This window comes from Rana temporaria, chromosome 8 (genome assembly GCF_905171775.1).
Source record: "Rana temporaria chromosome 8, aRanTem1.1, whole genome shotgun sequence".
NCBI classification, from domain to species: domain Eukaryota; kingdom Metazoa; phylum Chordata; class Amphibia; order Anura; family Ranidae; genus Rana; species Rana temporaria.
In genome coordinates, this window is record NC_053496.1 from 50,925,153 (window position 1) to 50,997,241 (window position 72,089).

The 72,089-nt window shown below is 45.5% G+C and overlaps 1 protein-coding gene across 1 annotated transcript; it reads right to left on the reverse strand.

Moving 5' to 3' along the window:
- Positions 1 to 812: 812 nt before the first annotated feature.
- Positions 813 to 46,839, reverse strand: SLC35G1 (solute carrier family 35 member G1). Its single transcript, XM_040361760.1, has 3 exons — positions 46,525 to 46,839; positions 14,656 to 14,833; positions 813 to 1,801 (listed from the first exon to the last, which is right to left on the reverse strand). Exons 1-3 carry the CDS (start codon positions 46,802 to 46,804, stop codon positions 1,042 to 1,044), a joined length of 1,218 nt encoding a protein of 405 aa, XP_040217694.1. The 5' UTR covers positions 46,805 to 46,839; the 3' UTR covers positions 813 to 1,041.
- Between the last annotated feature and the right edge of the window lie 25,250 nt (positions 46,840 to 72,089).

The window sequence follows — 72,089 nt, forward strand, 5'->3', positions numbered from 1 at the left end:
CCCCCCCCCCCCCCCCATAGCCCCCATTTTACTTACCCGAGCCCCGAATCTCCGAGGGCGTGATCCCATGTCGTTCTCCCCATGCCTGATCGGCTCTTCCTTGGATAGAATGATAGCAGCACAGCCATTGGCTCCCGCTGCTGCCAATCAAATCCAATGATGCGGCCGCCGGGGGGCGGGGCGAGTCATACAATAGGCTGCTATGGACAGCAACTGTATGGCATGGGAGCGCGCCCGCAAGCTAACCCCCTCCGGAGAGAGCTTCCCAGAGGGGGTTAGAGAGGAGCCACCGTGGGACCCCAGAAGAGAAGGATCGGGGCCACTCTGTGCAAAACAAATGCACAGTGGAGGTAAGTATGACCTTGTTATTTAAAAAAAAAAAATTGAAGCTTAAGGCCCCTTTCACATTGAGGCGTTATTCATGCGGTACAGCGCTAAAAATAGCGCTGCTGTACCACATGAATAAATCTTGCCCTGCAGGATTCAATGTGAAAGCCCGAAGGCTTTCACACTGAAGCGGTGCGCTAGCAGGAACGCTCCAAAAGTCCTGCTAGCCGCATCTTTGGAGCGGTATAGGAGCGGGGTGTTTACCGCTCCTATACCACGCCTTCCCATTGAAATCAATGGGAAACCGCGGTAATACCGCCTGCAATGTGCCTCTGCAGAGGCGCATTGCGGGCGGTATTAACCCTTTTTCTGCCGCTAGCTGGGGTTAAAACCTCACCGCTAGCGCCCGAATATCGCGGTAAATACGACGGTATAGCGGCGCTAAAAATAACACGGCTATACCGTCACCGCACCTCCGCTGCCCAATGTGAAAGTAGCCTTAGTGTCACTTTAATGATTAGCTGGTCTTGAATTAATGGACCATAATCAGGAACAATAGGACGATCAAAGAAAAGCAGCAGCGCCAGTGCCATTTTTTCCCATAATCCTCCATTTCTGTAAAGAATGCAGAGCTATTCCTCATGGTTCAGTGGATTCAACCTTTAACCTTTTAGAAGTAAACAAGGTCTAAATGGCATTTGTCCCATTTCCAGCCTATAACTCGCTTTCTTTGGCCTTTTTTGCGCTTGTGTACCATTTGAGAACGGCGGCACCAGCTGTACTGGCCACAATGCACAGGGCCCCTCCAATTGTCCACCACGTTGGAGTGTGATGGAGGAACAATGCCTGGAAAATAAAAGCGAAGACCACATCCATTGTCCTCATGATGGCTACTAATCCAGCTTTCTCGATCTGTAAAGCTTTTACAAGAAACGCTTGGCCTCCCAAACCTAGAATTCCGATAAGTATCAGAAACCACCTGTCTGTTCCACAATAAGGCAAACTCCATTCACCAAGTACTGACAGGGCAATGATGCACTCAATGAGACCGATCACAGCATAATACCAAATGGAGAGCAAGTAATGCACAGACTTGCCCATTTTTCTTAACACCACCAGGGTTATTGAGGCACAGATTGCACTTGTTAGCGCAGCAATAGTCCCTTTAACGTGCCCAGAGTAATCTTCCTCAAGGTCATTGGCGTATGACCCAAACAGAAATGGTGGACGAGCTATAAGGATGACGCCAGTTATAGTGAAGGTGATAAAGACGATATCCCACACAGTGCATTTCTCCTTCAGACATATGCAGGCAAATATGCAGGTGAAGGCGGGACTGCTGAAAGTGATGACTGTGGCATCCGCCAGTGGCATGGACTGGACAGCATAGTACAAGAGAATCATCGCACCGGAGCCAAGGAATCCGCGCAGGAAAAGGAAAATCCTTTGATCCTTGGGACCTAGAAAACCGGTCCTGTAAGAACAAGAAAATATCATTTTATGGGGGAATAGAATACACACTGATCTTTTCAAACAGGATAAACGGTCACACTACTTATTTGTAATATATGTTGCTAGGTGAACAAACCAGTTACTGAAAATCCTCCATGATCAAGCCCCATGGGCAGGACGAAACATGTCGGGGATGGCCTGGATGGAGTCTGGGCGGAGGTTGCCCTTATGCCGCATACACACGATAGGTTAAACCGATGAGAATGGTCTGATGGACCGTTTTCATCTGTCAAAACCGATCGTGTGTGGGCGCCATCGGTTATTTAACCATCGGTTAAAAAAAAGCAAACTTGCTTTAAACTTAACCGATGGATTCCTAACCGATAGGTCAAAACCGATCGTTAGTAGGCACGACCATCAGTTAAAAATCCACGCATGCTCAGAATCAAGTCAACGCATGCTTGGAAGCATTGAACTTCGTTTTTTTTCAGCACGTTGTTGTGTTTTACGTCACCACGTTCTGACACGGTCGTTTTTTTAACCGATGGTTTGTAGGCGCGACAGACCATCAGTCAGCTTCATCGGTTAACCGATAAAAACGGTCCATTGGTCCGTTCTCATCGGATAGACTGATTGTGTGTACGCGGCATTACCATCACTATCCAAGGGTTTTGTTGGATAGGCGGCCTCTGGAATGATCCTTTTCCCTGTTTGTAGTTTTTTTTTGTGAGCTGGCGCCATCTGGTGGTGGCCGTTGGTATTACAAGTTAAGCATTACAAGTTAAACAGCAATTCTAATGTAATTTTTCACTATTTTTCACTATTTTCACTGCCATCTTCTTCCCTCTAATTAGAATCCCCAAACATTATATATATTTTTTATCCTAACACCCTAGAGAATAAAATGGCGATCATTGCAATACTTTCTGTCACGCCGTATTTGCGCAGCGGTCTTACAAGCGCACTTTTTTGGGAAAAAATTACACTTTTTTTAATTAAAAAATAAGACAACAGTAAAGTTATCCCCATTTCTTTTAATATTATGAAAGATAATGTTACGGCGAGTAAATTCATACTCAACATGTCACGCTTTAAAATTGCGTCCGCTCGTGGAATGCGGACAAACTTTTACCCTTTAAAATCCCTTTAAAATCTCACGTATGTGTTCGATTCTGCACGCAAGCTCGTCGGGACGGGGCGCGTTTTCTGGCTCCTAACTTTTTTAGCTGGCTCCTAGATTCCAAGCAAATTTGTCAAACCCTGGTTTAACTAGTAAAAGTGCAATGTTAACCACTTCCGGACCGCCGCACGCCAATATACATCGGCTGTTTAAAGAGGGATACCTCTGTTATGGCAGCACCTAGCTGCCATAACCCAGGTATTCTCTTCTTCAGCTGGCAGTCCGGTTTCCGATAATGGTGTTCTCTGCTGCGGATTTGCCGTGGGATCACCGTTATCGGCGGTAGGAGAGGGGGCCCCCCTCCCGCCGCTTATCGAAGCCTTCGGCAGCGGCAGAGGCAATCGGGTCCTTCTGGTTGCTGGGTATGGAGCCAAGTGAGGGGAAGATGGCCTCCACCCATCTCCACCCATAGCTCTTAAAGGGACATGACAAAATTCCTTTTATTTATTCTTAATTGCATTTTAGTGTAAATATGAAATGTGAGGTCTTTTTGACCCCAGATCTCATATTTAAGAGGACCTGTCATGCTTTTTCCTATTACAAAGGGATGTTTACATTCCTTGTAATAGGAATAAAAGTGACAGAATTTTTTTAAAAAAAGAACAGTGTAAAAAAATTAAATAAAAGGTAAAAAAAAATAAGAATTTTTTTTTTTAAACGCGTTCCGTCCTGCTGAGCTCACATGCAGAAGCGAATGCATACGTGAGCAGAGCCCGCATATGAAAACGTTGTTCAAACCACACATGTGAGGTATGGCCGCGATCAGTAGAGCGTGAGAAATAAGTCTAGCCCTAGACCTCCTCTCTAACTCAAAAAAAATTAAACGTCGCCTATGGAGATTTTTAAGGGTAAAAGTTTGTCGCCTTTCCACGAGCAGGCGCAATTTTGAAGCGTGATATGCTGGGTATCAATTTATTCGGCGTAACATTATCTTTTCACAGTAAAAAAAAAATTGGGCCAACTTTACTGTTGTCCTTTTTTTTTTATTAAAAAAAGTGCACTTGTAAGACCGCTGCGCAAATACAGTGTGACATAAAGTATTGCAACGACCGCCATTTTATTCTGTAGGGTGTTAGAATTTTTTTTTTATAATGTTTGGGGTGTTCTCTAGAAAAATAAATTGTTTTTAACTTGTAAACAACAAACCTCAGAAAGAGGCTTGGTCCTTAATTGGTCAAAATATATGTAAAAGCCAAAAAAATATATATTTCTTGTATATAGTAGGGAAGAGTTAAAGTGACACTTCTTTTGGTTTCAGCCTCCTCCAAACCTCCAAATTCCTATTTTTGTGCTTCTGTGATGTGACTTCCTTCAGGGTGGCTACATTCATTCTCCATGGTCCCGCTGTATGTAAGAATGGAGCCACCCTTTCTTGTTCCCAACCAAGATGGAATATGGACTATGGGATTTGCAGTGGGTATAGACCAGTGCACATGGCCACAACTAACCAGTATAGCTTCTTCCCAACAAAGGAAAGTAATAGGAAAGGGAGAGGTTCAGGAGCTTATGGAGGATGTTGTAAGGAGGCAGAAGACATTATTAGAAATTATTTCATGAAGAAAAAATGATATGCCATTAACCATTTTCAGACCAGGCTATAGTCGAATGACAGCTACAGCACAGTCGGCCAGTTCTGGGAGGGCGTCATATGAGGGCTTACACAGTTGTTTACAGATTGGGGTAAAGGGCCAATCACAATTTGTTTTTCGGGTTGTAAATAATGATCGCGTGTGGGCTAAAACGACGTAAAAAAACTGTGCATGCTCAGAAGCAAGTTATGAGATGGGAGCGCTCGTTCTGGTAAAACTACCATTCGTAATGGAGTAAGCACATTTGTCACGCTGTAACAGACAGAAAAGTGCGAATCGTCTTTTACTAACACGGAATCAGCTAAAGCAGCCCAAAGGCGAATAGAACTTCCCCTTTATAGTGCTGTTGTACGTGTTGTACGTCTCCGCGCTTTGCTAGATCATTTTTTAAAAACGATGGTGTGTGGGCAACGTAGTTTTTAATGATGAAGTTGGGAAAACTTTGTTTTTTGGACATGCTGAAAAACAAAGTTTTTTTTCATGCCGAAAAATTATCGTGTGTATGCGGCATAAGAGTCTTAGGACGCGTACACACGATCAGTCCATCCGATGAGGACGGTCCGAAGTTAACCGATGAAGCTGTCTGATGGTCTGATGTGCCTACACACCATAGGTTAAATAACCGATCGTGTCAGAACGCGTTGACGTAAAACACAATGACGTGCTGAAAAAAATGAAGTTCAATGCTTCCAAGCATGCGTCGACTTAAAGCAAGTTCTCATTTTTTTGACCGAAGGATAACTGACCGATGAGGCCCACACGCGATCGGTTTGGACCGATGAAAACGGACATTCAGTCTGTTTTTATCTGTTTTGACTGATCGTATGTACGCGGCCTCAGAGTTGGAGGAGATATTATATGTTCACCACTAGATGGCGTGCTAGTCATCTTTAATTAGTCTATTTTAATGTTGGGTATCTTAGGCCCCTTTCACACGGGCAGATAGAATTCAGCTTTTAGCTGCGCATAGATCAAGTTATCTACCGCAGCTAAACTCAGACAATGCTTTCCTATGGCCCCATTCACACTGCGTTTAGCAACGGTTTCATTACATGGGGTTTGGTGCGGATAAAAAAAAAAAAATTGACTGCGTCCAGGAACGATTGAAGGCAGCTATCTGCAGTGTACCATGTCACCTGCAGATAGCAGCGGCAACAAGGAAAGAAAAACAGAAAGCAATGGAACAGAAATGGCAAGAATGTTTCAACGCGGCTAAACGCAGCTAAACGCAGCCGCACGTAAACGCAGCTAATCGCAATGTACAACTGAAAGTGAACACTGTGCCAGGATTCTCTGAATTTCAAAATAATAAAACATGCTTTTAACTGTGGCCCGTGTGAAAGGGACCTTAAACTTCAGAAAATATTTTTCAGATACAATGGGGGACATTTATCAACTTTTTCACAGTTACTGCATTCATAATTCAATCATGCTGTAGAAACTGATCGAAATTCTTGTCCCATTCAAGAATCAGTCGCAAATACTGTAAAAACTTTGCAGTCGTTGTATGAATATGTGAGTCTGCATGCAACAGTGTTATTCTTGCGCAGAAGAGCCAGCTCAGGAAGCTCACCAGGAACCCCAGGTACATGCTTAGCAAGGAGATAGTGTGGGCCAGCCAGGAGACAATTCAGGTGCCTGGTCAGGATACATGCAGGGCCGATCTGCCCTATAGGCTCACTATGCAAGTCGCTTAGAGCCCCACAACGATGCAGAGGGCCCCCCAAATTACTAGAAGTCCCGCCTGGTGAGTCATTTTCGGCCCCTCACCCTGCTTCTCAACTCGCTGGCTGCATGTGAGAAGAGGTAAGAAGTCAGCACCCCCTGCTTCTCACTTTAATGTAAGATGCCATTTCCGACAGCAGAACACCCCCTCCCCCCGCTTCTCAACTTTAATCTTTAATGTGACATGTCATTTTGCTTAGGGCCCCAGGGAGATCAGGATCAGCACTGGATACATGCGTGGAGTCTGGCCAAGAGACAGTCCAGGAGCCCATCCAGCAGGCCTGCTAGGAGCTCACTCAGAATGCAGTGCAGTAGACAGTATAGGAGCCCCCAACCGTACCCCCATCAGGAGTTCCACCAGTAGCCCACAGTATCTCTGACAGGAGCCTGAGCAGAAGGCACACATTAAAAAAAAAAATGTTTTAATATATTACAGCCTACCATCATATGTTTTTTTTTTTTTAGGCTTTTTTCCTGGCTATCTGGCAAATAACACACCTCCAGTGAGTGCCTCACTCTGGATGGATGAGCACAGGAGCACATTTGGATAGCAGCATTGTGAGTTTGGGGGGGGGGGGGTTAGAGGTACTAGGAGATTTACATACATTAACAAATTGAAATCAAACTCTGGCTCAGACTTTATATCAAGTTTTCTTTTTGAGATGAAGATTTTTCATAAAAAAATAAAACTGATCATTGTAAGCACCTCTGCCAGCGTTGAATATCTTGTCTCATCCCTGTAACTGATACATCTGCATGAGAGCTTGCTCTTTTGGAAAAAGCACATGTATTGGGCAGATCACCAGGTAAAAATAGAAGAATGAAAGCCTGGAAAAGAAAAGAAATGCAGCCATGACATCTAAGGCCCCTTTCAGACGTACGGATCCCGTGAGGATCCGTACCTTTCTTATCCGCTTGCTCAGCGGGGATCGCTCCGTTGATCCCCGCTGAGCCGGCAGATGACAGGGCGGTCCCTGCACACAGATCTCCGCTCTCCCCTATGGGGGATCGGATGAACACGGACCGTCAGTGATGTGTTGGGAGCTGTGCCTGCCAAGAGAACACAGTAATTACTGTTATCAACGTTAGCTGCTGGCAATAATCGCATGCTAAAAATCCAACATGCTGGTCGTACCCAAGTCAATTGGGTACAATCAGCCTGCCCATAGATGGTTTAAATCTCATCCGGTCCCTGTTGAAGAATTGGTAAACTGCAATATAAATGGGTTTAATACTATATTATACTGTAGATGACCTAACCAGGCATCAAACGGAGAAATACATCTTTAGTAGAGTTGTATCTCGTAAAATGCCACTTTACCCCCCTTCATGACCAGTAAATTTTTTTGCAATACAGCACTTTAATTGACAATTACGCGGTCATGCAATGTTGTACCCAAATAAAACTGATTTAATTTTTTTCCCCACAAATAGAGCTTTCTTTAGGTGGTATTTGATCATGTCTGCGTTTTTTTTTTTTTGCGCTATAAACATAAAAAGACTGACAATTTTAATTTATTTTTTTACTTTCTGCTATAAAACATAGCCAATAAAATTAGACCAATATGTATTCTGCTACATATTTTTGGTAAAAGACATCCCAATAAGCGTATATTTGATTTGCGCAAAAGTTATAGCATCTACAAACTATGGTATATACAGTGAGGAAAATAAGTATTTGAACACCTTGCTATTTTGCAAGTTCTCCCACTTGGAAATCATGGAGGGGTCTGAAATTGTCATCGTAGTTGCATGTCCACTGTGAGAGACATAATCAAAAAATTGTATTTTTTTCAAAATTGTCTCACTTTTTCGTTTATAGCGCAAAAAATAAAAACCGCACAGGCGATCAAATACCACCAAAAGAAAGCTCTACTTGTGGGGAAAAAAGGACGTCAATTTTGTTTGGGAGCCACGTCGCACGACCGCGCAATTGTTCGTTAAAGCGATGCAGTGCCGAAAGCTGAAATTTCACCTGGGCAGGAGGGGGGTATATGTGCCCAGTAAGCAAGTGGTTAAAGGCAGACTAACAGGTCTTTGAGGGTCAGAATTCTAGCTGATAGACAGGTGTTCAAATACTTATTTGCAGCTGTATCATACAAATAAATAGTTAAAAAATCATAAATTGTGATTTCTGGAATTTTTTTATTTTTTACTTCTTGCTATAATAAATATCCCAATTTAAAAAAAAAATAACATTTTTTTTTCTCAGTTTAGGCCGATACGTATTCTTCTACATATTTTTGGTAAAAAAAAAAAAAAAATCGCAATAAGCGACTGGTTTGCGCAAAAGTTATAGCGCTTACAAAATAGGGGACAGAATTATTTTTTTTTAATTATTTTTTTTTTATTATTTTTTTTACTAGAAATGGCGGCGATCTGCGATTTTTAATGGACTGCGACGTTATGGCGGACACATCGGACACATTTTTGGCGCCATTCACATTTATACTGCGATCAGTGCTATAAATATGCACTAATTACAGTATAAATGTGACTGGCATTGAAGGGGTTAACACTAGGGGGTGAGGAAGGGGTTAAATGTATCCCTGCTTAGTGTTCTAACTGTAGGTGGAGGGGGGGTGACTGGGGGGGTGACCGATCTATGTCTCTATGTACAAGAGACACAGATCCGTCTCCTCTCCAGAGACAGCACCGCTGTCTCTGTGTAAAACGGCAATGAGAGATGATCTCATATGTTTACATATGAGATCCTCTCTCATTGGCCGCACAGATCGCCTCGCGAACGGCCACTCTGATTGGCCGTTCGCGGCGATCTGTAATTGGCTGTGTCCGAGGGACACGGCCAACACAGATTTTCCCCGCAGCGCGCTCTGGAGCGCGCGCGGGGACCGCCCTAAGGGGCGGCCGTCAATTGACGGCAGTTTGGCAATTGGGATCCGCACTGTAGCCGTCAATTGACGGCAGGCGGATCCCAAGTGGTTAAAATGTCCACCTCCACTCCATTTATTATCCTAAATTAGATGCACCTGTTTGAGGTCATTAGCTGCATAAAGACACCTGTCCACCCCATACAATCAGTAAGAATCCAACTACTAACATGGCCAAGACCAAAGAGCTGTCCAAAGACACTAGAGACAAAATTGTACACCTCCTCAAGGCTGGAAAGGGCTACGGGGAAATTGCCAAGCAGCTTGGTGAAAAAAGGTCCACTGTTGGAGCAATCATTAGAAAATGGAAGAAGCTAAATATGACTGTCAATCTCCCTCGGACTGGGGCTCCATGCAAAATCTCACCTCGTGGGGTCTCAATGATCCTAAGAAAGCTGAGAAATCAGCCCAGGACTACACGGGAGGAGCTGGTCAATGACCTGAAAAGAGCTGGGACCACCGTTTCCAAGGTTACTGTTGGTAATACACTAAGACATCATGGTTTGAAATCATGCATGGCACGGAAGGTTCCCCTGCTTAAACCAGCACATGTCAAGGCCCGTCTTAAGTTTGCCAATGACCATTTGGATGATCCAGAGGAGTCATGGGAGAAAGTCATGTGGTCAGATGAGACCAAAATAGAACTTTTTGGTCATAATTCCACTAACCGTGTTTGGAGGAAGAAGAATGATGAGTACCATCCCAAGAACACCATCCCTACTGTGAAGCATGGGGGTGGTAGCATCATGCTTTGGGGGTGTTTTTCTGCACATGGGACAGGGCGACTGCACTGTATTAAGGAGAGGATGACCGGGGCCATGTATTGCAAGATTTTGGGCAACAACCTCCTTCCCTCAGTTAGAGCTTTGAAGATGGGTCGAGGCTGGGTCTTCCAACATGACAATGACCCGAAGCACACAGCCAGGATAACCAAGGAGTGGCTCTGTAAGAAGCATATCAAGGTTCTGGCGTGGCTTAGCCAGTCTCCAGACCTAAACCCAATAGAGAATCTTTGGAGGGAGCTCAAACTCCGTGTTGCTCAGCGACAGCCCAGAAACCTGACTGATCTAGAGAAGATCTGTGTGGAGGAGTGGGCCAAAATCCCTCCTCCAGTGTGTGCAAACCTGGTGAAACACTACAAGAAACGTTTGACCTCTGTAATTGCAAACAAAGGCTACTGTACCAAATATTAACATTGATTTTCTCAGGTGTTCAAATACTTATTTGCAGCTGTATCATACAAATAAATAGTTAAAAAAATCATAAATTGTGATTTCTGGATTTCTTTTTTGATTATGTCTCTCACAGTGGAGGACATGCACCTACGATAACAATTTCAGACCCCTCCATGATTTCCAAGTGGGAGAACTTGCAAAATAGCAGGGTGTTCAAATACTTATTTTCATCACTGTATACTGGATTTTGTTTATTAGTAATGACAGTGATCAGCAACTATATTGTGGTGGACAATCGGACACTTTGTGGGAACAAGTGACACTAATATAATGAAGCTATAAATATGCACTGTGAATGTACTGATTACACTGGCTGGGAAGGGGTTGATTGTGTACTTTGTGTGGTGCTTTTACTAAGGGATGTTATGGATTTTCTTTCCGTGCTTTGCAGGGAAAGACAATCCATCACATCCCCTGTCAGGATAGAGCTCTGCCTTGTTTACATAGGCAGAGCTACATTCAACCTCTCTTCCTGACAATCGGCGAATGCCGGTGGACATCCATTGGCCGGCACCCCCCGATCAGCTTTTGCTGTGACTAACCACAGCAGCAGCAGCATGTACAGTATAATATGCACTCAATACTTGATCGGGGCTCCTTTTTGCACAAATTGCTGCATCAATGTGGCGTGGCATGGAGGAGATCAGCCTGTGGCACTGCTGAGGTGTCATGGAAGCCGAGGTTTCTTTGATAGCGGCCTTCAGCTGGACTGCATTGTTGGGTCTGGTGTCTCATCTTCCTCTTGACAAAACCCCACAGATTCTCTATGGGGTTTAGGTCAGGCGAGGTTCTGGCCAATCAAGCACAATGATACCATGATCATTAAACCAGGCATTGGTACATTTGGCAGTGTGGGCAGGTATCAAGTCCTGCTGGGAAATGGAATCAGCATCCCCATAAAGCTGGTCAGCAGAGGGAAGCATGAAGTGCTCTACAATTTCCTGGTAGACGGCTGCGCTGACTGTGGACTTGATAAAAAACAGTGGAACACCACCAGCAGATGACATGGCTCCCTAAAATGTTAAAGGGGTGGTTCAGCCTAAAAACTACTTTTTTGTATTACACTGGCCCCCACATTATAATACGATTAAGGCTATTATTATTTTTTTGATGCTGTACATACCTTTGTACAGCATATTCACCCGTTGCGAGTCCCGCGGGAGTGGGCGTTCCTCACATGTCTGTGATTGACATTTTGACCAAAAACAAGCTCCCCCCGTCGCGTAAGCCGCGTCACGATTGGCGAAAGGAGCCGAACGGCGATGCGCAGTATAGCGCCGACTCGCCGTTCGGCTCCTTTCGCCAACCGTGACGCGGCTTACGCAACGGGGGGGGAGCTCGTTTTTGGTCAAAATGTCAATCACAGACATGGGAGGAACGCCCACTCCCGCGGGACTCGCAACGGGTGAATATGCTGTACAAAGGTATGTACAGCATCAAAAAAATAATAATAGCCTTAATCGTATTGTAATGTGGGGGGCCAGTGTAATAAAAAAAAGTCGTTTTTAGGGTGAACCACCCCTTTAATTTAATTTCCCAGCAGGACTTGGCACCTGCCCACACTGCCAAAAGTACCAATAGCTGGTTAATGATCATTGTATCACTGTTTGATTGGCCAGAAAATGCGCCTGACCTAAACCCCATTTCATCGTGGGCCACATCAGCATTATGATTGCCCTCAAAAGGGCCGGTTGTATCTCCGTCACCGTCAGAAGTTAAGTCCCCCACTCTCCCTTACATCACAGTGCACCCCCCTTACCTTATGCTGCTGCTGGGAATAAGATGGATGCATTGCTTGAAAGCAGAAAGTAAGGGTCTGGAGGAGGACCAGAGGAGGGCTGGAGCTCTCCTGCAGCTGCAGGAGAGATGCAAGGGCCACATGAAATGGCCTGGAGGGCTGAAATGACGTTTTTTTTTAATGTCATTAAAAACGATTGTGTGTAGGCTCCAGAGCATTTTTCACGATGTAAAAAATGGGCATTAAAAATTTTGAACATGCTCTAATTTTTCACGTCGTATGCTCAGAAGCAAATTATGAGACGGGAGCGCTCATTCTGGTAAAACTAGCGTTCGTAATGGAGATAGCACATTCATCACACTGTAACAGACAGAAAAGCGTGAATCGTCTCTCACCAAACTTTTACTAACACAAAATCAGCAAAAGCAGCTCCAAGGGTGGCGCCATCCGAATGGAACTTCCCCTTTATAGTGCAGTCGTACGTGTTGTACGTCACCGCGCTTTTCTAGAGCATTTTTTTTTTCACGATCGTGTGTAGGCAAGGCCGTTTTAATGATCGTGTTGAAAAAAACATCGTTTTTTCTAGACCATTAAAAACATAATTTTTTACAACCCGAAAAACGGTCGCGTGTACGCGGCATCAGGCTGATCACCTCCATGTCACGCCGCATTGATGCAGTAATTCGTGCAAAGGGAGCCCCGACCAAGTATTGAGTGCATACTATACTGTACATGGACATATTTTTCAGTAAGCCAACATTTCTGTATTAAAAAAAAATTTTTTATTGGTCTTATGTAATATTCTATGTTTGAGAGTTACTGAATTTTGGGTGTTCGCTAGCTGTAAGCCATAATCATCAAAATTAAAAGAAAGAAATACTTGAAATATATCACTGTGTGTGTAATGAATCTATATAAAATACAGGAGTTTTACTTTTTCAATAGAATTACTGAAATAAATGAACTTTTTGATGATATTATCATTTTATGTGATGCATCTGTGTATGTGATTCTACACAGAAAGGCCGCCTTGTAGCAGTAAACCTACTATAGGATCATTGTTAACCACTTAAGCCCCAGACCAAAATGCAGCTAAAGGCCCAGGCCAGGTTTTGCGATTCGGCACTGCGTTGCTTTAACCGACAATCGCGCGGTCGTGTGATGTGGCTCCCAAACAAAATTGACGTCCTTTTTTTCCCACAAATAGAGCTTTCTTTTGGTGGTATTTGATCACCTCTGCGGTTTTTATTTTTTGCGCTATAAACAAAAATAGAGCGACAATTTTGAAAAAAATTCAATATTTTTTACTTTTTTCTATAATAAATATCCCCCAAAAATATATAAAAAAAAAAAAAAATTCTCAGTTTAGGCCGATACGTATTCTTCTACATATTTTTGGTAAAAAAAATCGCAATAAGCGTTTATCGGTTGGTTTGCACAAAATGTATAGCATTTACAAAATAGGGGATAGTTTTATTGCATTTTTATTAATTATGTTTTTTTTACTACTAATGGCGGCGATTCGTGACTGCGACATTATGGCGGACACTTCGGACAATTTTGACACATTTTTGGGACCATTGTCATTTTCACAGCAAAAAATGCATTTAAATTGCATTGCTTGTTGTGAAAATGACAGTTGCAGTTTGGGAGTTAACCACAGGGGGCGCTGTAGGAGTTATGCTTCACCTAGTGTGTGTTTACAACTGTAGGGGGGTGTGGCTGTAGGTCTGACGTCATCGATTGTGTCTCCCTATAAAAGGGATCACACGATCGATGCAGCCACCACAGTGAAGCACGGGGAAGCCGTGTTTACATACGGCTCTTACCGTTCTTCAGCTCCGGGTAGCGATCGCGAGGGGGTGGCTAGAAACGATCGCTCCCACACAATTTCCGACCACTGCATGTACCGGGGGGGGGGGGGTCCCGATCGGACCCCCGACCCACGTCTACGCAGGGACGTACGGGTACGTCCATCTGCCTGTACGTATATGTACATGCGGCGGTCGTTAAGTGGTTAAAGGGGTTGTAAATAAAACATTTTTTTTTGCTGAAATGAATGTTTACAGGGAATAGAGACATAATAGTTAACTGATTTCTTTTAAAAAACGATTAAAAATAGATAAAAATCAATCATATAATGTACCTACAGTTTCTAGGTTCGTTTTTGCATGTTTGCATGTTGTTTCCTGCCTCTCTGCCTTACAGAGCATACAGAGCCATAGAGCAGTGATGGTTTGGAAAACGAAACTAGAAACTAGACACACAGTAATCACACCTCCTTGATTAGTGACAGAGAGAAAGCTCCCAGCACTGTGGTCATCAGGAAACAGACAACCAGGAAGTGTGGAGATCAGAGAAGAATTACAGCAACTTGAGAGCAAAACCGAACAGGACATGAAAACAGCACTGCATTAAGGTAAAGGAAGCTATTAAGATAAAAAAAAAAATCCTTTACAAACCCTTTAAGTAGATAGCTACAGAACTTCTAGTATTTTCTAGTGTTTAAAAAACTTACTTGTAATAAATGAGGCCGGGAAGCACAAATAACATCTGGAAAACGCAGCGGAAAGCACTGATCTGCACAGAGTGCATGTCTTCAATCTTCTTCACCAGCAAAGCGCCTGATGAGAAAAATAAGGTGGACAGGATGGTGTAGAAGATTCCAAGCCCAGGGCAAATGCATTTCTTCTTCCCTGTGATGGCAGAACAGAACGTCAGCTTGATCGCCAGTAACACATTTGACAAATAAAGCATAAATAAAAGCAATACATAAAATCTAAAATGCAATTTGGTAAACAGAATATGTATCTGTATTATATAGAAAGTGTGTCATCTTATTAGGACTGAGCTATGCAACTATGAAGTCATTTATACATGAGCAGTGTTCATGTGCTAACAGGGGGCATGCTGATAGGGGAACAGAGCTGAGTGACAGAAAGATGAGCTTATTGGTCTTTTCCTTTTTCATTTTACTGCCCAATCACAGGCTGGAAGTGGAACAAGTTTTGTGTTATATCTGTGGACAAGATAAGTTACCACCAGAGAAAAAAAAATCAGGTCTTCTGCCCTGCTAGGTATTGAAAAGATGTGGCAATGAAACGGGAAGGTTGCCAGCCAATGAACAGAGGACATGGAATGTCTAATGCCAAGTACACACGATCGTTTTTCATGTCATGGAAAAAAAACCGCACTTTTTCTCGACGCGATTCCTCTCAAGCCTGCCTTGCATACACACGATCATGATAAAAAATGCTCGAGCAAAGCGCGGTGACGTACGACGGCACTATAAAGGGAAGTTCCATTCGAATGGCGCCACCCTTTGGGCTGATTATGCCAATTTCCCATCTCATAACTTGCTTCTGAGCATGCACGTTTTTTTCCCCGTTGTTAAAGCGTACACACGACCGTTTTTCACGATGTGAAAAACGAGAAAAAATAGAGCAGGTTCTAAATTTTAAATGCCCATTTTTTTCGTCGAAAAAAATGCTCTGGAGCCTACACACGGCCGTTTTTCACGATCAATTAAAAGAATTGTATTTTTCTCATCATGAAAAACGGTCGTGTGTACGCGGCATTAGGCTTCATGTACACAGGATGTTTAAATCCTCTTCTGAACGCTGGAATCTTGACAGCTAGTAACCGACGGTTAAAAAATGTTTTGCTACTTTTACATAGCCGTCTTTATGCACGTTCATCGGTGGTTATGAGCGTTTGCGTTTAGAAGCGTTTTTTTACAGATAACCTCAGGAGACCCTCCGAAATGCCCACAATGCATGAAAAACAATTGTTATTAACTATTTCAGCCTCTCTGTGAGAGAGAAGAAAGCAGCAGCAGAGACAGCAGCGTGCTTGTAGATAGCTTTTTGTTTTTATTTCTCTCTCTCTCTCCCCCTTTCTTCCTCCCATCCCCCCTTCTCTCTCTCCCCCCTCCCGGCCTTTCTCACTCTTCCTCCCCCTCCCGGCCTCTCTCTCTTCCTCCCCCCTCCCTTTCCCCCTCTCCCGGCCTCTCTCTCTTCCTCCCCCCTCCCAGCCTCTCTCTCTTTCTCCCCCCTCCCAGCCTCTCTCTCTCTTCCTCCTCCCCCTTCTCCCTCTCTCCCCCCACTCCCTACCCCTTTCTCTCCCTATCTCTCTACCTCCCTCACCCTCGCTCCCTCTCCATCCCCTTCTCTCTCTCCCTACCCCTTTCTCTCCCTGTCGCTCTCCCTCTCTCTCTCCCCCCTCTCTCCGTCTCCCTCCCCCTATCTCTCTCCTCTCTCTCTCTGCCTCACCCTCTCTCTCCCCACTCTCTCTCTCTCGCTCTCTTTCTCCCTCCCTTCATCCCCCCTCTCTCCCTACCCCTTTCTCTCCCTGTCTCTCTCCCTACCCCTTTCTCTCCCTCTCCGTCTCCATCCCTCTCTCTCCCTCCCCTACCCCTTTCTCTCCCTCCCTTCCTCTCTTTCCCCTTCTCTCCCCCCTCCCCTTTCCCCCTGCTCTCTCTCACCCTCTCCCTCCCTTCCTCTCTTTCCCCTTCTCTCTCCCCCCCCCTTTCCCCCTGCTCTCTCTCTCCCTCCCCTCTCTCTCCCCCCTCTTTCCCCCTGCTCTCTCTCTCCCTCCCCTCTCTCTCCCCCCTCTTTCCCCCTGCTCTCTCTCTCACCCTCTCCGTCCCCTCTCTCTCTCTCCCTCTGTCTCTTTCTCTTGACGCTGGGTCAAGCTTGCACGATTCCACTCCCGCTGGCACTCCCGATTTCGGACGCGATTTCAGAGACATCTGTGCAGGTTTCTGCACAGTTGTCAATGTAAATCGCAGCCTGAATTTGCAAAAAGTAGTACAGAAACTGCTTTCTGAAAATGGTGCAGCGCTGGTGCCATTGACAGCAATTGCCGCTGATTAAACAGGCGATTTGACATGTCAAATCACCTGTCAAAACGCTCCAGTGTGAACCAGGGCTTAAAAACGCGTAGAAATGCGGATTTCCACGTTTACAAGCATTTAGCATTTGAAATGCCAGTAAACTACAGTCCTGAATGTAATTTATCTGCTTTCAAAAAAATAAAATGTCAGTAACCTCAACTGCCTCTAACCTACTAAAAACATCTGAGTGTACATATATAGATAAGATGACCTAGAGGAGAGTTCAGGGGCTGCTGAAAAAGATGCCCAACTCTCCTAATAATCAGTTTACAAAGCTGCGGTGTTCATGAGGCCTAATCTGTGTCTCAATGTCAAGGCCCTCGGGACAGAATAACACAACTGAAGCAATAATAATACACAGAAACTGCGCATTCAGGGCCGTTCACCCAAACTCACATGTCTGTCATATTGGGATGAGTGGCTGTCCCCATACACTGACATGGGCGGCCTGCACACAGCACCTGTTGGCTCAAGTCGCATGAATACACGCCCATTCGTGGACTAAGGGGCCTCAGCGCCTGTGTGAATGAAGCCCTATGTTGCAGTGAATTATGTTGGTGAAGTTATTATTTTGCATCTACTGTATATATTAAAGTGTTACTAAACCCAGTAATATGAAATTATTTCAGGAGAGTCAGGACGCCCACTAACACACAGCTCCTTTCTCTATCTGCAACGTAGAGAGCGTCCTGACTCTCCTGTAGTCTAAGGGAGGGGCGAGCACGACACTCCACACCAGGGAGAAAGCCTTGCATTACTGTGTGGAGTTACAGACAGAAGAACAGGAAGTGAGGATTTCTCAGAAGAAATAAGGACATTTAAAAGCAAAATGGAAGGATGAGGTAAGTGAAGGAGGACTGCATTAAGGTAAAGCTATTTAGGGGGGAAGAAAATGTACCTTTACAGCCCCTTTAACCACTTGAGATCCGCGCTATAGACAAAAGACCTCCACAGCGCGGCTCTCAAGTGGCGAGTGGACGTCTTTGGATGTATTTTTCTGTGCATTACCCGTGCGCACCCCTGGGGGGGCGCAGCGGGTAAACACTGTGCCGGCGCATCGCTGGGAAGCCGATGCGTGTAACTGGCGGCCGCGATGTCCGCCGGATACACGCGATCGGCGGTGACAGCAGGGACATGGAGCTCTGTGTGTAAACACAGAGCTCCACGTCCTGTCAGGGAGAGAGGAGACCGATCTGTGTCCCTTGTACATAGGGACACAGCATCGGTCATCTCCCCCAGTCAGTCCCCTTCCCCCACACAGTTAGAACACACCCAGGGAATACATTTAACCCCTTCCTCACCCCCTAGTGTTAACCCCTTCCCTGCCAGTCACATTTATACAGTAATTAGTGCAATTTTATAGCACTGATCGCTGTATAAATGTAAATGGTCCCAAATTTGTGTCAAAAGTTTCCGATATGTCCGTCGCAATATCGCAGGCCTGACAAAAAAAAAAAATCGCAGATCGCCGCCATTACTAATAAAAAATAAATCATAAATCTATCCCCTATTTTGTAGGTGCTATGACTTTTGCGCAAACCGATCAAATACGCTTATTGCGATTTTTTTTAACAAAAATATGTAGAAGAATACGTATCGGCCTAAACCGAGGAAAAATATATATATATATTTTTTTTAAATTGGGATATTATTATAACAAAAAGTAAAAAATGTGGTGTTTTTTTCCCCAAATTTTCTATCTTTTTTTGTTTATAGCGCAAAAATTAAAAATCGCAGAGATGATCAAATACCACCAAAAGAAAGCTCTATTTGTGGGAAAAAAATGATAAAAATATAATTTGGGTACAGTGCTGTATGACCGCGCAATTGTCATTCAAAATGCGTCAGCGTTGAAAGCTGAAAATTGGTCTGGGCACAAAGGGGGTTTAAGTGCCCAGTAAAGAAGTGGTTAATAAATTACCGTAGATATGTTTTTATGATCTGTACTCATTCTTTATTTTGTAAATGTAGAGGAAACTACTCATCTCCTGATTTCTAGCTGTTCTATATAAGTGCCACCCTTGGGGGAAAAACTTTTCTTGGGCACACCTTGCTCATATTTGTTCAACAACAAACTGGGCAAAGTTGACTCACAACAGTGTTTGCTGTAGAGGTCAGGAATTGTTGAAGGACACCTTTTTCTGCACGTTGGCAATCTAATATGATTGTTCATTGATTGTTATGAGTAAAGCTGGCCATACGTTGCTTAAATTTTAATCAGTGAGTGGCTGTTCCTGCTTGGCAGAAGTCAGTTGTTTGATCGACTTTAGTGGAAGGGAGGGACATGTTGATGAATTTTCCTTGATCGGAAGTTGCAGTCACTGATCAGTGTATTCTGAAAGTAGGGGGGCGCCACTATCAGAACGCAATGTCTAGGTGGGGGGATTTCTCCATTTATCTCATGTGTGGATTTTTTTTAACCCAGTATCTGAAAATAAAAATAAAAAAATAACCCTGTACAGCCAGTTTAAAATGGAACTTTACCCATGACAACTTGATAGGAAATCATGTTCTTTAGCAAAGAACATACATTCTACATCAGTGGTTCTCAACCTGGGGGTCGGGACCCCCTCGGGGGTCAAATGATGATTTGACAGGGGTCACCAAATCCTGTTCCTGAAGCCCGCACTGTTCTCTCAGGAAGAAAGATGATAAGAGGGGGAGGAACAAAGAAAAAGGGAGACAAAGGAAAAAAAGAGAGAGCAAGAAAGAAAGTTAGAGGGAAAGATGGGGGGAAAAAAAACAAGAAATTAGGATAGAGAGAGATAGAAGGGAAAGAAAGGAGAACGAGAAAGAGTGGTACATCCTAAAATGTACCATAAGGGGTTTTAACCACTTAACCCCCGGACCATATTGCTGCCCAAAGACCAGAGTACTTTTTGCGATTCGGGACTGCGTCGCTTTAACAGACAATTGCGCGGTCGTGCGACGTGGCTCCCAAACAAAATTGGCATCCTTTTTTTCCCACAAATAGAGCTTTCTTTTGGTGGTATTTGATCACCTCTGCGTTTTTTATTTTTTGCGCTATAAACAAAAATAGAGAGACAATTTTGAAATAAATCTATATTTTTTACTTTTTGCTATAATAAATATCCCCCAAAAATATATAAAAAAACATTTTTTTTCCTCAGTTTAGGCCGATACGTATTCTTCTACCTATTTTTCGTAAAAAAAAAAATCGCTATAAGCGTTTATTGATTGGTTGGCGCAAAAGTTATAGCGTTTACAAAATAGGGGGTATTTTTATGTCATTTTTATTAATATTTTTTTTTACTAGTAATGGCGGCGATCAGCGATTTTTTTTCGGTATTGCGACATTATGGCGGACATTTCGGACACTTTTGACACATTTTTGGGACCATTGGCATTTTTATAGCGATCAGTGCTATAAAAATGCATTGGATTACTATAAAAATGCCACTGGCAGTGAAGGGGTTAACACTAGGGGGCGGGGAAGGGGTTAAGTATGTCCCCTGGGTGTGTTCTTACTGTGGGGGGGGGTGGCCTCACTAGGGGAAACACTGATCCTCTGTTCATACATTGTATGAACAGAAGATCAGCGTTTCCCCCGCTGACAGGACCGGGAGCTGGGTGTTTACACACACAGCTCCCGGTCCCTGCTCTGTAACGAGCGATCGCGTGTGCCCGGCGGCGATCGCGCCCGCCGGGCACACGCACGGGAGTCGGGGGCGAGCGGGGGGCGCGCGCGCCCCTAGTGGCGGCTGAGAGAGAGGACGTTATACTACAGAGCCAACTTGCCGACGTAGAACGGCGGTGCGCGGTCGGCAAGTGGTTAATACTGTACGAGTGGAAGGCACTCAGGAAGCGCTAAATGTTAGGGTTAGGGGCGCAAATTACTTGTCTTGCCTTGGGTGCTTTCAACCCACGCTATGAAAATAATTTTACTGTTAGGGGTCCCCACAACTTGGGAAATTTTATCAAGGGGTCACGGCACTAGAGGGTTGAGAACCACTGTTCTACATTAATAATTATGGTACCAAAATGAGTGTGTGGTGTAAATGGCCTCCAGCATTGCTCCTGTCTCTTCTTGCTGGAGGCCGCCATTTTGCTGAAGCTCAGAGCCCCTTGAGCAGTAGTAAATCTTTAGACTGTCAGCATATCGCGATTCCTCTGATTCTAACTGTAATAAAGTGTATTGTATTTGTACTGTCTACACTCAAGTTGTAAAGTGCTGTGTAAACTGTCGGTGCTATATAAATCCTGTATAGTAATAATAATAATATCGGCCTCTAGTGGCTCTGATTTTTGGCACAGTGGCAAAAATTGAGAGTAACTGAGCATGTGCAGAGCAGGGTGAGATAGTGTTTAAAGCGGGAGTTCACCCAAAAAACAATTTTTAACATTAGATGGATGCTCATTTTGTGGAGGGGAATCGGGTTTTTTTTTTTTAAATCGAAGCAGTACTTACCGTTTTAGAGAGAGATCTTCTCCGCCGCTTCCGGGTATGGTCTTTGGGACTGGGCGTTCCTATTTGATTGACAGGCTTCCAACGGTCGCATACATCGCGTCACGAGTAGCCGAAAGAAGCCGAATGTCGGTGCGGCTCTATACGGCGCCTGCGCACCGACGTTCGGCTACTTTCGGAAAATCGTGACGCGCTGTATGCGACCGTCTGAAGCCTGTCAATCAAATAGGAACGCCCAGCCCTGCAGCCCATACCCGGAAGCGGCGGAGAAGATCTATCTCTAAAACGGTAAGTACTGCTTCGATTTAAAAAAAACACCCGATTCCCCTTCACAAAATGAGCCTCAATCTAATGTTAAAAATTTAGTTTTTGGGTGAACCTCCAGGTTAACTGGATTGTAACCAGTATAGGCACTTATTTTTTATGTTTATGTTTTATGCTATACCTGCAAAATGGGCCAGCCTAAAGTGATTTAGCAGGACCTAATTTTGTTCCACTTTAAGGCAGCAGCACTACGAGGGCCGGTGCAGCGGTTTGACTATGTTGAAGGAGGCTGTGAGGAGAGCAGACTGTACTCTGTCCTCAACCCCCCTCTGGGAACATCTGCCTTGTTCACACCTGTGCGTTTTATTTGCGGGGCAAAAAAACAAAAACTTCTGCTTGCTGCAACTTTGACTTCATGAAAATGCATGCTATATAGGGTTCAATGGTAATACGCCTAAAACATAACACACCTATAATACACTGATCAGATGTGAACTGGCCCTAAGGCTGGGTTCACACTCGTACGACAAACGTTCCAACATTGGGAGCTTATGTCGCATGACGTGTGAAAATCAATGTTTCTCTATGGGAACTGTCTTAACTGGTCCGACAAAAGTCGTTCTGATATGAGCAAATAAAGATCTGGATAGCTGCAAAAAAGTTGTTTCCCTTATTGAAGATAAAGTCCGTACAAAACAGATTAAAATTGAAAACTGCCAACGCGTTTCACACCGCTCTCAATGGTGCTTAATCATAGCTGTGCGACTTCGAAAATGCTCCCTCCACTACTTTGGTCCAACTTTAATCCTACTTCAGCCCACTGAATATCACGGAAGTCGGATTGCCGTCTTAACTGATCCGACTTTGGCATGCAACTTGTGCTCTGATGCTCTTGAAGGGGAACTTTACCCCCCCCCTGAACCGTACCAGGCCACATGCCCTCAACATAACACCCACCCCCCATGTTGAGGGCATGCGTCCTGGTACGGTTCAGGGGGGGGGGGGCGCTCGTTCGTCCCCACCCCTTTCCTGGGCTGCGTGCTTGGATAAGGGTCTGGTATGGATTTTTTTTTGGGGGGGGGGGAGACACGCCACTTTTTTTTTGCCTGGAGTTCACCCTAAAGATTCATACCAGACAAAAAGAGCCTGGCATTGTCGGGATCAAAGTCAATCCCTGTTCAATGAAGTCGGATGGATGTCGGACTTCAAGTCACAGGGCAAAGTGTGAACCCGGTCTAAGGGTCCAGGATCAGGGCAGAAAGTAGTCCTAGTAGACAGAACCTCATTGGGGCCTTTTTGATATACTTTTATTTACAGTAAAGCAGACTTAGGGCCCTTTCACACGGAGCAGATCCGTATTGATCCGCCCCATGTGTGTCCATCAGCTCAGCGGGGATCATCCATAAATCCCCGCTGAGCAGAGCACACTGTGCAGAGACCGCCCTGTCTTTCCTCCGCTCTCCTCTATGGGGAATCGGATGAATACGGACCGTGTGTCCGTATTCATCCGATCCGTTCCGCCAGACGGAAGAAAAATAGGGTTTTCTTCCGTCCGAAAAAGCGGATCTTTGTGGACGCGGATGTTTGCGGACGTTAGTGGATGCATCATCCGCTAACGTCTGCAATCCCATAGGGAAGCATTACAAGTCCGTTTACGGACTTGTAAAAAATGGACCGTTTGTCCGTACGTACGTGTGAAAGGGCCCTTAGACATGGTGACCCTGGGCCAGTTTACTGTCTGTACTATACCATTAAAAGAAACTTTGTAATTTTGTCAATTTACAGCAAACTAACAGCCTACCTCCGCCCTGATTCACATTCCCCAATGCTCTGACTCCCTCCCATGAGATCTTGCGGTACTGCCGGATCTTAGGATACAGTACCGCATCCGCCGCTGGGGGCATTTCGAGTCGAAATGCTGCTTCGCGTATGCAAATGAGCACTTACGGAGATCCACGAAGCGGTTTAGCTTGGGCATGCATAGTCATGTGAGGAGGATGACAACACCAACCCTTTGTAAGCTCCAACATCATCCGACACAGAGCTTACACAGGGTTTGATTCCTGGAGAAATGGAACAGCAGGGGAGGGCAGTACTTTCATAACAAGTTTTATATATTCAGTGACTGAGCATTAAAGGTGAACTTATACTCTATAAATACCTCACCTCCTCCCCAGAAGGTGACGTCTGCAAGTTCCCTAACCGGTGCCAACATCCTCACCTGGTCTTTTTCCAGCATCTTCAGCCACACTGATTGGCTGGGGCAGGATGATGTAACTGCAATGTATGCACACGAGGGTTAATTAATCTGGACACCCATAGGTGCCAGGACTGTACACTAAGCTTCTCTCAGTATGCTTTGCTTAGAAGTTTCTTCAGAAACTTGCATGGCCATAAATACTTGTTTACTAACCAGAATTCTGAAATAACACTCTCTCAGCTGTACTACACACACACACACACACACACACACAACATACATACTGTACATAATTGCTGCAGTGTGCATCTCACCCAGAGGTGGGTCTAGGCTTTGTGAGGCCTTAGGCAAAACTTGACATGGGGCCCCACTCACTCCCATGATGGGAAAAATAATTCAAGGACAAGAGCCCTTTTCCCCACAACCCTGGCCGGTGGTTGTGGGGGTCTGCGGGCAGGGGGCTTATCAGAATCTAAAAGCCCCCTTTAACAAGATGGCCTCCAGATCCTGCTCTTTAATAACTAAGGGGCGGGGCCACCCGGTGATGTCACCTGGTGAACCTGCCCCCTTGCAACGTCATTGACTGAGGGCATGCTGGGTCATTGACGTCACAAGGGGTGGGGTCACCGATATTCACTGGTTGTTAGGGATGTTGGCGGCTCCGATTCTGAGTCAGGACTCTTAACGCTGCCTGAGCACAGCAGTGTTAACCATTCGAGACCCGCGCTATTGACAAAAGACGTCAACAGCGCGGCTCTCAGGTGCCAACTGGACGTCTTTGGACGTCATTTGAAGTGCATTACCCGCGCGCGCCTCTGGGGGGCGCGCAACGGGTAAACACTGTCCCGGCGCATAGCTGGGAAGCCGATGCGTGTAACTGGCGGCCGCGATGTCCGCGCGATCGTCGGGAACACAGCAGGGACGTGGAGCTCTGTGTGTAAACACAGAGCTCCACGTGCTTTCAGGGAAAGAGGAGACCGATCTGTGTCCCTTGTACAAAGGGACACAGCATCGGTCACCTCCCCCAGTCACCCCCCTCCCCCCACACAGTTAGAACACACCTAGGATACACATTTAACCCCTTCCTCACCCCCTAGTGTTAACCCCTTCACTGCCAGTCACATTTATACAGTAATTAGTGCATTTTTATAGCACTGATCGCTGTATAAATGTGAATGGTCCCAAATTTGTGTCAAAAGTGTCCAATATGTCCGTCGCAATATCGCAGTCCCAATAAAAATCGCAGATCGCCGCCATTACTAGTAAAAAAAAAAATCATAAAAAAATCATAATTCTGTCCCCTATTTTGTAGGCGCTATGGGCCAGATCCTCAAAAGGGATACGCCGGCGTATCTACTGATACGCCGTCGTATCCCTGTTTCTATCTTTGGAACTGATCCACAGAATCAGTTTACCATAGATAGGCAGAAGATCCGACATGTGTAAGGGACTTAAACTGCCGGATCTTAGGATGCAGTACCGCATCCGCCGCTGGGGGCATTTCGAGTCGAAATGCCGCTTCGTGTATGCAAATGAGCACTTACGGAGATCCATGAAGCGGTTTAGCTTCGTGAAATCTCCGTAAATACTTACGTTGCAATCGTAAAATTAGGGCTGCTTTTACAAAGTGTAAACTGTTTACACCTTGTAAAAGTAGACCCTTCTTACCCGCGACGCTGTTATTTTTTTTTCAAAAATTTTTTTTCCCGCCGTATCTTCTTTTTTTCCCAACGCAACTTTTTTTACCCGGCGCGATTCTCAAAACCCGGCGTAACGTAAAACCGCGCTATGCACGTCGGGAAAATGACGTCGTGAGCATGCGCAGTACGTCCGGCGCGGGAGCGCGCCTAATTTAAATGGAACTCGCCCCATGAAAATAGGAACGCCTTGCGCCGGACGGATTTAAGTTACACAGCCGAAAATTTCTAGGTAAGTGCTTTGTGGATCGGGCACTTAGGTAGAAATTTTGCGGCAGTGTAACTTAAATCAGAATATTTAAGTTACGGTGGCTCTTTGTGGATCTGGCCCTATAACTTTTGCGCAAACCAGTCGCTTATTGCAATTTTTTTTTTTTTTTTTACAAAAATACGTCGAAAAATACGTATCGGCCTTAACTGAGAAAAAAAATAGTTTTTTTAAAAAAAAATTGGGATATTTATTATAGCAACAAGTAAAAAAAAAATATATTTTTTTTAAATTGTCGCTCTTTTTTTGTTTATAGCGCAAAAAATAAAAACCGCAGAGGTGATCAACTACCACCAAAATAAAGCTCTATTTGTGGGGAAAAAAGGACGTCAATTTTGTTTGGGAGCCACGTCGCACGACCGCGCAAATGTCAGTTAAAGCGACACAGTGCCGGAAGCTGAAATTTCGCCTGGGCACGAAGGGGGTTTATGTGCCCAGTAAGCAAGTGGTTAAGGTCCCCTGTCCCTAAAAACTGGGGTAATGCATTGGGTAAGTTAGGAGGGCGCGAGGCCCCTGTGAGTGCTAGGCATTAGGCGACCGCCTAATTTGCCTAATTAAAGAGCTGCCTCTGATCTCACCCCCCTTCCCTCTCCAAATCAGACTAAGGGGATTTCATCCCATATATGTAATCTATACCCAGGAATGTATAATGATGTAAAGACATATTGCACCCAACTACATGCACAAAAATATTACCAGTATTACAGCAGTTATACTGCGTAAATGAAACCTCCTGCCAATTACATGCCAGAAGTACAGCTTCCACTGTAGTTCTGTGCCTGCTCCAATGTAAGCGATGCACGCCACAAAGACCCCATCAATAGTCACACCCCCCATCTCCAGGCCATTCACAAAACACATGGCACCAGGCTCCATTTTCTGAATGGCCTGGTAGAGATGTGGCCGTAGCTCTGGGGTCTACAAGGGCTGCAGAGCTTGCATCCAAGCAGGCATAAAAGTACAGCTGGAGCTGTAAAAAAAAAAAAAAAAAAAAGTATACCTGTATAAAATGTAGAATAAATGCAGCATGGTGGGGGTTTTTTTTCTGCCAGCATAATATAAAACTGCTGTAACTGATACATTACTTGTGCCTGTTGGGCTTTAAAGTTTACCTCAAAGGTTAAAACAGCCACAGATAATAGCACAGAATAATTCTCAAGCAGTCTTAGCAGGCCTTTGACCTCTTCTGGCATGTTTTAGCACTCAGTATTACCAACGTTTTTATTTTATTACATTATATATCCCTTTATAATTGCCAATCCTTATCAGGCCCAACCTGGTGTGTACCATTTTACCTCAGGTGACCTAGAGTACCAAGATTACGTTTACTACCTGTACAGCCTAATGCCAGATACACACAATGAGATTATCGAACAACGTTACGAAAAATTCTGATTCCACAGAATAAAAAAATCGGAAGTGATGTAATGTATTGTATATGTATTGTATTTTTAGACGACAACGGTTCTGATTGCACGAAAATCATACTAGAAAAATGTTCGTGCTTGTCCCATCAGATAATTTCACACAGTAATCAGTGGCTATTTTTACCTCTGATTGCTGTATAAATGTCAATGGTCCCCAAAAAAGTGTCAAAAGTGTCTGATCTGTCTGCCGCAATCCGGCAATCGTCGCCATTCCTAGTTAAAAAAAATGATAATAATAAAAATGCCATAAATAGATGCTCTATTTTGTAGACACTATAACTTTTGCGCCAACTAATCAATATACGCTTATTGCGTTTTTTTACCCCAAAAAATTTGAAGAATGGATATCAGCCTAAACTGAGGAAGAAATTTTTTTTTTTATATTTTTCCCCTGGGGAAATCCAGCAATTGATACTCTGGCTGCATCGATTGACGAGTATGGGGTTTTTCTACCTCTGGCCCCCCTCACCAGTCGTCCTATACATTCATCAATTTGTACATATTTCTCTGTGTTTTTTTAGACACATCAAACATGCATCTACCCCTGAGGAAGCGAGCTACAACCTTGCAGAAACGTGTCGGTTCTTTTCATGCCTGTGCATACTGTATGACATTCATGCAATAATTTTCATTTTATTATGTGCAACCTTGTTGGCTCAGGAATTGTTTTCATCACCCATGTATGCATACCAGGCATGTCCAAAGTCCGGCCCGCTGGCCAATTGTGGCCCGCGTTCCAGTTTAATTTGGCCCCCCTGGTCATTTGGATAGATTTTATATATCTTTTGTGGCCCCCAGGGCCACAAAATAAACATACTGTATTTATCCACGCTGCCTCGGAGGGCACAGGGAGGGGGGCGAGACAAGCGCTGTCAGATTACATACAGGAGAATCTCGTGTTTACTTGGCGGCCTCTGTAATAGGAAGTCCCGTCTCCTGGACTGCCATTGGACGACTGTGCTATCATAGGAGGCGGGACTTTGTATGAAAGAGGCTGATGTGTAAACAGGAGATTCTGCTGTATGTAATCTGTTGGCAATCGCCCGCCCCCCTCCCTGTCCCCTCCGAGGCTGCAGATGGGCATCGATCAGCCTGCACTGGTGGCAATGGTGAGGCTGCATTCATGGCAATGGTTAAGTTGCAGATGGATGGACACTGATTAGGCGGCATTGATGGGTACTGGCCCTTGTTTTGCTTCACAGTTCTTTATTTAAAATAAAAATCCTGAAACTTCCTTCTTAAAGTGAAGGTGCGTGTTATACACCGATGAATACAGTATATCCAAATAACACACCCAAGCTCATCCTTAGTCCTGAGCGGCGCTCTGGGATTCGTTGGGGCCACAAAAGATATAGTGCGAACACACTTAGACCAAATTTCAATGGTTTCAAGAATGGCAGACAAAATGGTCAACCCTCATGCATGTTCAATTAATCAAATCTGGCCCTCTTCGAAAAAAGTTTGGACACCCCTGATACGTTTTTTTGATTAATTTTTTTTTACTGAGTTTACTTCTGTAACTTAGTGGCTTAACTGTGCTCATGGCATTTAAAGTCCCAGGGAGACTTCTTGTATATATGATATTTGTTATTATTAGGAATGGAGGTGCCCACTGGTGACACCAGACCTTTTTCTTTTTGTTTTAGATTTTTTTGGGGGGGTGTTTTTTATTTATACTATAGCGCAAAAAATGTAAACCACAGAGGTGATCAAATACCACCAAAAGAAAGCTTAAAGCGGAGGTTCACTCTAAAAACATGTATATACCATTCCATCCAGCATACTGCCGACATGTACAGCAGGGCTCAAAATTTCAAGTCCTGAGCTACTAGCCAGGCCTCAAGAGTTACTCGCCACCAGTTGCCCCACCTAATTCATACACTGCCCTGCGCCTAATTGCACCCGTAAACACGTCCTCGTAGATTATCTCATGGAGTGACAATGTTTTATGCAGAATCAAGTTACAAAATTCAATATTACCAACAACAACTTTAACAAAATGGGACAGGGCACTGGGGGCAGACCAGAGGGACAGGGCACTGGGGGCAGACCAGAGGGACAGGGCACTGGGGGCAGACCAGAGGGACAGGGCACTAGAACTGGGTCTCTTCCCCATTCTCTTGCTGTCTCCTCTGCAACTCCCATCTATCCTCTCTCCCATTCATTTCATCATCAGGAGCCTGTGTGCGCGGCTCCACGCTTGCATGTCCCCACTTCCCCCTTTTATTCAGGCTGGCAGAGAGGAGAGGAGCTGCAGCACAGCGGGAGGGAGTACAATCCAGCGCTGAGATCCACACAACTGCACAGCCATTGACACCATAGCACAGCGCACACTGACAGTGCCAGCACACATTGAGACCAGTCTGTTCACAGTGCTCAGGCTAAACTGTTGGACACTTACATAGAGCACAAGGAGAAGAAAACTGCACAAACTAGAAGGCTGCCGCTGTCATGTCAGGGCAACTTTCAGTGAGCGCTGCACCGGAGTGGTAATTTTCGCAATCCTCCACCTCACTCATTACTTTCTGCTCTCCAGCTACATTGGTCGGGGCCCGGGGGAGGGGGGCAGGCTCAGAGAGGTCATACTGTTAGGTCCCATGGCTTAATGAGAATTGTAAGGAGAGCACCTGTGTACTGCTCTGCCTGTGCGCGGCTCAACAGACTACTTTTCCCGAGCATGCACCTTTCCTATTCGGCCGCCAATCTTATCGGGACTCTAAGTGTAGGCACAGATTGGAGGGAGATTGGTCATGCAGCCCTGTCATCACTCGCCCCCAGCTTAAATCCACTCGCCAAATGCTAGTAGGCGAGTGGAAATTTTGAGGGCTGATGTACAGTATGCTGTTTTTTTTTCGCTGTACATACCGCTGTATAGCTATCCCCCCCCTCCCCCCGGGTAGTGCCTCCCGCGGGAGTGGGCGTTCCTATTCAGAGACTAAGTGATTGACGTGATGACAAAAGCTTCCACCCGGCGCATAATGCGCGTCACCAGTTTCCGAAAGAAGCCAAACTGCGAGTCGGCTCTATACGGCGCCTGCGCACCGACGTTCGGCTTCTTTCGGAAACTGGTGACGCGCATTATGCATCGGGTGGAAGCTTTTGTCATCACGTCAATCACTTAGTCTCTGAATAGGAACGCCCACTCCCGCGGGATCCACTACGCGGAAGCCGGGGGGGAATATAGCTATACGGCGGTATGTACAGCGAAAAAAAAAAAAACAGCATACTATGCATGTCGGCAGTATGCTGGATGGAATGGTATATACATGTTTTTAGGGTGAACCTCCGCTTTAATTTGTGGGGGAAAAAAGGCTTTACGTTTTTTTTGGGTGCAGTATCGCAAAAAATGGCCTGGTCATTAAGGGGGGAAATCCTTTCGGGCTTAAGTGGTTAAAGCAGTGAATATCACTTTATTATATTCTTAAATATCTGATAACACAAAGCAAATTCTTTAATTAAATTTAACAAAGTAAAGGTAACGTGACAAAATAAATGTATACACATCTCATGTTTAGCATCTCCATTACAGTATGATTGTAAGAGGGTGACACATGACCTGTATGATTAATGATTACACATCGTATCAATAAGACACTTATAGGTCTTCTCATTGGTTACAGTGAAAACACGTGGGTGCGATGTTGATAAAAGTAGACTAGAGTGACTATGCTAGCAGTGGAGCATACTCCTTACCTCTGTCTCCTGTTACAAAGTTCTCCACAAACAAATCAATATAGAGAAACCAGTAGCCTGGCAGTTCCTAGCACAGGGGACTGTTCTGCCTTCCTCTGAGACAGAGATCTGCTTAAAGCGGTTCTCCACCCTAAAGTGAAGTCGCGCTGATCGGCACCCTCCCCCCTCCGGTGTCACATTTGACACCTTTCAGGGGGGAGGGGGGTGCAGATACCTGTCTAAAGATAGGTATTTGCACCCACTTCCGGCCCGACATTCACGGGCAAAAGACAGGCATTGCGTCACATCCCGTCGCCCCCCCCCCCTCCGTTGTGTGCTGGGAACACTCGGCTCCCAGCACACAGCGGGAGCCAATCGGCGGGCGCAGCGCGACTCGCGCATGCGCCGTAGGGAACCGGGCAGTGAAGCCGGAGCGCTTCACTTCCTGGTTCCCTCACCGTGGATGGCGGGGGGAGCAGCAGGGTGATGAGCGATCGCTCGTCCTCTGCTGCGGACGCCGCTGGACTCCAGGACAGGTAAGTGTCCTAATATTAAAAGTCAGCAGCTGCAGTATTTGTAGCTGCTGGCTTTTAATATTTTTTTTTGGCAGAACATCCGCTTTAAGGAGGAACTTTGGGCAAAATCAAACATGATCAATTTATGATGTAGTCTGTCAATAGCACACACTGAAGCCTCGTACACACGTACGGGATTCCCGGCGGTAAAAAGTCCGCCAGGAAACCCGAGGAGAAAACCGAGAACCGGGTTTCCTCACAGGAAAACTGCCATGAGAGCTTTGGTCGGGAATCCCGGCCGCGTGTATGCTCCATCGCAGTGTTTGCCATAGGAAAACTGCCGGGTTAAAAACCCTCCAAGAATTCCGGCGGGAAAAAAGAGAGCTGGTTCTCTTTTTTTTTTTTCTGTTGGGAAAACTGAGATGGAGAATACACACGGGCGGTTTTCCCGGCCAAAAGCTCTCATGGCAGTTTTCCGATGTGAGCTTTTGAACGGAAATTCCAACCGTGTGTAGGCTCTATCGGACTTTAGCTGTCGGAATTTTCACCAACAAAAGATTGAGAGCTGCTTCTCAAATTTTCCAAAGGAACACATTCCTATCGGAAAATCCGATCGTCTGTAGCAATTCCGACTCGCAAAATTCTGACGCATTCTTAGAAACAATTCGTGCCATTCTTGGAAGCAGAAAAATAGAGGGGTCTCAAGGATTCCCCAACTAACCTCGAGACTCCAATGAAGCAATGTGGGCAGGGAGGACTATACCGGTACTTAATAATAAGGTTTAGAAACCTGAATAATTCATATTTATGAAAGCATTTATTAACAAATAAACATTAAAGACAAGAATAAAATTACAAAACATACAAACATTACAAAAAATACAAACTTGACCACAATCAGGTCACCGGTTGTGCAATCCCCATTTAGCAGACGGGGTAAATATCGGTGAAGCAATTGAAATCATGAGACCATAAGTCTCGAGTCTCGACTAGTTTCGCTTTCGCTTCGTCAGGAGACGGTCTAGAGGCACAAAGTCTCTTGTTCCCAGAGAGCGGGTCCCAGTTGAACGATAAGTGCGTATGAACTATGACCAAGTCTAATAGAACAGACCTGTATGCCCGATAGGGCCTTTAAAGATTAAAGAGGTGATAATGGGTCCCAGGACATAGACGTCCTGTAAGCCAGGAAATGCTCACAGTAATGGCCAGGTAAGGAGGCCAATGCAGGAGGCTGGTAATATATCAGTTACCAGTCAGTGGGGATAACCTTCAAGTGAGCTTTTGGTAGTTGGAGTGTGTGTATGTCCTGGGACCTGGCTCCGGTCATTCTCGGAAGCATTGAACTTCATTTTCTCGGCTCATCGTAGTGTTGTACGTCACCGCGTTCTTGACGGATGAAAGTTCAGAGAACTTTTGTGTGACCGTGTGTATGCAAAGCCAAGCTTCAGCAGAATTCTGTCGGAAAAACCATCCGACGGAAAATCCGATCGTGTGTATGCGGCATAGGATGCAATTTCAGACAACTAGTGGCACTTCCCATGCCTTTCTTTTTACACAGATCAAAGAGCACAATCCAATCCTCTTTGGGATAGCTTCAGCCATGTTCTGAGTGACCGCCATTTTTTATAAAAAAAAATTACCATTATAGAATATTTATCTGACTCCTTCTAGGAACTTTTTTTTATTCAAATTACCTCTCCACCCTAGCCTGCTTAGCGCCAGAATAACCTTTTTTTCTTTTGTTTCTGTCTTCCTCTGCAGTGCCATAAATGACAAGTGCAATTTACATTATACAAAGTAGAACTAAAGGCAAAACTTTGTTTTCATTTTGGAAAAAGTAAGGGAGGGTAATAACCCCTGTCAGTTTTTTTTTTCGTTTTTTGCCATCTGTGTCCTATTGGGAAGATTTCCTTTTACGTCCTGTCCCATAGCCAAAATGGGAAATGAGAGGAAATCCCTCCAGCCTGAGAAAATAACACTATGGAAGTGATGGCGTACCTATGGCACATGTGCCACAGCTGGCATGCAGAGCTCTCTGTGGGCAGGCGAGCTATAAGTCGCCAGATCACTACCCCCCAGCAGCCGAAGCTCGGAAGAGCTTGACAAAGGAATGCACACTGACCGGCATAGTCGCGGCTCGTCCGGTAACGTCATCGTGCCTGACGCCACGCTCCAACAGCATTTTAGCCCTCTCTCCTAGATCCTTCTACACACACAGCCAGCTGTTGTGTACCTGTGTGTGTGCAAGCCAAACTTGAGCAGAATTCAGTCGGAAAAACCATCCAGGGTTTTTCCAACAGAAAATCCTAACGCATAAGATGCAATTTCAGACATATATAGGTAGATTCAGGTAGCAGAGCCTATAGTTACGGCGGCGTAGCTTAGCGTGTTTAGGCTACGACGCCGTAAGTAAGCTAGGCAAGTACATGATTCTCAATGTACTTGCCTGCTATGTTACGACGGCGTAGCCTAAATCGGCGGGCGTAAGGGCGCCTAATTCAAATGTGTTGGGGGGGGCGTGTTTAATGTTAATGAGGCTTGACCTCACGTTTTTTACGTTTTTGCAAACTGTGCATGCGCCGGGCGCCTACATTTCCCAGTACGTCCCACGGGCCTATTGATTTCGACGTGGACGTAAACGACGTAAATCCCGATTCGCGGACGACTTACGCAAACGACGTAAAAATTTCGAATTTTGCGGCGGGAACGGCGGCCATACTTAACATTACTATTCCACTAGGGCCTAGCTCTAACTTTACCCGGCCTATCTCTTACGCAAACGGCGTAAAAGTACTGCATCGGCCGGGCGTACATTCGTGAATCGGCGTATCTTCTAATTTACATATTCTACGCCGAACGCAATGGAAGCGCCACCTAGCGGCCATCCAAAATATTGCAATCTAAGATAGGACGGCGCAAGCCGTCGTATCTTAGATATGTTTAAGCGTATCTCTGTTTGAGCATATGCTTAAACATAAGTCGGCGTAGATTCTGAGTTAGGTCGACTTATCTACTGATAAGTCGGCCTAACTCTACCTGAATCTACCTAATAGTGGCACTTCCCATGACTTTCTTTTTACACAGATCCAAGAGTACAGCCCAATCCTCTTTGGGATAGCTTCAGCCATGTTCTGAGTGACCGCCATTTTTTATAAATTGTTTTCTACCATTATCTGACTCTTTCTAGGAACTTTTTTTTATACAAATTACCTCTCCACCCTAGACTGCTTAGCGCCAGAATAACCTTTTTTTTTTTTTTGTTTCTGTCTTCCTCTGCAATGCCATAAATGAAAGGTGCAATTTACATTATACAAAGTAGAACTAAAGGCAAAACATTTTTTTCATTTTGGACAAAAGTAAGGGGGTAATATTATTGGGTTTTTTTTGCCATCTGTGTCCTAGGGAGATTTCCTTTTACGTCCTGACCCATTGGCCAAAATGGGAAATGAGAGGAAATCCCTTCAACCTGAGAGAACTGTTGTGAAGTGTGTTTTTCTCACCAGGGAAAGAATTATTCGGTCATCCACCACAGTTGTTTTCTGTGGTCTTCCGGGTCTTTTGGTGTTGCTGAGCTCACCGGTGCGTTCTTCCTTTTTAAGGATGTTCCAAAACATTGATTTGGCCACACCTAATGTTTTTGCTATCTTTCTGATGGGTTTGTTTTTTTTTTTCAGCCTAATGACAGCTCTTTGGATCTCATATTGAGAGTTGACAGCAACAGATTCCAAATGCAAATAGAAATTAACTCTGGACCTTTTATCTGCTCCTTGTAAATGGGATAATGAGGGAATAACACACCTGGCCATGGAACAGCTGAGCAGCCAATTGTCCCATTACTTTTGGTCCCTTAAAAAGTGGGAGGCACATATACAAACTGTTGTAATTCCTACACCGTTCACCTCATTTGGATGTAAATACCCTCAAATTAAAGCTGAAAGTCTGAAGTTAAAGCACATCTTGTCCGTTTCATTTCAAATCCATTGTGGTGGTGTATAGAGCCAAAAAGATTAAAATTGTGTCGATGTCATATATTTATGGACCTGACTGTATATGCCCATATCTGTCTACAAAAATGTGAGTTGCTCTCTTACAATTATGTGATTAATAAATACTTTTTAATTACCGTATTTTCTGGCGTATAAGACGACTTTCTGGATGCAAAAAAATGCATCCAAAGTCGGGGGTCGTCTTATACGCCGAGGACAGTCTCCGGCTGCTGCGAGCGTCCATGATTTAAATGCCGCGCCTCCTCCTCAGATTGTTCCGTGATAGGCGGAACACAAATTTTCCCAGCAGTGCCTCTGTTCTGTGTTCCTCCTATCATGGATGCCTTCTCATTCTCGGACGAGAGGACAATTTGTGTTCTGCCTATCACGGAACAATCTGAGGAGAAGGCGCGGCTTTTAAATCATGGACGCCTGCAGCGTGACGGAGACTGTTATCGGCCTGGAAGCCAGACTCTGCAAAAAGTGAGTGATGGCACAGTGGGGGGAAAGTGATGGCACAGTGGGGGAAAGTGATGGCACAGTGGGGGAAAGTGATGGCACAGTGGGGGAAAGTGATGGCACAGTGGGGGCAAGTGATGGCACAGTGGGGGCAAGTGATGGCACAGTGGGGGCAAGTGATGGCACAGTGGGGGGCAAGTGATGGCACAGTGGAGGCAAGTGATGGCAAGTGATGGCACAGTGGGGGCAAGTGATGGCACAGTGAGGTGCAAGTGATGGCACAGTGGAGGCAAGTGATGGCACAGTGGAGGCAAGTGATGGCACAGTGGGGGAAAGTGATGGCACAGTGGGGGCATGTAATGTAATGGCACAGTGAGGCATGTAATGTAATGGCACAGTGAGATTTGAAAAAAAGCCTGTTTCTGTCAGCGGATGTTCTGGCTACCCCTCAGCTTCCAGAAAGACTAGTAGGAAGGGGGTAGTCTTATACAGCGAGTATATCCCAAAACAAACATTTTTCCTGGAAAAATAGGGGGTCGTCTTATACGCCAAGTCGTCTTATACGCCGGCAAATACAGTAGTCTGCACTTAGAGGCACCTCTATATCCTTCTCTCTTGTATGTCACCTGGAGATTGCTTCCACCTCCCCCTGCGGTTCGCCCTGAGCTACAGACTTATATAAAGCCATAAAGACTTTGAGAATATTTCTATCACATGATGTACTCCCCATATGCTATATTTGTAATTGCAGTGTTGAAATAAATAAGTTGGTTTTGTGTTGCAGTTTGGGCACTCGGGCTCAGAAAGGCTGACCATCACTGCACTAGGGTCATCAGAACTAGTGTCCCCAATGGAAGAGCTCCCCCTATTTTTGTTCTTCTGACAACCCAAAACTTGGGGCATTCTTTCACTTTCAGTCTCAGTGATAACAATACGCAGGACAAATATAGAGGGTACGTATTCCTAATGGGGGCACAGACAGCAACAAAAACCTTACAGGGATTCTAATCCCTCTCCACTCTATCCAAAACAAAACAAAATATTTTAACTTTAATTATACTTAGTGCAACACCATAATAAAGAATCAAGAAAGACTGTAATTTGTATTTAGTAAACTCCAGAATACCTTTTTTGGCATACATTGCAATTGAACTCGAAGTCCAAGCAACAAGCTGTCGGTGCCCATGTGTGCCCCTGTATCTACTGTACTGATCACAGTTGGGTTAAACTGGCAGCACTGCTACCTGGGATCAGAAATTAATCAACAAACTGTAATAATCTCAGCTCTGGAATGCAGAAGAGATTTCTGAATCATACCGGGTGTACTTTGCATGGGGATTGAGCTGTGATTGCATCAGACTTCTGTGCAAAGTCACTGTGATAGTACTTTCCCTAGAACTATTCCGAGTTTCACCCACAGACCGCTATGTCTGTACAATATAATTACTATTCATAAGAAGAACAGGATCTGCATGTGATGACATGTAATGACTGGTGGCAGGAGCGCTATATGGTGTATGCATGCATGTACGTAACCAGGGGTGCATTTAGGTTTTGTGCTGCCCTAGGCCTGGTGAAACTCGCGCACCCCCTACTTTATATATGACGCACCCCTTCCTTTTTAAGACCCGTCCTGTCATTTTCATGGGATGAGGACAGAGGGACCCAGCGGGATGAGGACAGGGGGACAGGGTGGGATGAGCACAGGGGGACAGGGTGGAATGAGCACAAAGGGACAGGGTGGGATGAGGACAGGGGGACAGGGTGGGATGAGGACAGGGGGACAGGGTGGGATGAGGACAGGGGGACAGGGTGGGATGAGCACAGGGGGACAGCTTTTTCGCCGCCTCCCGCAAAATGCCGCCCTAGGCCTGGGCCTTGTCGGCCTAGGCCATAATACATCTCTGACGTAACATCATATACACATGTGCATAAGCCCTAAAAAAGGCATTCTCATACTAGTATGATTCTCCTGCCCTAAGCTGGTCAACGTTGAACCAGTTTACAAATAGTCACTATTCTGCTCATCTGACAGCCACATCTGCTATTTAGTGTGTCAGCTGATCTCCCCAAACCACACTGAATCAGCTTATCTCTACGTATCTTCTGCATCAGTTCACATGCATTAGAAGTAAACATTTCATAACTGAAGCACTCACTGGAGAGAAACCTTGTGAACTGTTAAGCCTGAATGTCAGGCCATATGAGACTGATCCACACAATATGGCCTGGATTCACGTAACACTTACGCCGGCGTATCTACAGATACGCCGCGTAAGTGTCAATGTGCGCCGTCGTATCAATGCGCCGTGCCCACAGAACTAGATACGCCTGAAAATAGGCTTCCTCCGACCGACGTAACTTTCCTACGCCGGCGTATCTTGGGCGCATATTTACGCTGGCCGCCTCATTGCAAATATGCAAATGAGGGAGATACGCCGATTCACGAACGTACTTGCGCCCGTCGCAGTAATATACGCTGTTTACGTAAGGCGTACGTCCGGCGTAAAGTTATTCCACCTAAAGGAGGCGCATCCCATGCAAAGGTATGGACCATGGAACAGCCGTCGTATTTTACGTCGTTTACGTAGGACTACGTGAATATGACTGGGCGTAGGTTACGTTCAGTGATTCGACGTATCTTAGGCATTCGATCCGACGTGATTCTGAGCATGCGCACTGGGAAGCGTCAACGGGACGGCGCATGCGCTGTTCGTTCGGCCCATCATTTGCATGGGGTCACGGTTCATTTAAATGGATCACGCCCACCGTCCACCTACTTTGAATTAGGCGGGCTTACGCCGAATAATTTACGTTACGCTGGCGCAACGTAGGGAGCAAGTGCTTTGTGAATACTCTGCTTGCCTCCCTGTGTTACATCGGCGTAGCGCATATGAGATGCGCTACGCCGGCAGAAAGATGCGCCGATCTACCTGAATACAGCCCTATGTGTTGCCATACACTGTCTAATAGCATATCATTGGAAATCCTCATCTAGCCCAATTGAAAGTAAGAATTAACAATGTTAACCTCATGGACAAAAATCTTTCACATCTTACATAATACAAATCATTTATATGATAAAAAAATGGGACCCCTGGTTCAATTATTCTAAACACTTCTTAAACCCTGAACAACAATACAGTAATACCTCGGATTGCGAGTAATGCGGTTAATGAGCGTTTCGCAATACGAGCTATTATTTTTTTTAAATCCTGACTCGGTTTGTGAGTGTTGTCTCACAAAATTAGCAGGATTCAAGAAGTATGCAGTACCGCATTTGGCCAGAGGTGCGGGGGCGCCGGTGACACTTGGAGCCATTCGGCGCCGCTCGGATGCACTCAGAAACACTCTGCGACCGAGTGTTTGAGCATTTCCAAGTGGCTCTGAGCGGTCTCCAAGTATTTCCGAGTCTCTCCGACACCTCCCTACCTCTGGCCACATGCTGTACTGCATACAATAGAAGTCAATGTGGAACAAATTATCTTAGTTTCCATTGACTTCTATGGGGAAACTTGCTTTGAAATGCGAGTGCTTTGGATTACAAGCATTCTCCTGGAACGGATTATGCTTGATTATTAGTGGTGCAACGGATTGTCACCGATCCGTGATCCGAATGGGTCACCCTGTTCGGATCGACACACCACGCGATCCGTGGAGCGCTCCGCAGCCTCGGCCATAGGAAAGGCCCCGGCTTCGGCCTAGCTCCAGAGAGGCGGCAGCTGTCTCGTCAGGAAGTGACGTTTCGTCGCCGCCATCTTGCTCCACCCCACACTCCTGCACAGTAATGATAATAAGAAGGGGGCAAGCATGTAAGGTCAGCAGGTTTGCTGCGGCTTTTAAAATTTAACAGTGTAATGTAAACAGTCCGTCAGATTTACATATACTTGGCCAGATTCAAGTAGAGCGCCGCATCTTTAAGGCGGCGTAGCGTATCGTATTTACGCTACGCCGCCTTAAGTCAGAGAGGCAAGTACTGTATTCACAAAGTACTTGCCTCCTAACTTACGGCGACGTAGCGTAAGTGTGGCCGGCGTAAGCGCGCCTAATTCAAATGAGGATGGGGGGCGTGTTTTATGTAAATTACTCGTGACCCGACGTGATTGACGTTTTTTACGAATGGCGCATGCGCCGTCCGTGTACATATCCCAGTGTGCATTGCTCCAAAGTACGCCGCAAGGACGTATTGGTTTCGACGTGAACGTAAATTACGTCCAGCCCTATTCACGGACGACTTACGCAAACTACGTAAAATTTTCAAATTTCGACGCGGGAACGACGGCCATACTTAACATTGACTACGCCTCCTAGGGGGCAGCTTTATCTTTACACAGCGTATCTCTTACGGAAACGGCGTATCTTTACTGCGACGGGCGCACGTACGTTCGTGAATCGGCGTATCTAGTCATTTACATATTCTACGCCGAACTCAACGGAAGCGCCACCTAGCGGCCAGCCTAAAAATTACACTTTAAGATACGACGTCGTAGGAGACTCCTACGCCGCTCGTATCTTAGCCTAATTTAAGCGTATCTGGTTTCCAGAATACTCTTAAATTAACGCCGGCGTAGATTCAGAGTTACGACGGCGTATCTACTGATACGCCGGCGTAACTCTCTATGAATCCGGCTAACTGTATTTAAGCACATAAGCTCCGTTTTGTGTTCAAAATAACTGTGAAATCTAAAACTCTGGTGGGTGTAACAAGATTTGTATGGTGTTTTTTTTATTTTGCTGATCCGAAAATTGATCCAATCCGTGACTTTGATCGGAGGATCGATCCGATCCGTGAGTTTTTTGATCCGTTGCACCCCTATGGATTATGCTCGTAATCCAAGGTTCCACTGTCCTTTTCATTAGAGATCATTGAACGATATAAGTTGTTTATGGAATTCAAGGATACTACTGTTAGCATGTTAGTCAACCATACCAATGTACATCTATCAACTACTGTATACTTTAATAACATAATCTTACTTGTAAGAATTATGTAATGCATTTCCCTTAACATATGAAATCACTTTTTTCTACCACTTTTTTTGTACCCAATAAAAATAATTTGCAAACAAAAAACTGAATGTCAAGCAAACTCATCTATGAAGATATACAATGTTATTTTCTTTTTAACCACAAAAACCTGACCCTCTCCTCCCCCACCATGCAGGTACAATAGTGTCCCCCAGTCAGCATCCGCACCAGCACTGGGGAATCCCCCAAGGAACTGCTACATACTGCTAATAGGGACCAAGATCTTTTTGGGCCAGATCCACAGAGCAAGTACGCCGGCGTACTTTCGAATTTCACACGTTGTATCGTTATTTTGGATCCTCAAAACAAGATACGACGGCTTCTGGGTTAGATCCGACAGGTGTACGTCTTCGTACGCCTTCGGATCTAAGATGCAATACTTCGGCGTCCGCTGGGTGGCGTTTTCCACGTCGGGTATGCAAATTAGCGATTTACGACGATCCACGAACGTACGCGTGGCCGTCGCATTTTCTAACGTCGTCTGTAGTCGGCTTTTTCCGGTGTATAGTTAAAGCTGGTATTTTCCGGCGTATACATAGAATTGCCATGTTAAGTATGGCCGTCGTTCACGCGTCGAAATTTGAATTTTTTTTTGCGTAAGTCGTCCGTGAATAGGGATGGACGTAACTCACGTCTTAGTTAAAAAAATGACGTTGTTGCGACGTCATTTCGCGCAAAGCGCGGCGGGAAATTTCTGGACGACGCATGCGCAGTTCATTCGGCGCGGGGACGCGCTTCATTTAAATGAAACCCGCCCCCAACCCGCCCAATTTGAAATCCGCCGCCAGAAATACACTACGCCGCCGTAACTTAAGGCGCGAACTCGCTGAGGATTCGAATATACGCCAGGTAAGGTTCGGCGGCGTAGTGTATCTCTGATACGCTGCGCCGATGCAAATGTATGTGGATCTGGCCCTTTGTCTTTAGTTCTGCATTTAAGCGGAGGTCCGTCTAAAAAATAAATATTAAAAGCCAGCAGCTACAAATACTGCAGCTGCTGATTTTTAATAAATGGACACTTACCTGTCCAGGGTGCCCGCGATGTCGACAGCCGAAGCCGATCAATCGCTCGTCTCTCGGCTGCCCCCGCCGCCATCCTCGGTGAGGGAATCAGGAAGAGAAGCCTTTCAGCTTCACTTCCCGGTTCCCTACTGCGTATACACGAGTCGCGCTGTGCATCCTAACTGGTCCCCGCTGTCTTCTGGGACCTGTGTGTTTCCCAGAAGACAGCGGGGGGGGGGGGAGAAGGGGCATGACCCCCGCCCGGAAGTGGGTGCAAATACCTGTATTATACCTCCCCTGAAAGGTGCTAAATGTGACACCGGAGGGGGGGAGGGTTCCAAAAAGCAGAGGTTTCATTTTTGTGTGGAACGCCGCTTTAAGCGGAGCGCCAACCCCACCCCCACCAAATAAATTGCGTTGCACTTTCTCAATGGGCCGGCTGCGGCGAGGGTCGAACTAGCGGCTGAGTTCCTGCTCCCCCCACAAGATGTAGCACCGGAGGCAGGGAGGAGGAAGGCAAGCGGGCTTACCCCCTTTTGGGTGGAGCTCTACTTTAAAGTGGTTGTAAACCTCAGACATGAAATATGAACAAAGCATATCCCGTGTCAGGGCAAGTCTGATCATTGGAGTAGAGCATACTGATTTCCCAGCACAGCTAGAGAACTGACCACGATGAGCACCCATGGTAAGTGTGGTCAGTTTTTAATAGGAAAGCATGGGGACTAGCAGGATCACCAGGGATTTCACACAAAGGAAGCAATACAAAGAGAACAGGATGCTTTCTCATACAAGTGGTACAGCAGACACATATCAGGAATATAAATTGTTGGGGTAACAAAAGCTTTAATGGCACCGCATTGCATCAACACATGTGTTGCAGTAGCACACGCTTTGCCGCAATGCATGAATGTAAATCATTCATTAATCTTGCGCATCGTGCTCTATGCCTGACAACTCTGTACTGTAAGCAGCCATTGCTACAATCACCTCTGAGCAACCATGAATATCGGTAATGATGTTAAAGTGGTTGTAAACCCTTAGACCCCTTTCACACTGGGGCGGACTGCAGGCGCTATTGCGCTAAAAATAGCGCCCGCAAACCGACCTGAAACAGCGGCTGCTGTTTCTCCAGTGGGAGATCGGATAATTTATTGTCGGAAAATTTGAGAGCATGCTATCCCACATTTGTTGTCGGAAATTCCGACAACAATTGTCCGATGGAGCGTACAAATGGTTAGACTAACCGACAAAAACCTTCCATCACACAATTGTTGTCGGAAAATCCGATGGTGTGTACGGGCCTTAAAAACAACTAAAACATTTTGGTCGACCAACTTAAATACCATTTTAGTCGACTAAAATAGGACTAAAACTAAAACAATTGAGATGACTAAAATAGGACTAAAATGGCATTTTAGTCCAAAGACTAATAGCTGGATTCAGGTAGGGCAGCGTAACTTTCAGGCGGCGTAGCGTATCGTATTTACGATACGCCGCCTTAAGCCAGAGAGGCAAGTGTTGTATTCACAAAGCACTTGCCTCCTAAGTTACGGCGGCGTATCGTAAATGGGCCGGCATAATCGCGCCTAATTCAAATTAGGAACAGGGGGGCGTGTTTTATGTAAATGACTAGTGACCCGGTGTGATTGACGTTTCTTACGAACGGCGCATGCGCCGCCCGTGTACATATCCCAGTGTGCATTGCTCCAATTACGTCCAGCCCCATTCACGGACGACTTACGCAAACGATGTAAAATTTAGAAATTTAGACGCGGGAACGACGGCCATACTTAACATTGGCTAGGCCACCTAGGGGGCAGCTTTATCTTTACGCCGGAGTACCTCTTACGGAAACGGCGTATCTTTACTGCGACGGGCAAGTGTACGTTCGTGAATCGGCGTATCTAGTCATTTGCATATTCTATGCCAAACTCAACGGAAGCGCCACCTAACGGCCAGCGGAAATATTGCACCCTAAGATACGACGGCGCAGGCCGTCGTATCTTAGCTAGGTTTAAGTGTATCTCAGTTTGAGCATACACTTAAACATACGACGGCTTAGATTCCGAGTTACGACGGCGTATCTACTGATACGCCGCCGTAACTTTTTGTGAATCCAGCTATAATGCCGCGTACACACGGTCGTTTTATGTGATGAAAAAAAATGACGTTTTTAAAAACGTCACTTTAATTGACCGTGTGTGGGGGAAAACGTCATTTTATGTCTTCTAAAAAAACGACAAAAAAAAATTGAAGCATGCCGTAACTCTCTGTGAATCTAGCTAATAGTCTCTAATATGTGTATGTAAGGGAGGCAGGGACCTTAGATTGGAGGCTTCTTGAGGACAGGGACTGATGTGTATGTATAGGATGTAAAGCGCTGTGTATAATGTCAGTACTATATAAATACCTGTAATAAAAAGAGGCTTCATTCACATATGTGCATTCCAGGAATGCATGTTACGGTGTCAATAATTGTTAATAGCACCCCAAACACGGCAAGCAAATGCGCACAAATACTCATGGTAAAAACTTCACACTAGAACGCAGGAAAATGCTCCATGTCACACGTAGGGTAGCCTAGTGAAATCAATGGACTGCCCTATGCGACTCGTGGGAATAACCACGTGTCTGTAATAGGTATAAGTGAATGTGGCCTAAGAGATTTCAATAGGAGAACCTGAAAAAAAATGTACAAAAATAGTTTTTGGGGGCATTTTCTTTCTTAGCTTTTCATTAGCTAAAATTGATAAAAAAAAAGAAACCTTATAAATAATGCTTACAAAAAGCCTGATAAACAACCGGATATATTCACCCCGAGCGTATTGTCGCCTGGAGCTTGTGTTTTGGCCACTAAGAAATGAGCACACGTGAAATGCACACTTTTTTCAGGCGTTTTCTTGCCTGGTAATTCGTTTTCTATTGGTTAAAAACAGTTTTTAACCACTACAGCCCCGGACCATTTTGCTGGTCAATGACCGGGCCACTTTTTGCGATTCGGCACTGCGTCGTTTTAACTGACAATTGCGCGGTCGTGCGACGTGGCTCCCAAACAAAATTGGTGTCCTTTTTTTTCCCACTAATAGAGCTTTCTTTTGGTGGTATTTGATCACCTCTGCGTTTTTTATTTTTTGCGCTATAAACAAAAATAGAGCGACAATTTTGAAAAAAAAATGAATATTTTTTACTTTTTGCTGTAATAAATATCCCCCAAAAATATATAAAAAAAAATATTTTTTCCCTCAGTTTAGACCGATACGTATTCTGCTACATATTTTTCTTAAAAAAAAAAATCGCAATAAGCGTTTATTGATTGGTTTGCGCAAAAGTTATAGCGTCTACAAAACGGGATAGTTTTATGGCATTTTTATTAATATTGTTGTTTTTTTTACTAGTAATGGCGGCGATCAGCGATTTTTATCGGTACTGCGACCTTATGGCGGACACTTCGGACACATTTTTGGGACCATTGGCATTTATATAGCGATCAGTGCTATAAAAATGCAATGATTACTGTAAAAATGTCACTGGCAGGGAAGGGATTAACACTAGGGGGCGAGGAAGGGGTTAATTATGTTCCCTGGGTGTGTTCTAACTGAAGGGGGGGGTGAGACTGACTTGGGGAAATGACTGATCGCTGTTCATACATTGTATGAACATGCGATCAGTCATTTCACCCCCTGACACACACAGCTCCCGGGTTCTCGCTCTGTAACTAGCGATCGCGGGGGCCTGGCAGTGATCGCGCCCGCCGGGCACGCGTGTCGGCACTACATTGTATAGTGTTTTGTTTAAATTGTACAGTGTGTTATTTTATTGTACAGTGTTATATTACGTTGTATAGTGTTTTGTTTTACATTGTACAGTGTTTTAATATGTTGTATAGTGTTTTATATTGTAGTGTGTTATTATATTATATAGTGTTTTTATTACGTTGTATAGTGTTTTGTTTTATATTGTACAGTGTGTTATTGTACTGTACAGTGTTTTGTTTTATATTGTACAGTGTGTTATTGTATTGTATAGTGTTATATTACGTTGTATAGTGTTTTGTTTTATATTGTACAGTGTTTTACTATGTTGTATAGTGTTTTGTTTTATATTGTAGTGTGTTATTATATTATATAGTGTTGTTATTACATTGTATAGTGTTTTTTTTTATTGTACAGTATCTTATTACACTGTATAGTGTTTTGTTGTATATTGTACAGTGTGAATATATTTTACAGTTTTTTATTACATTGTATAGTGTTGTGTTATATATTGAACAGTGTATTATTACATTGTACAGTGTTGTTATATATTGAACAGTGTATTATTACATTGTACAGTGTGTTATTACATAGCGTGTTATTACATTGTATAGTTACAATGTTACATCATATAGTGAGGTCAGGGGTCAGTGGAATAGGGGTGATGAGAGTGGAGGTACCATGATCAATGTATGGCTGGGGGTTGTCCTCTATGATGACGTCACGTGTTATAAAAGAAGAGATCATTCTATAGAAGTGTCACCATTCCCCGGGATATAAAGAATAAAACTTCTTACCGCTCTCCTTGGTCACCATGAACCGGACACAGAACATGGGCGGACAGCGGCTCTTCTCCCCCGGAGTGACCACAGCTCGGGGACAGTCAGAGGTGACCAGGGTAATATCACCTGGATCCCCCGTCCCCCCCTCTGCGCTGAGTGCGCCGCTCTGCCCGTCCGCATCCCATGTGGAGTTTTGGACGCATCCATTCCTCTGCAGAGGGGGGGCCCGGCCCAGTCCTTCCAGCTCCAGTACCTCCGGATCTTCCTCGCTGACATCCCGATCCTCGCTGCCCATGGCGGCCCGGGGATCTGATCACACCGGTACTTTGTGCGTTTAATGACTGGCCACAGGTGGCAGCAGAGAGCAGCCCTTAAGAACGGGGGCGGGGCTAGACAGTGACATAGACTGGAGCCACAGGAGCAGAGACATTGGGATCTCTCTGTACAGACACACTCATAAACATTCATAGTCTTATAGATATTCTAATAAAATCGGATGTTTACAAAGCTAAAATTAATGCATAAAATGGAGCTTGCAAATGCAAGGGGATGAAAGAAACGCACGCAAAATCGCACACCTCCCCGCAGCGCACAAAAACACGCAAGTTTTTATTTTTGCAGGCAGAATAGAGAGCGGTTACTTCTTAATGGTACCCCAGGGTGCGCTTTGCTAATGTGCATGAAAAATTGTGTGCCAAAAATCATGGTAACTGAATATCGCGCGGCGTGCGCTTTTCTGCAGCTAAAAAAAAAAAGTGCATACTCTCTTTTGTGCAATTTGTCCACCAGCTGCCCACTGTGTGTCTAAATATCTGTTATTGTGCATTTGGGAAGTGGGGCACTTAAAGTGTCATTAAACCCAGACTATGAAAAACGAATTACATCCTATATAACAGAGTGTGACCCCACTGCAGCCTGAGATTGTGTCCTCTACTGAGCATGCTCAATTTCAGTTTCCTTCCAAGTTCTTCATTTCCTAATTTGTCTGATCTGTGCAGCCCATGTGACTATAGAGTCACACATGTGGATGTATATAGTACACAGTGATAAATGACACTCCTCTCATCTATGTCCTACTCAGTGCTGGGACAAGGCCATTTGGTGCCCAAGGCAAAGATGGCAAACTGCCCCCCCCATTTTTAAGAAAGAATCAATGTCCCATCAGAGTGTCCCATAACATCAGGGGTCCCCATTACAGTGTCCCTTTGCATCAGGTGTCCCCATCAGTGTCACTTTACCTCAGGGTCCCCTTTAGAGTGCCCCTTCACATCAGGGTTCCCCATCAGAGTGCCCCTTCACATCAGGGTACCCTAGGGTTGCCACCTTTTCTTCAAGCCAAACCCGAACACTTTAGCTGTCTGGGACACCTTTGGGTGCCCTAAGGAGAGTAGTAATGAGGTGCGCATAGCGTGCCGCAGAGAATGGTGGGTGTGGCCAGATTACTCTTCCCGACATCATCATCCGGCCCTCCAGTGATGCCAAACCTGCCACAAGACGGCCGCTGAAGCTCTCGGACAGCAACATATTTGTATGTGACTATCTTAGTTACTTGGGGAGCCACAGCCTGGTCTGAATTCAATTCAATGTGTCCGGGTTTCAGTCCGCCTGAAACCTGGACACATGATTCAAAACCCGAACTGTCCGGGTGAATCCCGTACAGGTGGCAACCCTAGGGTACCCCATCAGAGTGCCTCTTCACATCAGAATGCCCTTTTACATCAGGGTTCCCCATCAGAGTGCCCTCTTACATCAGGGTTCCCCATCAGAGTGCCCTCTTACATCAGGTGTCCCCATCAGAGTGCCTCTTCACATCAGGGTTCCCCATCAGAGTGCCCTCTTACATCAGGTGTCCCCATCAGAGTGCCCCTTCACATCAGGTGTCCCCATCACTTCAGGTGTCCCTGTCAGAGTGCCCCCTTAACACAATATGTGCACATCAGTGTACCCCCACTAACATATGTGCCCATCAGTGTACCCCCACTAACATAATATGTGCCTATCAGTGTACCCCCACTAACATAATATGTGCCCATCAGTGTGTACCCTTAAAATAAAATGTGCTCATCAGCATTACCCTTATTTTATGTAAGGGGTCACTCAGATGGGTACATTTTACGTTAAGGGGCATGCTGATGGGCACATTTTATTTTAAGGGTACATCGGTGTTGCTCATAAAATATGCCCATCAGAGTGTCCATTAACATACAATGTGCCCATCAGCATGACCCTTAACATAAAATAAGTAGCATGCTTATGGGCACACCCGGCCGGGAGAGAGCGAGAGCTGCGTTGAGTAGCAGGAGGCGGGGTGAACATGTGACGTCATTGGTTGCTGGGAAACCCGCGTTTCCAGCAAACCAATGACTGATACTACACTGGCTGCCTGGCGGTCCGGGCAGAAGCGTCCCGCGGCTCATGACTAAGCACTGATCTATAGTGTGAAACACGTAGGCTGCTATCCCCATTTTTTTTGCTGTATTTTGTAGTGCATTTTCCATCCGTTTTACAATAAAGACAACCAAAAGTTTTTTTTTGGAGTGCGGCTGTCCATTTTCTAGTCTCTACAATTTCCCAATAAATTGTACCGCCCAGGGCATCCGTCCCTTCCGCCCACCCCTTGTACCGGCTCTGCTCCTAATGCTAAACACTATGGGCCAGATTCAGGTACAAATGCGGCGGCATAACGTATCGTCTTTAAGTTACACCGCCGCAAGTTTTTCTCGTAAGTGCTTGATCCACAAAGCACTTGAGTATAAACTTGCGGCGGAGTAACGTAAAGACGTCCGGCGCAAGCCCGCCTAATTCAAATGGGGCGTGTACCATTTAAATTAGGCGCGCTCCCGCGCCGAACGTTTTGCGCATGCTCCATTTCCCGACGTGCTTTGCGCAAAATTACGGCGCCCCGACGTGTTTGTGAATGGCGACGTGCGTAACGTACTTACGCCGAAAAAAATAAAAATTATTTGACGCGGGAACGACGGCCATACTTTAACATGGCTGGTGTAAAGTTAAGCCATGAAAAAGATTGCTTAACTTTGCGACGGGAAAAAACTACGTAACGCACGTGAGTAGCTTCGTGGATCCCCGTAAAAGCTAATTTGCATACGCGACGCTGGAAAACGACGCAAACTCCACCCAGCGGCGGCCGAAGTATTGCAGCCTAAGATCCGAAGGCGTACAAAGCCGTAAGCCTGTCGGATCTTAGCCAAATGCCGTCGGATCTTGTTTGTGAATCACAAATTAAGATACAACACGGCAAATTTGAAAATACGCCGGAGTATCAGTAGATACGCCGGCGTACTTCTTCTGTGAATCTGGCCCTATGGCGGTGGGATATAGTATTCTGATCGATTACATTCATTAAGAAACTCACAAAAGTAGATTTGTTTATTTTAAATCAGTATTAAATATATCTAATGTCATGTCACTGCTAATACCTGTAATAAAAAAGCGCCTTGGGTGCAGATGCCAGCTGAATAAATAGAGAGGTAGTGACAGTCATCTCTAAAGAGAAATCGCAAGAAGTGGGACTTTATGGGCTCTGTATCAACAATAAAGAAAATTTAAATGTGGTATTTTATTAGAAAAATCAATAAAACCAAAGTTATAACATATGTTAAAACAACTCGGTTTTAATGATTTTTCTATTAAAATTCCACATTTAAATATATTTTTGCTTATTGTTGATACAGAGCCCATAAAGTCCCACTTCTTGCGATTGCAATTTCTCTTCTATATCTTTCAGGGACGTGGCATTTAAGTGGCATTAAAGTGCACTTTAACATGTCCATTGTAGCCATGCCATGGTGACATATTTAAATGTATTGTTGCAGTCATCTCTGAGTCCACCTACGCCATAATAATGCACAAAAAATACACATCTGACGTCCAATAACGATTTACAGGAAGCTGTAAAACTGTTTTTATGAAGGTGGCCTCCATAAAGTGGTTGTAAAGGCAGAAGTGCTTAAAGTGGTTGTAAAGCTTTTTTTTTTTTTATAACAAACGTATCATACTTACCTCCACTGTGCAGCTCGTTTTGCACAGAGTGGCCCCGATACGCAACTTCTGGGGACCCTCGGCGGCTCCTCCTCTCATCAGATAACCCCCTAGGAGAAGCACGGTGGCCAATCTCACACTAGCTAGGGGTACACTAACACTGACATCAATAGTGACACCAATACAGTGATCAGTGCTTATACTCCCAAGTTATTCATTCGGCAAACATAGCCGCCGAATGTATGACTCAGCCCCGCCCCTTGCGCCTGTGTCATTGGATTTGATTGACAGCAGCGGGAGCTAATGGCTGCGCTGCTATCAATCTATCCAATTAAGTGCCGAGAACCCCGGGAAGAGGAAGAGCGCGTGTCCGCTGGGTCAAGTTTAAGGGCTCAGGTATGTAAAACGGGGGGGGGGGGGGCTGGGGGTCGGTGACATAGGATGCATTAAAGTGGAGTTCCGGCCACAATTTCACTTTTTAAATATAAATACCCCTGTAATACACAAGCTTAATGTATTCTAGTAAAGTTAGTCTGTAAACTAAGGTCTGTTTTTTTAGGTTGTTACAGCATTTAGACACTTTATAAAATAGAAATTGACTGGGGCCATCTTAAGTGTGGGCATCATGAAGCCAGACTGTATGACTTCCTGGATTTCAGCCTTGCAGATCTCGCACATGCTCAGTGCTGCACAAGCAGTGTCAGATCAGGTTTCAGCACCTGTGCTGTCCAAGTCACATGATTCTTTGAGACTGGGGAATGCACAGACTCCTGGAAAGTTACACCCACTACATTCCCAGGAGTCTGCGGTGTAGGTTAGGAAGCATTAAGCACCTAGGTGCAGGAAGTGGGAGGATTAACTATTCTGCCTAGCAACAACACTTTGAAGGCATCTAAAAAAAAAAAAATTTCATAAAGGATTAATGACATTTTTTTAAAACTACTGATGTAATGTTATATTTATGGGTGGAACTCCACTTTAAGGTGAAAAAACATTATAGCAAACCGTCAATCATTTTTTCATCTTTCCATCTATTAAATCTTCTGCCCTTGTTGTTTTAAAGTTGGATAGTAAAACATTTTTTCCTGACAGTAAATACCTTATACAGCTCATATATTTATTTTATTTTTACAGCCCAATCTCGATTGAGTGATGTGCAAGAGAGACAAGGCTCTCTTGGGTCCCTCACTCCTGCTTGGCTTAGATACAGCAGCAGGAGCCAGAAGGAAGTTCACCTCTCCCCCTTCCTCCCTGCAATCTTCTGGGACACGTCACAGGTCCCAGAAGATTGCCCAATCATTCACAGCGCGCTGCTCGCGAATGCGCAGTGCATGCCCAGCTGTGAATGCTCTGTGGAGAGAAGGGGGAGAGGAGTGAGGCTTTGTGCACCCGCATCGCTGGACCGCGGGACAGGTGAGTGTCTGATTATTAAAAGTCAGCAGCTACACTTTTTTTTTCTTCGGCGGAACTACGCTTTAAAGTGTCTACAAACTATGGTATATACAATATGTAGCACTACCCCCGAAGGAGCTGCTGGTTTGTTTTGGGTGGCATGTTACCTCATGGCTCCTCCACCGTCTAAGGGTGTATGGTGGATGTAGCAGTAACAATGTCCACAACAGGTGTCTTTTTCTGTGCTCTTTATTACCCAGCCGGGTAAAAACAATTAGCCAGATTCAGGTAGGGCAGCGTAACTTTGTGCGGGCGTAGCGTATGGTATTTACGCTACGCCGCCGCAAGTTAGAGAGGCAAGTGCTTGCGGCCGGAGTAAGCACGCCTAATTCAAATGAGGAAGAGGTGGGCGTGTTTTAGGGAAATTAAGCATGACCCCCCGTAAATTACGTTATCAATGAACGGCCCATGCGCCGTCCGTGGACGTGGACGTATCCCAGTGTGCATGCGTTGGATAGAATGCCTAAGATACGTCGAAAACTGCCTACGACGTGAACGTAACTTACGCACAGCCCTATTCGCGTACGACTTACGCAAACGACGTAAAAAGATAGGCTTGTTCCGACGTCCATACCTTGCATGGGCTGCGCCACCTAGGGAGCAGCTTTATCTTTACACCGGCGTATCTCTTACGTAAACAACGTAACTAATTGCGACGGGCGCATGTACGTTCGTGAATCGGCGTACCTTGCTCATTTGCATATTCGACACGGAAAACAACGGAAGCGCCACCTAGCGACCAGCGTAAATATGCACCCTAAGATACGAAAGCGTAGGAGACTTACGCCGCTTGTATCTTAGCCTAATTTAAGCGTATCTGGTTTACAGAATACGCTTACATTTACGACGGCGTAGATTCAGAGTTACGACGGCGTATCTACTGATACGCCGCCATAACTCTCTCTGAATCTAGCTAAATGAAACTTTGTGGTGATAGTAGAGTTGAAGTAGAAGGAGAAATAGCAGATTCAGGCGTATCAAAGGGAAACAGTCCTGCTTCAGCCTTTATTTTATGTAGCACCAGAATAAATGGAATTTTTGTTTTCTGACAAAACTTGACCATGTGTTTTTCTTAAAAATAGAGAGTTTGCTAGTGAGTAGGCAGGGACATTTAAAAAAAAAAAAAATTTCTAATTAACAAGGGACACTAACTTCCTTGTGGGTAAATTATACTAAATAACAATGTTGTTGTGGTAACTTGACACACTCCAAAAAAAAAAAAAAAACAATCAATGGAAAGCAGTCTGAAATATTATCCAATTAATAACCAAAAAAGAAGATCTATATTAAAAGATTTAAAATATGCAGAAAACTTTTTAGAGGGAGATCTGGCTTCCAAAATATCAATAATATTCATGAGATAACAATAAATAATAAAGTAACAAACTTGTCATAACTATGTGAGAATATCAGCAGCAAAAGATTTGGATTAGTGTAGCATTAAAAAGAAGAAAAGAATGCGCTGCATTACACAATGCAATAATTTACAATAGTAACGAATCTGCTATCTCCATTACAAACGGTAGTTTTACCAGAACGAGCGCTCCTGTCTCATAACTTGCTTCTGAGCATGCGCGTTTTTTTCACGTCGTTAAAGCCTACACACGACCATTTTTTTACAACCTTAAAAACGACAACGTTAAAAACGTAGTGAAAAAAATACAGCATGGTCGAAAGTGTGGAGCCCACACACGATCGTTTTTAATGACATTAAAAAAAAGTCATTTTTTAGAACCCGAAAAACGGTTGTGTGTACGCGGCATAAGTCTTCTTCGACACTCCAGCCGGAGTGGGTATAGCGTACCTGGACAGGCCTCTCTCACTGACCTGGCAGCCAGAATATTACTCTGAACTTAGAGGAAAAGTCTCTGCCACAGGATTGAGGTAGCGGAGGTAATCCTCCTTAAAAGACTTTGGCCTGGATCTCCTTCAGGTAGTTTACAGGTGACCGACTGACAGGTGACCAACGTCCATCCTTTCAGCATTTGGTTCCCTTGATCCTCGGTGAATTGTCAAGAACCTATTGGATTGCCAGCCTCTTGGCTCTCCTCAGGCGGACTACCCACCGAACAACTATCTCACTCGGGATCTTCTCAGGATTGGGGACCCAGTCGATTACTGGGGCCCCGGCACAGCTTTAAATGTTCCGGGCCAACATGGTCCCGGAACCAGGAACACCGCGTGGCACGCGCACCCCGGTTCGCCGTGATGCAGTCACCCTAAAAGGTGGGTGCTGCGCTCGAAGAAGAACCCAGACCAATGACGTCTGTCTCATAAATACCCTCTCCCAGCATGCACAGCGAGGAGAAATCCTCCTGATAGGCTGCTGGGGAAAAGCACCCAAACCTCGACTCCACTGCTGCCACCTATCGTCCTGGGGTGGGAACAGCACCCCAGGAACAACAGAATAAGCCCACAGCACAGCCAAGCTGAGACAGAGACCCAATTTGAATAGATTAACTGGATCAGAGCTACTTAACTCTCTGATCCGCCTCTAAATTTAACAACGCACCGGTACTTGGAAGTAACCAGGCGCTACACATATACAGATTTTTTTTTGTATACTAGTAAAGTCGGTAATCAGCGACTTATAGTGGTACTGTGATAGTGTGGTGGCCAATCTGACACTAGCTGGGGGTACACTAATTAACACTGACATCAATAGTGACACCAATACAGTGATCAGTGCTTATACTGTCACTGTACTAATGACACTGGCTGGGAAGGGGTTAACATCTAGGAGCGATCAAGGGGTTAACTGTGTACCTAACAATGTGTAATGTGTAGGGTTGTCCCGATACCACTTTTTTAGGACCGAGTACAAGTCCCGATAGTTTTTTTTCCATGTACTCGCCGATACCGATTACCGATACTTTCTTTTAATGCCATGTGACAGTTTGACTGATGGGCACTGATAGGTGGCACCTATGGGCACTGGCAGGCAGCACTGACAGGTGGCACTGATAGGTGGCTGTCACTGATATGTGGCAGTTATTGGCACTAATAGGTGGCAGTCATGGGCACTAACAGGTGGCTGGCACTTATGGGCAGGCACTGAAATGCAGCAATAAATGACATGAGGAAATGCAATGCTGCAGCGCCCATCTTGGTACACCCTGCACTCGGCATCAGTAAGTATCAGCAGACATCTCGTTACACCCAGCCCGAACTATATACCTGTCAGTGTATCCCATGAATCATGGAGCTGATGAGCGGGTCCTGGTGGTCAGTCATTGGCTGGGACCCGTTGATCGGCTTGTGCTGTAACAAATCACAAGCTGATTATGTACCAGATACGTGATCCAGCACACAGCGATTGCCCTGCAGAAGTTAATGTAAGTGGAGCAGGCGCTAAGCGGTTAATATCTCCTGTTTTCTTATAACAGATAAAAAATTATCAGATTATCTAATGCCTCATCCAGAACTTTAGTCCACCTTGTCTTAAATTCTTCATCAATCACTTGAAAGGTAGGAAATGTTTTAATCCTCAGTCCCCTAAGGATCGTGTTTTCTTTGAGATATTCTAAGGAGACTACATCCCCCCATCTTTTTATAGATATACCGTGGGCTCGAGCCCCCTAGGAACCTCGACTTGGATGCCCATGCCTGTTTCTTTACACAATTAAGTGATTTACCTTCATACGATGCACCAGTCATGGCATGCACATCCAGGAACAGATTTCTGGCGTCCGGCCGATTGTTTATTCAGTGGCGTCACTAGGGTTGGTGTCACCTGGTGCGGTAAAATATGGTGTCACCCCCCCCCCCCCCCCAATAAAAAAATTCAAATATTTTTTACCCTACTGTTTTCTCTCTGTTCTCCTTTCTTCCCCTTTTCTCTCTCTCCCTATCCATCTTTCTTGTTCGTTCTATCCCTTCTTCTTTCTCTCCATTTTTCTTTGTCCCCTCCCCCCACCTCTCTTTCTCCAGAACCGGAATTCAGAATTCTCAGGAGCCTATAGGCCAGGGGCGTACCTCTGCATCCTTCAATATCTTTTTGTTACTACTGTGTACCCCTCTCCACAACTGCACCTCTGGACCACTTTACATTACACAGCCGCCTGCACCTCTGCACCCCTTTACATCACATAGCCCCCTGCACCTTTGGACCCTTTTACACTACACAGCCCTCTGCACCCCTTTACATTACACAGCACCCTGCACCTCTGGACCATTTTACATTACACAGCACCCTGCATCACTGCACCCCTTTTACATTACACAGCCGCCTGCACCTCTGCACCCCTTTACATCACATAGCCCCCTGCACCTCTGGACCCTTTTACACTACACAGCCCTCTGCACCCCTTTACATTACACAGCACCCTGCACCTCTGGACCCCTTTACATTACACAGCACCCTGCATCACTGGCCCCCTTTACATCTCATAGCCCCCTGCACCTCTGGACCCTTTTACATTACACAACACCCTGCATCACTGCACCCCTTTTACATTACACAGCCACCTGCACCTCTGGTCATGTCAGCTAAAAAAAAAAAAAAAAAAAATTTTTTTTTTTTTTAAATCGGGATGGTGTCACCCCTCTAGTGGGTGTCACCCGGTGCGGCCCGCACCCCCCGCACCCCCCTAGCAACGCCACTGTGTTTATTTGTTCTGTATTCATAGTGTGTTTTGTGTCTTGTCCTGTGCTGTCTGTTGCCACATCCTGAGACTATTTGACGCAGTTGTCTTTGAATAGTTGTCAAGTTTTTAGTGTCTTCATTATCATTTCCCATTGTGGAATGTAATGAAATTTTTTATCAATAAACTTCTAATGCCGCGTACATGCGACCATTTTTCCATGATGAGAAAACTGCCATTTTTTATATTGGCCGAGTAAACCGGTCGTGTGTATGCGCCATAGCAGTTTTCTCTACAAGAAAACAGCCCGCAAAAAAATTAGAACCTTCTCTATTTTGTTCTCGTCGTTTTTCCCATCGTTCTTTTTCTCGTCGCGAAAACCGCTAATGTGTATGCTTTTCCGAGGGGAAAAAAACGTGCATGCTCAGAATCAAGTATGAGACAGGAGCGCTCGTTCTGGTAAAACTAGCATTCGTAATGGAGATAGCACATTCATCACGCTGTAACCGACTGAAAAGCACGAAGACTGCGAATCATCTCTCAAAACTTTTACTAACACGAGGATCAGCAAAAGCAGCCCAAAGGGTGGCGCCATTTGAATGAAACTTCCCCTTTATAGTCCTGTCGTACGTTACCGCGCTTTGCTCGAGCGTTTTTTTTTTCATGAACGTGTGTATGCAAGGCAGGCTTGAGACGAATCACGTTGAGAAAAACTTTGTTTTTTGCATGACAGGAAAAACGGTCCTGTGTACGCGGCATAATACTTTTTCTACTTCTCCTCACATTGCATACTGTGTCGCTCATTTGGTCTTCTGGTCCCTTTTTTTTTATATATATATATATATATTTTTTTTTCCCATCCATTTTAACACCATGTACATATATGCAAGACAATCACCATGACAACAAAAAAACATATCTATAGACAGTAGATAAAAAAAAAACAATGTGCATTTCCTAATCAAAACGAATAACTTAATCTATAAAAATATTCCCCTGTTCATATAGAGGTGATATGGAAGGTGGTGGGACAATGAGAGCAAGGAGAAAAAATAATAATAAAAAACATTTTTTTATTAATTGTTTGACTTATGTGGGGTTAAAACCATTCAGTGTTTATTTTCTTTACTTTTCAGCTTCCGGCACTGCGTCGCTTTAACTGACATTTGCGCGGACGTGCGACGTGGCTGCCAAACAAAATTGACATCCTTTTTTTCCCCATAAATAGAGCTTTCTTTTGGTGGTATTTGATTACCTCTGCAGTTTTTATTTTTTGCGCTATAAAACAAAAAAAGAGCGACAATTTTGAAAAAAAAAAACCACAATATTTTTTACTTTTTGCTATAATAAATATCACATTTAAAAAAAAAAAAAAAAAAAAATTTCAGTTTAGGCCGATACGTATTCTTCTACGTATTTTTATAAAAAAAATAATAATAATCGCAATAAGCGACTGGTTTGCGCAAAAAAGTTATAGCGCCTACAAAATAGGGGACAGAATTATTATTATTTTTTTTTTTACTAGTAATGGCGACGATCTGCGATTTTTATTGGGACTGCCACATTACGGCGGACATATCGGACACTTGACATATTTTTGGGACCATTCACATTTATACAGCGAACACTGCTATAAAAATGCATTGATTACTATATAAATGTGACTGGCAGTGAAGGGGTTAACACTAGGGGGCGAGGAAGGGGTTAAATGTGTAAACTGGAAGTGTTTCTAACTGTGTGTGGGGGAAGGGGACTGACTGGGGGAGGTGACCGATGCTGTGTCCCTATGTACAAGAGACACAGATCGGTCTCCTCTCTCCCTGACAGGACACACACACAGATCCACGTCCTTGTCTGTGTATCCACCGATCGCGGGTGCCCGGCAGACATCGCGGCCGCCAGGCACGCACATCGGCACTTCAGTGATGCCGCAGGAGCGCGCGCACGCCCCCAGTGGCCGGAGGAGCGGAGGACGTCCTCATCAGCACTTGGCCGTTGGACACGCTCATCCTTGTTTTCGGCAGCTAGCCGCGTTGAGCCGCAACATGCCGAAGACAAAATAAACCTATAAAAAAAATTATAGACTGATCATTTCTTTGTCAGTGGGCAAACGTACAAAATCAGCAGGGGGTCAAATACTATTTCCCTCACTGTAGGTGGGAACCAGGCCTGAAGCACTGTACACACGCTTGTTTTTTTCTGCGGTAACATCCGCCGAGAAAACTGAGGGGAAAGCCGAGAACCCGGCAGGAAAACTGCCATGGAGTTTTGGCCGGGAATCACGGCCGTGTGTATGCTCCATCGGAAAACCAGTCATGTCTACGAGGCTTTAGATGTGATTTCCTATTGGGAGTATTTCACCAAAACTTTTTGTTGCAGGAGATGCTGCGAATCTGACTTGTATCTTAGTGCAGATTTCTGGGAAAATTCGGTGAGCCAATCACAGAAGCAGGAAATGATGTTTCTAAGGAGCATACTGTACAAATTCTGTGTACAGAACACCTCCAGGTAGCCATATTGTATTTTCAGAAAATTACAGCGCTGCAGATTGAAAAGGAAAGGCAATTTTTATTAGCATTCAATTACAATATGATTTGTCACAATTATATACGCTATATTATTTTTTCTTTATTTTCTATTCCCCCCCCCCCCCCCCAAAAGTGGCGTTATCCTTTAAGTTTGCCAACGTCTGCTTGAACCAAACCCAGGGCAGTTTGGCTCATTACCCATTTTTCAATGTTTTTTTGGAATTTTTTTACATTCACGTCAGTTTGAAATCCCCTGCTGACAGCTGATTGTGCCACGCTGTGGTGAGTCACTGTTTTTTTGGACTTCAGAGGATGCAGTCTCTGACTACCAAGAGGAAGCCGTCACATTTAACATTGGTAATAAGACTGCTGCTAAAAGTTTCATTTCACACTGCAGCTGGAGTGCCTCTAGGCTGAACACTCATTTTTTCGACTATTCGCAAAAGGACTCTCTATAGACTCTACATAGTACAGCAGTACCCCTCATAATTTTTCCCCTGCTGGTCGAATGTTCCTAGCCTATTGTGTTAGATTACAGCATAATCTCGATTAGTGAATGTTTGCTCTCATAGTTGAATGTTCTTATGAGACCAAGACATGCTTCAAAATCCTTTTCTTATAGAGATTGTCTTTAAAATCTGGTTATATAATCCTGTGGGATACTGTATATGATGCAGTCATGCCTGCATGGGTACAGAGGGAGGCTGAGATGTGCCAATGTCACTGGAGTGATTTGCCGTGCACACTCTGAGCCTGAAATGGCAAACGTGCCACCACTTCATTCCATTGCTGCTACTAAAGCCAATGGGGTAGATTCAGAAAGCAATTGCGTCTGCGTATCCATAGATACGCAGCGTAATTGCTTAGTTGCGCCGGCGTATAGACTTCTCCTGATTCAGAAAGCTCGATACGCCGACTGCAGCCTAAGATATGACTGGCATAAGGCTCTTATGCCGCCGTATTGTAGGCTGCATTCTTACGCTGGCCGCTAGGTGGCGTTCCCGTAGTGGTCAGCGTAGAGTACGCAAATTGCATACTCACGCCAATTCACAACCGTACGCGCGCCCAGTGTTCGCATTTTACGTCGTTTGCGTTCGTCGGTTTCTGCGTAAGGCTGCTCCTGCTATTAGCAGGAGCAGCCAATGCTAAGTATACCCGTCGTTCCCGCGTCGCGATTTTTGAAAATTACGTCATTTGCGTAAGTGAATCGTGAATGGCACTGGACGCTATTTACGTTCACGTTGAAGCAAATGACGTCCTTGCGACGTCATTTACTGCAATGCACGTCGGGAAAGTTTCCCGACGGAGCATGCGCACTACGTTCGGCGCGGGAACGCACCTAATTTAAATGATCCACGCCCCCTACAGGATCATTTAAATTATGCGCGCTTACGCCGGCCAGTTTTACGGAGCGCCTGCGCAAATTACGGAGCTACTGCTTCGTGAATGAAGCGTAGCGTAAGTAATTTACAGAGGCGTAGCATTAAAACGGTACGCTGCGCCTCCGTAAGAGTGCGCAGCCCTACCTGAATCTACCCCATTGGTAACAGTTCTTTAGACTGAAATGTAGTGTCTGCTTTATCTAGAATATTGGTTGTAGAACAATAATGTAAAAGTAAGTTACGCTAATGAAAGCCCATTTTGCCTTGACCTCCATTATAGTGGAAGCAGAGAGATTTCAAGCAATGCTACTTGGGTATGCATAACTGGACTTTTGTGCAACTGCTTTTTTAACATGGGTAAGTAAATGCCCTCCCAACTTCAAAAGTAATTGGCAGCACTGTTCCTGCTTACCTGTCCTGGAACACCATGTACAAGTTACTATGAGTACCAGCCCCATGAGGATTAGGGGAAGTAGACCAAGTAGTACTGTTAGTGGTGTGTGGGTATTCTAACAGAAAACTGTTATTTGCTTTAAAAACTCATTGGAAGAGGCATTCACTTACAGCCCTGCCATGTAGAAATTGCATTACCCAGTCTTTTTTTTTTTATATAGTCCTTTAACCTTCTTAACGGTATTCCCGAGTGTGGCTCGGGGGGGGAATTTCCATACCAAGAGCGGTAACCCCGAGCAACACTCGGGGCAGCATCGCAGTATCCAGGGAAAGTTACTCACCTTGTCTCCAGGATCCTGCGATGTCCCCCCGCTGTGTCACAAAGTAGATATTTGCCAGCACACTATGGATCGACACAAAGTAGCGTCCAAACGGATAATTTATTGCATGATCACAACACAAGGAGAGTGCAACGTTTCAGAGTCATGCAGGATCCCTTCGTCGGACATGTGATGACGAAGGGGTCCTGCATGACTCTGAAAGGTTGCACTCTCCTTGTGTTGTGATCATGCAATAAATAATCAGTTTGGACGCTACTTTGTGTCAATCCATAGTGTGCTGGCAAATATCTACTTTGTGACTTGACCCAGTATCCAGCTGTGAGTGCTGCAGAACCCAAACTTTGAGAGCTTATCCAGGAACTTGTGCGATGGGAATATAAATTAGTACAATTCATGTACCTGACTGATAAATACTGAACAAACTGCATCCTCGGTAAATTCTCCCCCTACTTCTGTAAGTCACAGGAGTGCACTTACTTCTGCACGCCTGTGACCCGTATTAGCCAACAGTAAGTTAATGCCTATTGTCAGCTGATGTCACTCAGCCAGTCCAGACTCTGGAGGGGTCCCAACTTTAATGTTGGGATGCATCCAGATGCCTGAGTGGCAGCTAGCTCAGCCTCTAAGCGCACCGCTGAGAGCCTGAGCCAGCCATTCCAGCCCCTTCCACGGCCTGGCGCTCTAGTCACTGGAAAGAGCCAGTGACATAATATGATTTCAGTGAACAATTTTAGGTTCAGATACCTGAAGGAAGAGTTCTTTTGTGCTCTTAGTACTTATTGGGATCATTGAGGGGTCTGTCAAAGTTCCTGCTGAGGTGGTTATCAGAGCATGTGGTCTTCCCTGTAGTAGTATGTTCTCTTCCCCCTCTTTGGTGCGCTGGGTATAGTCCTTATAGTCACTGTACTGAGTAAGGGGATGGAGCTTCCGAAATGAGCGCACATCTGTGGGGTAGAAAACAATCATTGTGTTAGACTTTTAGGGCCATGTCACACTGGTGATTCTGACAATGGCGATTCCTGTCAACAGTTGTCCAACTAGAGAGGCAGAACAGCAGTGTAAGAGCACAATATCAGGTAAGTAGCCAGTGATCACTAATGCTGGGGTATAATTTTGCTCCCATTCACAGCAACAATGTGTTTTAATACTGCTGCCTCTGATAGGGTTATATATTCTTCTAAATAACTACATCAATCTTAGTAGACAATATTAAAGTGTTCAATCAACAGCCTTTTTAAAGAAAAAAAGAGAACGATGTTGATTTTACTTTATTTCTACATTTTTAACGGTTTTAAACTGAGGCTTCATATCTGCTTTTTTTTTTTATATACGTAAATATATATGAGCAATAGCATGGCTATTCCTTAGGCTGATATTCCACAGTATAACAAAAATCCTACTCATATTAATACAGCAATCACCTGATGATTAGTTGTATGTAGTATATTACATACAGCACAGTTTATACACTGGAGTAGTATTGGTTCATAGCTTACAATATGGAGTGGTGTAAAATATATAATGCATAGCCCAACATATGGATTCTTGCAGTCTAGTGTATGAACATACAATGCAGCATATAGAGTAACTTTGCCCACCTGATCACCCCCCACATCTACTACCCTCTGATCCACTTCACCCTCCCTTCTAGATTGTGAGCTCTAACGAGCAGGGCCCTCTGATCATTCCTGTATTAAATTGTATTGTAACTATAATGTCTTCCCTGATGTTGTAAAGCGCTGCGTAAACTGTTGGCGCTATATAAATCCTGTATAATAATAATAATAATAATAATAATTATGTTATGTATATAGTACAGAATATAGAGTGTGGCAGTCCAATTAACTCTAGTGGCTCCCCGACCTCCAAAGGCCTGATGATGACCCCCAGTGTCAGGGAGAGCTGACAATCCTCCTCAGGGTACAGGTTAATAGGCATGGTGGGTGTAGTGCAAGATGGAAAAATGGGCGCCAGTCACTTTTAAATGAACAAAGTTTTATTTATGTTAACAAGAACAGGAGGAGAGAGGGTTGGGGTGCGCAGGACACCCTTAGGCAAATGCAATAGCAACTTGGCAGACCCCGAAGGACCAAAAATAGAACTAGGCAAACAGCAATACAGAAAATGGGCCTTTAAGCTGAATGTAGCAATCTGTATTTTGCAGCAACTGCTGTCTCCTATAGCAACAACTTCATTCATAGTGTCCCACTGTAGATCCTCAAGCTCAACTCACAGTATCCCACTGTAGATCCTCAAGCTTAGCTACCCGCTGTATTCTTCAAGCTTCACCCACAATACCCGCTGGGCTCCTGGACTTACAGCTAGCCGCTGGATCCCTCAAGCTTTACTCACAGCTACCCACTGTACTTCTATTCAAGATTTACTTACAGCTATCTGCTGTACCCCTTCAAGCTTTACCTACAGCTACCCACTGTACGTCTTGGACGAGTTCTCTCCTGTAGCTTTCCCACTCACTTCACCATTCCCAGCTAGTGAAGCATCTGCTCTGGTACTCCTTCAAAACTCCATCCCTTCAACACTTGCCTCCGGCAACAAGAGTGGTTGTCCCTCTGGCAATGGTTTCTCCTTTGCCTCCGGCAATGATCTGGCTCCCGTCGGGCCGAGCCTCTTTGCACGTGGCTAGGCCTCAGGCTTCAGGCCTACACCTCTGCTGCTGCTCCACCCAGGCCACAACTCGGGTGGAAAGAACCCCGATCACCTGACTCTCTCCAAATAAATAACTATACCAGCAGCCTCAGCAGCCAAAAAACTCCTGCTGATTGGCTGAGAAAAGCATATTCGCTCATATGCGGAGTTGACTGTAATCTATCATTCTAATGCCAAAGGCAACAGTGCCACCTATTCACAGAAGAGAAAAATAAGTTAAAATAAAGCTTGGGAGAAAACCTATTTGATCAAGACTACAAAATTAGCCAGGCTAGTTACCACCTAGCACCACTAAATTTACTAGAAGCCCTGTTTAGGACAAGGGTGCTACATAACATATGGAGCATAATGTAGATTAGTCTAGCTCTAGACTATGCAATGTACAATGCAGCAGAGTATTTTGGTCCGGACTATGAAATACACAACACTGCATTGAGTATGGCTGTCCACAGGATATAACATGCAGATGCAGCACAGCATATAGAGAATATAATGTACAGTGCATTGATGACGTGTGATGGCCCTTAGTATGCTACGTACTGTAGAACATCTGGAATATGGCATTTGTGCTCCCTCCCCTCTACCACTAACAAAAACTGCACATCTCAGGGCAATACAATACAATACAAGACCCGGACCTTTAGGCAGCTAAAAGGACCCGGCCAGGTTTTGCGATTCGGCACTGCCTCGCTTTAACAGACAATTGCGCGGTCGTGCTCCCAAACAAAATTGGCGCCCTTTATTCCCCACAAATAGAGCTTTCTTTTGGTGGTATTTGATCACCTCTGCGGTTTTTATTTTTTGTGCTATAAACAAAAATAGAGCGACAATTTTGAAAAAAATCAAGATTTTTTACTTTTTGCTATAATAAATATCCCCCAAAAACATATAAAAAAAAACTATTTTTTTCCTCAGTTTAGGCCGATATGTATTCTTCTACTATTTTTGGTAAAAAGTTTTATTGCATTTTTATTATTATTATTTTTTTTTACTACTAATGGCAGCGATCAGCAATTTTTTTCGTGACTGCGACATTATGGCGGACACTTCGGACAATTTTGACACATTTTTGGGACCATTGTCATTTTCACAGCAAAAAATGCATTTAAAATGCATTGTTTACTGTGAAAATGACAGTTGCAGTTTGGGAGTTAACCACAAGGGGGCGCTGATAGGGTTATGTGTGACCTCATGTGTATTTACAACTGTAGGAGGGTGTGGCTGTAGGTGTGACATTAGGGGTGCCATGGATCGTCACCGATCCGTGATCCGAACGGGCCACCCCGTTCGGATCGGCACACCCCGCGATCCGCAGAGCACTCCGGAGCCTAGGCCTAGGAAAGTCCCCGGATTCGGCCTAGCTCCGGAGCGGTGGCCATCTTGCTCCACCCAGTCTGCTTGCCAGAGCCCAGCGTGACACGCCTCCCCGGGGAGGCGTGTCACGCTGTGCACTGGGCTCTGGCAAGCAGACTTGGAGAGGGAATGTTAGCAGTGAAGCACTGGTGTGAGAGGAGGGTGGGGGGGGGGGGAAGAGCACAATTCAGGGGTGGATTAAAGAGGAAGCAGGTGAGGCTGTTTGGGACTTGTTAAAAGTACTATCTTGATGTTTTTACAGCAAAATATATTACATACATATATATATATATATATATATATATAATTTTTTTTTTTTTTGGACCAATGAAAACGGACCCTTTTTTTTTTTTTTGCTGATCCGAAAATGATCCGATTCGTGACTCCTGATCCGAGGATCGATCCGATCCGTGAGTTTTTTGATCCGTTGCACCCCTATGTGACATCATCGATTGTGTATCCCTATAAAAGGGATCAGGGCCGGCCTTTGCGGTGTGCGGACAGTGCGATCGCTCAGGGCGCCATAGCAACAAGGGCGCCTGGCGACCGCAAAGATTTTTTAATTCGCCCGCGTATTAAGTAGTGGGCGGGGGGCGTGCCGCACACTGTGGGTGTCAGGCCGGCGCCCCCCCCCCCCCGCGACTAAAGAGGACCTTTCCGGGTGGCATTGCGTGGTGCCGGGTGCCTGGCTTTGCAGGGGGGGGTGCCGTGCAAGCCGCATCCCAGCGAGCCGTCGGCACACCCGGGACCTGGCCGCAGTGATTCTCCTTCGGCAGCTCCGCGTGCCTGAGTCTCGGCTGCCTGTGACTGTCTCAGTCACGCCGAGCAGTGAAGCCTCCTCCCCCTTGCCTGTACTGTGTGTGCAGCACGCGGCAAGCAGGTTATCTGAGCCTGCTTGCTTTACAGGGCTGAAGGGGGGGTCGTCTGTATTTTAGGGGGGGTTCTTTATTGTAGGGGGGTCTGCACTGTAAGGTGTGATCTGTATTGTGGGTGGGGGGTTGTTTTCTGTATTGTGGGGGGGGGGGTTCTTTATTGTTGGGGGGGGGGGGTCTGCTGCACTGTAGGGGTTGATCTGTATTGTGGGGGGGGGGGTTGTTTTCTGAATTGTGTGTGGGGGGGGGTCTTTATTGTTGGGGGGGGTCTGCACTGTAGGGTTTGATCTGTATTGTGTGGGGGGGGGGGGTGTTTTCTGGATTGTGTGTGTGTGGGGGGGTTCTTTATTGTTGGGGGGGGGGGTCTACACTGTAGGGGTTGATCTGTATTGTAGGGGGGTGTGTTTTCTGTATTGTGGGGGGTTCTTTATTGTAGGGGGTGTTCTGTAATGTGGGGGGGTTCTTTATTGTAGGGGGGTCTGCACTGTAGGAGTGGTCTATTGTAGGGGGGGTGTTCTTTACTGTTGGGGGGTCTGCACTGTAGGGGTGGTCTATCGTAGGGGGGGGGGTTCTGTATTGTAGGGGTAAATCTGTATTGTAGAGGGGGTTCTGTATTGTAAGGAGAGATCTGTATTTTAGGGGGAGGGGGTATGCACTGTACGGGGGTCTGCGTAACATGCAGGGGGTCCAGAACTGTTAGGGGGGTGTCTGTGTTACATATAGGTGTTCAGGGCTGTGTAATGTAAAGGTGTCCAGGGTGCTGTGTAGTGTAAAGGGGTCCAGAGGTGCAGGGTGCTGTGTAATGCAACGAGGTGCAGGGTGCTGTGTAATGTAAAGGGGCCCAGAGGTGCAGGGTGCTGTGTAATGTAAGGGGCCCAGTAGTGCAAGGTGCTGTGTAGTGTAAAGGGGTCCAGAGGTGCACAGTGCTGTGTAATGTAAAGGGGTCCAGGGATGCAGGGTGCTGTGTAATGTAAAGGGGTCCAGAGATGCAGGGTGCTGTGTAATGTAAAGGGGTCCAGAGGTGCAGGGTGCTGTGTAGTGTAAAGGGGTCCAGAGGTGCAGGGTGCTGTGTAATGTAAAGGGGTCCAGAGCTGTGGGGTGCTGTGTAATGTAAGGGGCCCAGTGGTGCAAGGTGCCGTGTAATGTAAAGGGGTCCATCCAGAGGTGCTATGTAATGTAAAGGGGTCCAGAAGTGCAGGGGGCTTTGTAATGTAATGGGGCCCAAAGGTGCTGTGAAATGTAATGGGGTCCAGAGGTGCAGGGGGCTGTGTAATGTAATGGGGTCCAGAGGTGCAGGGTGCTGTATAATGTAAAGGGGCCCAAAGGTGCTGTGTAGTGTAAAGGGGTCCAGGGGTGCAGGGTGCTGTGTAATGTAAAGGGGCCCAGGGGTGCAGGGTGCTGTGTAATGTAAAGGGGCCCAGAGGTGCAGGTGCTGTGTAATGTAAAGGGGCCCAGAGGTGCAAGGTGTGGTGTAAAGGGGCCCAGAGGTGCAAGGTGCTGTGTAGTGTAAAGGGGCCCAGAGGTGCAAGGTGCTGTGTAATATAAAGGGGTCCATTTGTGCAGGGTGCTGTGTAATGTAAAGGGACCCAGAGGTGCAGGGTGCTGTGTAATGTAAAGGGGCCCAGAGTTGCAGGGTGCTGTGTAATGTAAAGGGGACAAGAGGTTCAGGGTGCTGTGTAATATAAAGGGGTCCAGAGGTGCAGGGTGCTGTGTAATGTAAAGGCGCCCAGAGGTGCAGGGTGCTGTGTAATGTAAAGGGGTCCAGAGGTGCAGGGTGCTGTGTAATGTAAAGGGGCCCAGAAGTGCTGTGTAATGTAAAGGGGTCCAGAGGTGCAGGGGCTGTGTAATGTAAAGGGGTCCAGAGGTGCAGGGTGTTGTGTAATGTAAAGGGGTCCAGAGGTGCAGGGTGCTGTGTAATGTAAAGGGGCCCAGAGGTGCAGGGTGCTGTGTAATGTAAAGGGGCCCAGAGGTGCTGTGTAATGTAAAGGGGTCCAGAGGTGCAGGGGGCTGTGTAATGTAAAGGGGTCCAGAGGTGCAGGGTGCTGTGTAGTGTAAAGGGGCCCAGAGGTGCTGTGTAATGTAAAGGGGTCCAGAGGTGCAGGGGGCTGTGTAATGTAAAGGGGTCCAGAGGTGCAGGGTGCTGTGTAATGTAGAGAGGTCCATTGGTGCAGTTGTGGAGAGGGGGTACACAGTAGTGACAGAGATATTGAAGGATGCAGGGGGCACGGTGGGGTGTTTTTACATTTTATGGGGGGGGGGGGCAGATATAGAATCCGCCCCGGGTGCCAAATGCTCTAGGTACACCTGGCAGGCCACAGGCGGATTCTGCCAGAAAGACGGCATGGCGGCTGTCCTTGCCTTGCTATGAGGAGCAGGGATGAGGAGCTCATATGGCATGCGCACTGAAAAGACAAAGGAGGGCAAAAATCCACAGAAGCAGGCAGCGGATGTGAAAACTTTTTTCTGTAAGTAAATTCTTTTTTTATAAGTGCAATGTACTGCTTATTGTCTGTTTTGTATTTTCTTTTTTAAATAGGGTGTTTCTTAAAGGAACTGTAAATGCAAAAGTTAAAAAATACTTTATTGTAATTATGTTTGATATTTGATAGTAAATTTACAGGTAGTGGTATTATACCATGTGATTTACTTTATATGTGGCGTTATTATACCGTGTGAATAAAAGTTGTATTTTTATCATAGCTTGTAATCTTTTTGTTGGGAACTTAACGGAATGGAAGGCTTTAAATGGAGCCGGTATTGGAGAAATGGGTGTGGTTACCGAGGGGTGTGGTTACCGAGGGGCGTGGTCACTAGGGGGCGCTGTAAAGCTTTCTCGCACAGGGCGCCTAAAGGCCTAAGGCCGGCCCTGCAAGGGATCACACGATCGATGACGCCGCCACAGTGAAGAACGGGGAAGCTGTGTTTTTCACACAGCTCTTCCCGTTCTTCAGCTCCAGGGACCGATCGCGGGACTCCAGCGGCGATCGGTTCCGCGGGTCCCAGAGCTTTGGACCGGGTCGCGGGCGCGCGCCCCATGGCTGGGTACTAGCACAGGACGTACCTGTACGTGCATGTGCCCAGCCGTGCCATTCTGCCGACGTAAAAGTGCAGGAGGCGGTCCTTAAGTGGTTAAAGCGGAGTTCCACCCAAAAATTGAACTTCCGCTTTAAAGCGGGGGTTCACCCTATAAACCCCAAAAAAATATTTTTTTTTCTTCTACCATAAAATCAGGCATTGTAGCGCGAGCTACAGTATGCCTGTCCCGATTTTTTTATCCCCGTACTCACCGTGTACTCGTACATCGAAGATACCGACTCCCCTCGGGGAATGGGCGTGCCTATGGAGACGGAGGATGATTGACGGCCGGCTCTGGCGCGTCACGCTTCTCCGGAAATAGCCGAAATAGGCTTGGCTCTTCACGGCGCCTGCGCATAGCCTGTGCGCAGGCGCCGTGAAGAGCCGAGACCTACTCCGGCTGTCTTCGGGGAGAGTGACGTGCCAGAGCCGGCCATCAATCATCCTCCCTCTCCATAGGCACGCCCATTCCCCGCGGGAGCCGAAATCTATAATGTACGAGTACACAGTGAGTACGGGGGTAAAAAAATCGGGACAGGCATACTGTAGCTCGCGCTACAATGCCTGTCTCGATGGTAAAATCGTGTCACTGAGGGTGAACCACCGCTTTAAGTGATGGTGACCCCCTGACATGCCATTTTTTTGGGCAGGGGAGCGGATACCCTCTTTTGTGAGGCATCCAGCTACCACTTCCTCTCGGGGCTCCGCAGCGCCGGAAGGAAGTTCACCTCTCCAGCATTCCTCGCTGCAATCTTCTGGGACATGTCGCAGGTCCCAGAAGATTGCCCGGCCATTCACAGCACGCAGTACGGCTCCCGCATGCCCAGAGCAAGCCTGGCTGTGAAGCAACAGCCAGGCGCTCACAGTTACAATGCCGGTGCTGCAGAGAGGAGCGGGGCTTCATTCGCCCGCATCACTGGACCGTGGGACAGGTGAATGTCCGATAATTAAAAGTCAGCAGCTACACTTTTGCTGACTTCTAAAAATGGGTGGAACTCCGCATTGAAGAAACACTAGTTCTGGGGTTTTTTCCAGCCAGAAAACGCTGCTTCCAAAAAAATTAAATAGCAGCATATGTGTACACACATAAAATAACACGCCCGAAGCCAAAAACAGCGGCTGTAAAAATGTCCAGTGTGCATGAGGCCTAAAGAATGAGGAGATGTGGAATGGAGAAATGTACAGCACAGTGTACAGAATGAGGAGATGTGGAACAAGGAAATGTACAGCACAGTGTACAGAATGAGGAGATGTGGAACAAGGAAATGTACAGCACAGTGTACAGAATGAGGAGATGTGGAACAAGGAAATGTACAGCACAGTGTACAGAATGAGGAGATGTGGAACAAGGAAATGTACAGCACAGTGTACAGAATGAGGAGATGTGGAACAAGGAAATGTACAGCACAGTGTACAGAATGAGGAGATGTGGAACAGGGAAATGTACAGTGCAGTGTATAGAATGAGATGTGGAACAAGGAAATGTACAGTGCAGTGTACAGAATGAGGGATGTGGAACAAGGAAATGTACAGCACAGTGTACAGAATGAGGAGATGTGGAACAGGGAAATGTACAGCACAGTGTACAGAATGAGGAGATGTGGAACAAGGAAATGTACAGCACAGTGTACAGAATGAGGAGATGTGGAACAAGGAAATGTACAGCACAGTGTACAGAATGAGGAGATGTGGAACAAGGAAATGTACAGTGCAGTGTATAGAATGAGGAGATGTGGAACAAGGAAAATGTACAGTGCAGTGTATAGAATGAGGAGATGTGGAACAAGGAAATGTACAGTGCAGTGTACAGGATGAGGAGATGTGGAACAAGGAAATGTACAGCACAGTGTACAGAATGAGATGTGGAACAAGGAAATGTACAGTGCAGTGTACAGAATGAGGGATGTGGAACAAGGAAATGTACAGTGCAGTGTACAGAATGAGATGTGGAACAGGGAAATGTACAGTGCAGTGTACAGAATGAGATGTGGAACAGGGAAATGTACAGTGCAGTGTACAGGATGAGGGATGTGGAACAAGGAAATGTACAGTGCAGTGTACAGGATGAGGGATGTGGAACAAGGAAATGTACAGCACAGTGTACAGAATGAGGGATGTGGAACAGGGAAATGTACAGTGCAGTGTACAGGATGAGGAAATGTGGAACAAGGAAATGTACAGCACAGTGTACAGAATGAGATGTGGAACAGGGAAATGTACAGTGCAGTGTACAGAATGAGATGTGGAACAGGGAAATGTACAGTGCAGTGTACAGGATGAGGGATGTGGAACAAGGAAATGTACAGTGCAGTGTACAGAATGAGGGATGTGGAACAGGGAAATGTACAGTGCAGTGTACAGAATGAGATGTGGAACAGGGAAATGTACAGTGCAGTGTACAGAATGAGGGATGTGGAACAGGGACATTCATGCTGAAAACCTGTGCATTGTGAAAGGGTCATTGCTGTCCCTGAAAGTGCTCATTGCCTGGCTTCAATACTCTCTATGTCACTGTATGCTGATTAGGAGCTGTGACTTCGCTCTGACTTTCTAATCTGCAGACTTGTTCTGGTAACCGATAGCCCATTCACACAGGGGTGGCACGACTTTGGGGGCGACTCAGCAAGGCGACCTGAAGACGACTTGCAAAATGACTTCTGTATAGAAGTCAATGCAAGTCGCCCCGAGTCACAAAGTCATACTTGCGTCGCTCCTATTAGAACGGTTCTATTGAACAGAGCGGGACGCGACTTGTCAGGCCAGGGTTTGACAAATTTGCTTGGAATCTAGGAGCCAGCTAAAAAAGTTAGGAGCCAGAAAACGCGCCCCGTCCCGACGAGCTTGCGCGCAGAAGCGAACACATACGCGAGCAGCGCCCGCATATGTAAACGGTGTTCAAACCACACATGTGAGTTATCGCCGCGATTGATAGAGC

What these genes read in the sequence shown, in the direction of transcription:
- SLC35G1 (XM_040361760.1), bottom strand. Translation starts at nt 46,804, where the DNA reads ATGGGCAGCGAGGATCGGGATGTCAGCGAGGAAGATCCGGAGGTACTG. An exon ending in CATGGTGACCAAGGAGAGCG is followed by an intron (nt 14,834 to 46,524) that starts GTAAGAAGTTTT and finishes CTGCCATCACAG; the next exon opens with GGAAGAAGAAATGCATTTGC. An exon ending in CCCGGCCTCATTTATTACAA is followed by an intron (nt 1,802 to 14,655) that starts GTAAGTTTTTTA and finishes TTGTTCTTACAG; the next exon opens with GACCGGTTTTCTAGGTCCCA.